The following is a 72,089-nucleotide window of genomic DNA, read 5'->3' on the forward strand; positions in this document are numbered from 1 at the left end:
TCGCCTGTCAAGTCAGCGGCGCCAGCGATGGACCGGCGGAGCGATTTTCCACGTTACACCGCTGTCTAGCTAAAAAGCCTACCTAGGCGGCGTTTGACATTCAGCTGCTTTTTGTGGGCCCCGTAATTTAAAGCAACGCCTTCAGAAACGCGTTAAATGTTAAAAAATGTATTCTCTTCAACAGTTTCACTCCAGGCTGTCAAAGCAGGCGGACGTTGATAAAACAGTTGAGCACTCGTCTTTAGAAATCTGTAGAATCGCCTTCAGTTTGTAGAATTATTGGAATAGGTCACTTTCCGATCGCTGGGACATAGACCCGCATGACAGCGCTGTCACGTGAATAAGGACCACACCAGACCGAAAGCTTGTCTCATATAACATAGCTAACCAAGGTATACCTTACAGCATTGTATTGATTTTTATGGTGCATAAGCAACTAATTCTGCCATGCACCAAGAACAAGGTGTAATGTATTTATTTTGTGTGTAATGACTAAAATGTTCTTTAGGATGTAGCTTGTTTAGGAACATTTTAGGAAACCAAAAATGCAGGAAATTTGCACGTCTCTCCTAGAATCATGCTGGTATGGAAAAGGATCTGTTGCAAAATTGTACAAAATGTTTCCTCTTATTTTCTCGACTCTGGTGCACGTGTAAGATATGGTTTATTGTTAGTTCATCTCCACACTCCTTGCATATTGGTTTGTCCTCTTTCATAAGTATAAAGCTGTGTGTGAGGTGCGGATATGTGTTTTGTGAAGATGACCTAAAATGGCCTCCATGTTGTGTTTTTGATTACTGCATGATTTCCATTCCTTAATGACAGGTTTGACAAGTATAGTTTGTAGTTTATTTCATTGTTTCAAAAATCCTGCCATTTCACTCTCACTTTTCTTTGTACAAGCTTCTTGGTATCTTCATGCAGCATATTCACCCTCTGTAATTTAGCATTTCGTCAAGGTAACCTAGTTATTTCTTTTCATCACCTTTCAAGACAACTGTCCCGATTTCATAAAGTGTAGGGTTTCTGACGACAGGAACTCCTTGGAAGTCGTAGAAATAAATGAGATCCACAATCATGAGCTATCTAGGTAGATAGGTGTGCATATACATGTCCATCGCTCAGTGGAATGGTGTCAGTACGCTGTTAGAACAGGTCTTGTGGTAACAACAACCATTGTCTGAGGTGGTCCTTTAATGGGCATTGAAATGCTATGTAACTACAGGTACTGATAGAACTCTTGATCATGTTATGTGATGGTGCGATCCTTGCATGCATATTAGGTATACATTTCAGAATCTGCAGTGCACCACTTGACCATTTGCCACCAGTTTGTGTGAAAATGTATTTGTCATGCATGTTAGCCAGTATTTAACAGATGACCCCTGTGCACAAGCCAAAAGTGCCATGAGCCAAATGTCACGAGGCCACACGACATGGCAGGAGCTGTTAAGTCAAGCTTACAAAGTTATATTTGAAATATGTTCTGCGACGTTTCAGCTCCAATTAAGAAAGGTTGAGGCTTACAGAGGTCTATGCCAGGTTGTCTATCACCTAACAGGGCAGCCTACGACCGTATGCTAATGAGTATATCTGAGATAACAGAGACATGAATTAAGGAATTAGTAATTATGTTTGTAGCAAAGGGCATGTAAATTAACGGGAATCCACAGTGGGATCTGCAGACAAGAACCATTAATGCTGGCACACCATACCCTTAAAGGTGGAGATAAGGAGTCTCCCTAATTTTTTTTCTGCTCAACGCTTGTCATTTCCTTCGTTCTTCCAGATGAGGAAGATGTGAAAATGATAGCATCGAAAATTCCAGAGACCATCGTTAACAAGGATGCTGATCCCAATAGCGTAAAAAAGGAATTTCAGAAAAGATGGGTAACCAGTAATGCTGGCAACAGTTGAAGCTAAGTGGAAAGGCATGAAATTGAAATGTAACATATGCAGAGATATGTTGCGAGACGACCAGTCTGTGGTGTGCGACATCTGTCTCCGTTAGTTTCATCAAGTGATTGGCCAAAGCAGATGGGGCTTGTGGTTTTGTAATAAGTGCAGTGTAGTAGCATAGATGCAACCTTGCCCATTAATAATTGGAGTTGAGTAAGTGCATTGTTTTGTCTTTGTAAGATGTTCATGGTTTCCATGCAAACATTATGAGAAATTTTTTCCTAGAGAATGTTTGCTGAAATGTGAATATAATGTGCAATAAAACTAATGTTTTATTGCTATTTACTTTTTCTTGTATACATTAGTTCTGTGAAGAAAACCACAGGCTAGAAGGAAATGTAATGGCATGCATTTTGATACTTGGCCCCGTTGTGCTGGCTCAGTAGTTAGAGTGCTTGGCTGCTGAACCCAAAGATGCAGATTTGGTTCCAGCCACAGCAGAGGCATTTCAATAGAGGCGAAACAATAGGCTGTCATGCACTGTGCGGTGTCAGTGCATGTAAAAGAACCCCAGGTGGTCGAAATTATACCGGAGCCCTCAACTATTGTGTTCCTCATAGCCGTAGTTATTTTGGGATGCTAAACCAGATATATAACACATCATACTCTGAGTAAGATGCTATTCATGGTCAGTTAATCATACACTAAATGATCAATTTTTTTCTGCATGGTACAGCAGCTGTTGTACAATTTTACTTTAGCCTTCATGAAGAATATCACACTGGCTCCACATGGCTTTCTGTTGACCCTTGATATGCGTCACAATCACACACCCGAGTATGTATTTGTCTAAAGGCACCTATGCATGCAAGGAGGGGACCATTACTTTCCACTTGTCAGAACTGAAATGCATGATCCACATCATTTCTGTAATTCAACTGCTTGCTATTTGAACTGTCCAGCATTGATGCAAGTTTCAAAGAACTGCAATTAGAAAATTAATCTAAGCAGCAAACCATGCCATGAACTGCTTCGGTTTCATCTTTAGCAACTGTTTGGGAACTAAAATTAGCCAAATGTTGCAAAACATAGATGAGAGGTTACAAAATCTAAAAAACAATGCAGCCTACCTGTGGCATGTAGGGTTTCACATCCTAAAGTGACATATGTAGCTATGAAGAATACCGTAGTGGAGAGCTCCAGAGTAATTTGACTGCCCAGGCTTTCTACTTTGCATTGACATCTTGCAGAAAACAGAAGCATTTGCATTTCACCTGCACCAAAGTGCGACTGCCATCACTGGTATTAAACATCACGACCTTGGGGCAAGTAGCCGAACGTGCCACTAAGATGTCGCAGCGTGTACATACATGCTATACATGTCAACCTTTCTAGCATTAAAGCTGTCACATGCATGGCAGATATTCATGTTCAGCTTTGGACTGACAAGTTTAAAAGTGTACTATTTGTGTTTTTCTAGCATGAAAAACAAAGGAAATTAAGGAAAAGCGAAAAAAAATGAACATAATATGTTGAAAAAACACTAGTCATTAACACATAAAGCATATTCGTTCCTTTATTAATGATAAAGTGGCCTTCAACAATGGTATAAAGCCTGAAAATTTCGAAAGGTGCTGTGCCAGGCAGCTATTTTACAGAAACCTGAACCATTTCACCTGTAGGAATGCGCATCCCGGCGGTGTGGGCTGGGCACTTATTTTTCGGTCCACTCCAACATGCGAAAACTGCATCATGTGCATTCCCATTTTCCGAGTTTTGAGCTCTGTAGTACAGGCTAACAAATTGTCGATGACTTATTTTCGTCTGATTGTTGCACAGCGCGTGTAAATAAATTACTACTGCACCTAATAAACACTGACATGCACGTGCAACATCGCCGATCATAAACGGACACACTGATGTCCGTCCGGGCATCGGCGCACTCATCACAGCACTCTTCGTAGTTTCACACAGCACTCTAGTAGGACGTAATCCGTAATCACAGCATCTCACGGTAAGCACAAACCACACCTCCAGTTGTACAACAAACACGAATGACGCGATGCTTGGGCTAGAGACACGCCGGCGGTGCCCAGCTTTTTCAGCGCCGCTTGTACTACGTAGAACTTGCAGCACCAAACCTCAGTGCGAGCAGAAAGCGATGCGTTACGTGACGCATCTCACCACATATGGAAGTGAGGAAACTTTGAAGAATCAAAACTACATAATTACATAACGACCGTCGTAGACGTTAATCCACATGATAACGAGGACCAAATGAGCGGGCGTGCGGGCCGCGGGCTGGCCGTCAACACCGCGATTACATGCGCTTGCGCTCTGGTCGTGCTTGCCACCCTGCCGCGGTCCAACTCACGTAAACCTATCATCATGCCATCACGTAGTATATCACCCATTCTAGGCACTATTCTTGCCACTGTACTATTCTTTGTGATTTCACATTTCACGCATGCAGTATGTATACATACTTCTTGCACCTCGTACGTATGTACACCATGCGTACACCTCATACCAACTTCGATTTGGCTACATATGGCTACCATGTTGTTGCTACAACCACATCTGGGGATCTCGGACTCGGATCCGTCCGGCTTTCCCGACGGATCCCAAGGCCCATATCGGAGAAAAATGCGTTGGGTCCGTCGGAAGAACCCTACCGATCGGGTCCGTCCGCCGTACCTCTGAAAAATATTTCCCGGATCCGTCCGACGGATTCCGAAGAAAAACGCACCGGGTCCGTCGGACGTACCTTTAAGACCACTGATCGGGTCCGTCGGACGTACCTTTAGCCACAGCCATAAAGAAATGAATAACCTACGTCCATCTAACTTCACAAATGAACTTTATTATTTGAAAATAATTTATGCATTCACAAATACTTGATAGTTATCAAACTCATGCTACCTCTTCTTTCTTTTTTTTTTTTTTTAGCGTTGCGCAACTGTTGCTCTCCTTGTTCAGTTCAAGCGCTGCGTTAGCTGTGCGTTGTTTGTTCTTGCGGCCTGTCAGTTACATCGTATTTCGCTTAGAAATCCTTGCTTGACCTCTTAAACTACCCTGTTATATCATTATGAAATGCATCGCAAGCCTCAAGCCTTCGCAGTGTTCACCATTTGCAGCGCGCACACAGGATATGACCTGCAACTTGCTTTCAATGCTCGCTCGCCAACGGCATCAACGGTCTCCGGATAATAATGGAGTCATTCAGGTAAGGTTCGCTTCTATTTTTTTTTTCCGCAACTGCAAGTTTAAAACGCGCAAAAGCGTGTAGACTTCTGTTCATTAGCACATATTTTGAAGCCTCAGTTTTACCAAGCGCTATTTTCTTGTACTGGGAGCAGTGGCATTGTCGCTTGTTCGAACATGGGAGGCGCGTAGGCGCTATTTGTTTTGGCAGTGCTGTAACCGCTAATTTTCTGTGGAACACATACTTCTGTGTAAAGACACAGAAGTATGTGTTCTTGTGCATACATACTTTAATAACTTCCATTTTTTATCATCACAAATATGCATCGGCAGTCACGTTTACGTCCGGTTGAGTGAGGCATTACAATTTTGTTCCTTGCACTTCCAGGTGTACACTGTTTTTGAAAATGTTCTCCTGGAAGACAGCTGCTTGCTCAGGGTGGATGCTTGCTTGGTTGCTAAAGGCGTCCCGTGAACAGCATTAAGCTCGTAAGTGTGTTCTTCCGTCACATGATTCTCAAAAGGCACTACCATGATTAATGGTGATAAATGCTTTATTTGCCTACCTATGCTGTACAAGTGGAGGAACCGCGGCCTTAGGCTAAGCACATGCCCACAAAGTGCGGTCAGCTGTTGCCATGGTCTCCTAGGCTGTTCTGTCTGAGGACGTCATTGCATATTAGGGCACTTCAGATGGGCAAGCAGCTTGAGTATGCGAATGTGTTTGCTTGCACTTTATGTTCTGAAGATTAGTGTCGTGTGTAGCAGCCAATCAAGGAAGTAATCGTGAGTTAATCCGAAGAAAATGAATTGTTCATTTTTCACTTCCTGGCATACTTTTTTTCTTCTGTAGAAAAGTCACTTATAAACAGTATGCATACTTTTTTTATAGCTGCAGCATGGACATGCTGTTATAAAGCCACTTTGAAACCACAAAGAAGTAAAGTTGCTATTTAGGTCATGCTCATAAGAAAGAGAAGCTGCTAAGAATGGCTCACGAATTAATTGTCGAGTCATAAAGAATATTCTTTGTTGCTGTGCAAAATAATGCAAAATGTCCTACATCTAAAAAAAAAATCTGGAAACATTTCAGTGACCTGCTGCGTGCTTGCTGAAACACACACACACAAAAAAAAGAAAATGAGGGTGGGGACCAATGTTGAGTGCACACAGGAAGTTGAGTAGCGGAGGAAGTCATCACCGAGCTCTATGACAGCAGACTTGGCATGGCAAGGAGTCATAGAGCACTGGCACGACAGTGTTGCATCGGCTTCAGCTCTTTCCACGCACTTTTGATGGCCTTCCATAACTCATCAGAATTTGCAGTGTGCAGGACCCTTTTTTGCAGAATGGCTTTTAATGCCTGAAATGTTTTCAGTGACTTTCATATCAGCGACCTTAGGAAGCCAAGCTAGTGTAATGGGCTACAAAGCTTTTCAAGGTGCACTTTCACAATGTGCACCGTGAGGATAGGGAAAGAATGCTGCGGCAGAAAATGCCCATTCTTGTAAGCCATGATTGACAGCTCTTAACCACACGGCCAGAGTAAAGAGCACATAAATGACGAACACAGGTGCTGAACTTCAATTTTATTCTGTAACCACTAATATTCTGCTTATATACCCATAAAGGCACAGACAAGTGGCGATTTTTGACACTTGTGGCAACAAAAACTAATGTGACAAATAAAAACCAAAAAAAGTACCGAAAGGGCAAACCCGAACGAGGAGAGAACGAGATAGGCAAGTTATCTTTTAAGCCGCCAACACATGGAAAGTGGACTAATAAGTACAAAAAAATTACAAATGTGGAAGGAGAGCAGAAAATGGGTAGCAGAGGTAAAGGTAACAATTAGCACAGCAAAATGCATGAGATGAAGTGCACTAAAACTGAAAAAAAAAAGCGTCATGAACAGCGACAATGAAGCCAACAATTGACATTGCCAAATGCAGAACACAAGCAGTACTAAATAGCTAAACCAAAGCAAATGAACGAAACGCGCATGATCAACAAGGGTGAAGTCATTACCATAGCGAAAGGATGAAGATGAGGTGCATAAAACCAAACAAGAAAGATAAAATGTCAAGAAATGAATTCAACAAATGTAACAAAGCTAAAACCAGGCTAGATTACAGAATTCCATAAAGAAAGGCAATCTCTTTTTCCAAAAGTGAAATGGAGGGGGTGCTAACACAATCATCCTTGAGCCTCAAAATCTTGGCAGCTTCGACATTTCATGTGTCAGCTTTACCAATGTGTTTTTAACACTTTTTTTTTTTTTTTTTTTCAAAGATTGGGTGGCATGGCTTCTTTGAGTCGGTTCCTGCAGTGGACGGGCAGATTCCTGGGGGATTACCTGAGAAGTCATTTTAATGCTCCATTAGCCTTTCATTGATGCATCAAAAAGGCTTGTTTGTCCATGTATACCTTACGGCAAGTGAAAGGCTTAGAGTGAGAGCCTTCTGTACACTGCTCCTAAGGGTTTTCTGTGCTTCTTGGTGCGGCATCTTTTCTTTTTCATTAACGATCCACGAAAGCTGCAATAGTTGCTCAAGGGCAGAAAAGAACGTCAACTCCTGCTTTCTTTTCACTCATCGTAAGGTTGTGGGAAATTTGGTGCATGCAACGAATCACTGCAACCTTTTTGCGTGGCCTGTGCACTTCAGCCAGTGGTTGTGTTTTTGCACTTGGTGTTTTTCAGCACTTTTTCTGCGACAGTGGAGAGGACTTGTAATGGGTACCCTGATTGCGTGAGCCTGCATACCTTTTTCAAGAAGCTTTCTTGCAATTTGTGCTCGCATGACTTGTTCAAGGCGTTGACAAGGGCAGACTGGATGATATTTCTTTTGACCAGCTTTGGAACGAGCGGAGCTGCATGTTAGGAAGGGATAGTTTCCCCTTGGTCCAATCCGCCTTTTGCGCGAGTTTTCTGCGCATGCGCGAAGCCCCAGCGGCGACTGATGAAAACACACTGAGAGGCGTCGACGGCGCTTCTCGTCGCCGCACTCATAGCCAACGCACGGGGGCTGGAGGCGCGGTACGTTCACAGCCTCGGTAAAACGATGCCAACCACCTGTGCCGCTTACGTCTGCCACTCTCGAGGCGTGCCGGGATGCAAGACGCGTTTTGTTAGGTTTCCTTCGGCAAGCCGCGACCTGCAACGGCGTGAAGCTTGGATTAGGGCAACCAAGCGTCAAGACGTGAATGGGCGACCTTGGCAGCCGACTGCGTGCTCTCGACTGTGCGAAAAACACTTCGTTACAGGTATGTATGCATCTAAAGGAAATGTGCATGATGAAAAGTATCTACCGGAGTTTGCACCAAGCCTGTAACCCACCAGTGATAGCCGCAATGAGCATTTGTTCGGCGCGTCTGATGGCGATGTATTTTGTCGTTTGTTGCGAAGGGGCCGGGTAGCGCAGATATCAAAGGTGGTTGTGTGCGCTAGACCGTAATATTTAGCATGTTTTATTGCGACTGCCGCCTGACTAAAAAGAAGAAAAAAAGAGAAGGTGTTGTGATGCACCGCCGTCAGCGAGCCGAGTGGTTGAGCTGGTCATGAGGCTCGCGAACGGCAGTGCATTAAAACGCCGTATTTTTTTTTTCTTGTTAGTGAGGTGGCAGTCACGATAAAACATGCTAAATATTACGGCCTAGCGCACACAGCCGCCTGTGATATCTAAGCTACCTAGCCCTTTCGCACATAAAGATAAGAAGGGACAAAATACATCGCCTTCAGGCTCCGGTGCAACTGAAGCAATCACGCACCGAAGAAATCCTCATTGCAGCTATCACTGGTGCGCTACAGCCTGGGTGAAAACCAGTAGGTACTTTTCATCATGCCTATTTCGCTTAGATGCATACATACCTGTAGTATCTGTGTTTTTGCCGCTCGGAGCATATGACGCACTTGCACGACGCACAGTATTTTTTTTTTTTTAATTAAAGGCTCGCCTTCGTGCACGCCAAAGCATCCGGACTTTGTTCCTTTAATGTACGCAATCAGATGCACTTCGTTAGGGAGCTTGATAATCGTCGTCTTCGTCCAACCGTTCGCAACGGCAAGGAAACCGCCCGGCACAATAAATGAGTCTCCTGGAGGGTTCATGCTCGTTCACTTGCAGAGTGGATCGCTCTGGACGTAAAACAGGGTTGGTTCCTGACCGAGATGCGCATCCGATATGTAGGAGATTCACATATGTGTCACCAAGTTGTTGATTCCGCAGAAATCTTGGCGGAGGCAGAAATGAACGTTGGAGATCCTTTCACAACAGAATGACCATTCTCTGCGCACCGAGAACCTTTTCACCACTGCGACCACATCCGTTCCGACTCCTGAGGCCAGAAACCGGCTACAGCTCTGAATCATCCATTGCCAGAAAAATGCAGCGCGTTTCCTGCAGGTGTGCATTTCGGCCGGGACAATGCCCTTTTCACGGGGTGTGTATATGTGACTCTCTGCCGATCTTCGTGTATGAAATCCTATAGCTGCACGGTTGTAGATGACGCGAGGAGGAAGCGACGCCCATTGCACCATGCCGGCGCCGCGGTGACCGCATTGTGCTCGGTAACTCAAGACACCCCGCGCATATGCGCAGCTCAAAGTCACAGGATACGATTCCACCTAGCTCTGCAGCATCAACAAACCCCTGGCTGCTTTGCCCTTTGAGATCCCTCTCTCTCTCTGCCCCCACGCTCTCCTGTCTGCCGAAAACCTGCACGCGTCGAACACGGCCCGCGCTACACGCTCTTACAATACGAAGATAGTATATGCGTACGTGCGTTATGAGTGGATTGTGAAAACGCTCTACCTTCCCCCATACTGCGTGAACATGATATGCTGCAATCACTGTCACTACTTTCCACTCCGAGGCCAAAAAAGGGGGGAAGCTTTCGCTTTCTACCAGCGTTGGCGTGGCCATTTCGTATGGTGCGCTCTCGCGTCGTCTGCTACACTGCCGCTCAGTGTGTTTCCCGCCCGCTCCCGCATGATGGTGCCACATCCTCGCGCAAAAGGCGGATTGCCCGGCACACATAACTGGGTGTAAAGAAGATTCTTAGTTCCAGGATGTGCATGGAATCATTGTCCGGCATTTCGTGCATAAATTTAAGGAGAGCCAGGGCACTCTTAAGGACACTAAAAATTTCAGGTACTTCATGAAAAAAAAAGGCTTCCTTGTCACAGTCGAAAAGAACCAAGAAATCATCCACAAAGCAGAAAATATTTTGAACTTGTTAGTGTTTGAAATGGTTCCTGAGACTTTTGTCATGCATAGCTAAGAACAGATCACTGATAACGGGGCAATACATGATCCAATGCAGATCCTGTGACTTTGGATAAAGTGTAAACCATTCCATTCTAGAAATGTTGATTTTAGGTACACAGAAAGCATAACCAAGAAACCATCTACAGAGACACCACACTCATTCTGGAAGGATACTGCTCCAGGTTTGTCGATAGCTTCACGAACGCATTTCATGAGGTCCCCCATCTTGAGGTATAGAATAAAATAATTTTAACATCTGTAGAAAAACACGGTAGGCTTTCTTTCTATTCCAGTTCAAAGACCTAATGATTTCATCTGCATTCTTTACCAGAAAGGTATCATCGATAGAAAGCAATTTCTGGTTGCCTTGCAAATACATAGAGACGTCTTTCTGCCAGGTATCCTCCGAAACAATAACGCACAGAGGGCACGAGAGGTATATCTGGCAGAAAGACGTCACTATGTATTTGCATGGCAACCTGAAATTACTTTTTATCGATGATCCCTTTCTGGTAAAGAATGCAGATGTAGTCATTAGGTTTTTGAACGGGAAAAGAAACAAAGCCTATCATGCCTTTTCTATAAATGCAAAAGGCTTGTTTTATTCTATACTTCAAGATGGACCTCATGAAATGCGTTCGCAAAGCTATTGACCAACATGGAACCATATCCTCCCAGAGTGAGTGTGGTGTCTCTGTAGATGGTCTCTTAGAATTGTTTTCTGTGTATCTAAAATAAACATTTGCAGAAAGGAATGATTCACACCTTATCCAAAAGCACGGGATCTGCATCATATCATGTATTACTTACTCCCTTGCTCAGTGATCTGTTCTTAGTTATGCATGACAGTAGTCTCAGGAATCACTTTGAAAACTCACGAATTCAAAAAATTTTCTACTTTGGGGACGACTTCTTAGTTAATTTAGACCGTGACGTAGAAACCTTTTTTCATGAAGTACCTGAAGTTTTGAGTGTCTTTAAGAGTATCCTGGCTCCCCTTGAATTAAAGCAAGAAATGCCAGACAATGATTCCATGTGCTTCTTGGAACTAAGCATCTTCACACCCAGTCACGTGAGCTGGGCATTTGAACCAAGGGGCAACTAGCCCTTCCTATAATATGACTCCGCTCGTTCAAAGCTGGTTAGAAGAAATATCATCCAGTCTGCCCTTGTCAATGCCCTGAACAAGTCATGCGAGCACAAATTACAAGAAAGCTTCTTGAAAAAGGTATGCAGGCTCACGCAATCAGGGTACCCGTTACAAGTCCTTTCCACTGTCTCAGAAAAAGTGCTGAAGCACATAGGCAACACGATAATGTTCCAGGGATTCCTTATATGCACCAAATTTCCCACAACTTTACGACGAGTGAAAAGAAAGCAGGAGTTGACGTTGTTTTCTGCCCTCGAGCAACTATTGCAGCTTTGATGAATCGTTAATGAAGAAGAAAAGCAAAAAAAAAAAAAAAAATAAAAAAGAGGCCGCACTAAGAAGCACAGAAAACCCTTAGCAGCACATGCGGAAGGCGCTCACTCTAATCCTTTCACTTGCCGTAAGCTATACATGGACCAAACTGGCCGATGAAGGCTAATGGAGCATTAAAATGACTTATCAGGTATATCCCCCAGGAATCTGCCCGTCCACTGCAGGAACCGACTTAAAGAAGCCATGCCACCCAATCTTCGAAAAAAAACTGTGTTAAAAACTCATCGTTATAAGCTGACACATGAAATAGTTAAAGCTGCCAAGATTTTCAGGCTCAAGGATGATTGTGTTAGTACCCCCTCCATTTCACTCTTGGAAAAAAAGATTGCCTTTCTTTATGGACTTCTCTAATCTAGCCTGGTTTTAGCTTTATAACATTTGTTGAATTCATTTCTTGACATTTTATCTTTATTGTTTCGTTTTATGCACCTCATCTTCATCCTTTCGCAATGTAATTGTAGACGTCACCCTTGTTGCTCATGAGCATTTCCTTCATTTGCTTTGTTTTAGCTATTTAGTGCTCATCTTCTGCATTTAGCGGTCAATTGTTGGCTTCATCTTTCTTGTCATGCACTTTTTCTTTCAGTTTTAGTGTACTTCATCTTGTGCGTTTTGCTGTGTAATTGTTAGCTTACGTCTGTTACCCATTTTCTGTTACCATTGCATTTTTTTTTTCTGTTATTAGTCCGTTGTTCCACGTGTTGGCGGCTTAAAAAATGATTTGCCTATTTTGTTCTCCTCTTGTTCGGGTTTGCTCTTACGGTACTTCTTTTTGTTTTTATTTGTCACAAGTGTCGAAAATCACCACTAGTCGGTGCCTTTATGGGTATATAAGCAGAGTATCAGTAGTTCCAGAATAAGGTTAAAGTTCAGAGCCTGTGTTCGTCTTTTATGTGTTTACTCTGTCCGTGTGGTTAATTAAGCACTGTCAACCATGAATCAACACCATTAGCCCGACAACTTTTTCTATCCTTGCAAGGTCCTTTTAGCAGGTGAGAAAGGAGCTGGTGGCAATGATTACAAAATAAGCTTGGGAGCTCAGCTGACCATCAATGCAGGGAAGAGGTGAGAGGCTGTCTTTGTGGCAACCTCCCCCCCCCCCCCCCCCCCCCCCCCTTCACATGTTTAAGGATTTTTGAGTGCTTGGCCTGAGGCCATTGACATAAAGGGGATCATACCTTAAAATAGCAGTATTTAATGAAAGTTACAGCCTTGGCAGCAAAACAAACATGGTATATAAGAAAGCAAGCCACAGGTCAAAAGACAAAAGTATAATCATTTACTTTTTAGCAACTAGGCAGCACTCTTTTTGTTTCTAGGCCCATCCAGTACAGACCCACCCAGTGCTGCCTTAAAGTTAGAGCTTTTGTGTAGCCATCCTATCTGAATCCTGCTTTGTCACGCCTTTGCTTAATAAATTTATCTGACACATTAAGGCTCAGGGCAGCCCTTATCTCACCCCCTGTTATGAACAGGCTGTCGCTAACAGAGGCAACAATTTGTAAATTCTTTTTGGTTGCTTTTTGGTGAGATAGTGGGAAGCATCTTTGATTTGGTCTTCATCCCGGTAAGTATGTATGATTATGCCCTCTGAACCCTCAGCCACTCCAGTTGCTTTTCTGTAGTGCGCTGTCCAGTGATGTCCCTCTAATTCAGAATCTTTTCGCTTGAGGTATCGCGGCAGCCTTATAGGTCCGTAGCCATGCTGAAGCTCTAAGCAATGCATGTTGATAACTGTCCATTTTACAGATTGAAAAAGCGCTCACATCAGAAAGTGAGAAATGAACGATCCATAAATGGGTGTGTTTGGCCAGTGTTTAAATTGCATTTCTTCAATTGTTTGCTGTATAGGACAGTCTTCAGAACAATAAATATGAGCAAGGCCGTTTGTCTGCTCATGCTGCCTGTTCATCTGAAGTGTGCTAATGTGGAGTAACATCCTTAAAGAACAGTATAGCAGATGTGGGCATGCTATTCAACCCATGTACAACCTCTTGACCAATCACTTTGTGGCTAAGTGCAGTTACTACAGGCCTACTATTACCTTCCATGCTATGTGTGTGTTAATTGTTGCACTCCTTATTTAATCTTAAGAGAATGATCTGTGTAGGTAATTGCATAAAATGGATCACTACCTTATTCTGACAACTGATTTATTGCTATTGCTGCCATGCAGCATGTGACACTGATTGAGTGTATTGTTCTCAAGCACTTCCTTCAGCCAATGCTTGGTTGAATAATTTTGTTGTCATTGTCTTGTGTTAAGTAATGGCAATAATTAGTGAACTGGTTGATCTTGTGCCCTTCCAGCAGGTGTGCTTCTGCTTGGCAGCACATGAGAATCAGTGATTCTTGTTTATAAGTCACTGTATCTGTTCTGTTCCCAAACATGTAATTGTACTCAAGGGGACTCAATCACAGTTCTTCAATGCTGTTTTTTTTTGTAATACACTAGTTGACTTTGCTTTATATTTGATGATATGTATTCTTTCCTTGACTATCATTGTGTATATCAGTGGGCCTCTTAGATTATCCACTGTCCGCAGGTCGCCTGAGTACAGCCCAGCCATTTGTTTACTAGGGTTGCTCTGGCGTTAGTCTTTCTCCAGGTGGACAGTTCCGGGCTACCTGCTGGCTGCTAGACTTGCCAGGATGATTTTATGTTGGCTACTCGCATCCAACTAGCAAACAACGGAGAGGTGATGGGGAGGTGAGGAATGTCTGCGGCTGTTTTTATTGACTAGGACCGCAGAGCTTCGGGTGAAATTATCTTTTGTTTTTAGGGTGTCTTTAATAATGTGCAGGCAGGTGCTCATTTCAGCTGATCTGCAGTGCTCATTTATTACATCTTTAAATGTCGCCGCATACATATTTTGTATGTGTGTGACATTGTCTCCCATCACATAATTTACAAGATCAGATGTTCGTTCCATATTGAGCTTAATGAGTTCGGATTTGCAAATTATTTCATCTGTCAAGTTCTAGCATCAACTTATTTTACAGCATTGTTCGAGAACCTTCTCGAGCGTGAGAGCAGACCTCAATTCCCTGTGCACTCAGGCATGCACATTCATGCAAGTATATTGTCAGCATGCGATACACGGTCCGAGTGTTCGGTATTTACTTTTGTAGCGCAGTGGAAAGGACATACTTTGGTAATTGCTCAGAAATATTTTAAGATGTAACGCATGCATGCACTATCACGTTTCACTTGATTCATTAAGGTGGTCACGACAGCTAACAACTGAGCATAAACTAGTTATTGCATTTCACTCCTCACACGTTAAATTATAAATCCTCGAAATTTGAGCTCATTCGGTGCAGCAGATAGTTTTAAAAATAATTTTTGTTATTATTGAAATTGGCTTTCTGGTCTGGCAACCATTGGCCGCTGACGTCATGAGATATCATTCCCATGTCGTCTGCTATTCGCGATGTAGTCTATGTAGGCTGCACTTTTGCATTCATGCTTGGATGGTGGTCACAGATTTTTTTTTTTCAGCAAAAATATTTTATTCGCATATTCTCTTTTCCTTGAAAAGCCTTTACTATAATATGCGACTTTAGTGATCCTCGGACTTGTTTTGGGCTTCGTCTAGAGATTGCCGAGGAGGCTGAAATGGACGGGCTCATGCTGTATAATTCAGCATACAATCAGAAGCATCTTATTCTTACACTATGAGATTTAGCTTGTTTTAGCAACAAGCACTCACGCATATAAAAAGGTACTTGTCCGTTTCTTCCCGCCGTGTACCCGCGCCACGAAAGTGGGGAGGGGTTAGCATTATGTTCCTGATTGCTGAGGTATTGCCGTTGCTCTTTCGGTCCAAAAACTAAGAGTAAGCAAGCATTACCTTGAGGCGAGAGCATACCTTGCAACATTAAAGGAGCAGACAAAACTTTTAAACAAAGCAGTACCTCTTGACGACCTTCCATTGATCAGTTCCGTCGGTGTCGCGGGGCCGAAAACCTCACACTACGGTGATAGGTGCTGGTCGTGCTGGCGTCGTCGCCAGTGTAATGCGAAAAATCATGCGTCGATAAGCTAAAGCTGATAAGCTGACTGACCGTGCCTTATGCTGAAGGAAACATGCCTTATTCTATATTGCTTTTGTGCAGTAGCATCTTCATCAAGCGCTTTCGTCTGAGGGTCGGCCACTGAGTCAATCAACTCCCTCCCCCCTCCCTGCAAAGAAAAAAAAAAGTGTCCTTTGATATTGCAGCCTGCATTTCAGACGACGCTCCACCATGCATAGTCTCCTGTCCGCAGTGATAAGAATGTTTTTAATATGAAAGCACCTCTACTTTAATAAAACTTTAGCAGCACACCTCTGATTTGAATTCATTATGCAATTGGGGCTGGTACAAAAGCAGCCAATGGTGTGTGCTGTGCCTTCACTGTGGGGAACAACTGCTAGCATGACCAGCGTGGCAGTACGGCCTTGCATGTTGTTTTTCATGCATGATGGCTCACACGGGGAAGATTGGGAAAAAATAAGACGATAGATAGTGCATGCATTTGGCATTTCTCAAATATTTCTGAGTGCTTCCGAAAACACATTCTTTTTTCACTGTGCAGAAAAATGAAATGAAGATGTGAAAAATTAATGCACTCATGATACTGATGTACTGTCTTTGCCAGAAGTAACCAGGCTGCGTGTTCCGCTTCTCAGTCGGTTAGCAGAGAATTCATAAAACTTCTGATGCTGTAAATTGGTGCAACATAAATGAGAGCTCCTGTCTTCACTTGCCAAAAAGTTATGATCCTCAGGGGATCCATGTTAGCTTCAGAATACAAGCAAGAAGCAAAACATGCAGCCTGGTTACTTTTGGCAAAGACGGTACATGCACTTATTAATGTGCCTTCTCGAGTACGTACTGGGAGCTGCAACCCACGGCAATGCTCGAGAAGGTCCTCAAACAGCAAGTCAAGTAAAATAAGCTGAGTACGGACTTGAGAGATGAAACGTATTTTGCAAATAAATCGATTTAATGAGCATAGTATGATGCAAACATCTGCACTTGTAAATGGTGAGAAGAGATATGTTGCCCCACATACACAAAATAAGTAAGCAATGGCAATGGAAAGACACACAAGATGTCCACCACGACTGGCAGAAATAAGCGCTATCCTTGAGATTGTACGAAATGTCTTGTTCACTAAAGTACCGCACATGCTCACCACTTCCATATAACCTCTGTTGTCTGCTAGCCGCCCAAGCGCAACCCACACTAAATCATCCTTGTGAGAGTGTGGCATTCAGTGGCATATCATCAGAGAAAAAATGACCCCCCCCCCCCCCCCATACACACAGAAAAATGTAAGAGCTGGCTCCACGCTCGGGCGCCCCTTAGGCTAATAACTTAAGCCCAGTGACAAGGTGGCACGTATGCGGAAACTAACGATAAAAAAGAGTAAGCGTGACAAATGTCTCTTAAGGGGGGACACGGCTCTTTGGCACCGAAAATCGGCCTGAAAATCGGATTTTCAATTTTTTCATTTTCGTATTCCTCGCACCATTCCGCATCTGCACGCAAATTTTCATCCTTATACCCCGCGTATTTATGAAGTTATAGCGATTAAAAAATGCAGTACCACACCCACTGCCCTTTAAATTGTGGACAAACGACACCCAATTTCGATCGCCCGGCGCATGAGAACTACGCGCTCCACCGCGGCGATTTTGGTCTCGTTCGAAAGCGCGCGCTTTCGGCTTATTTTTTCTTTCGGAAAGCAACCCTGTGCGCTCCGCCTTCCCCATAAAAAACAAACAAAAAGATAGTTTTAATTAGTTTGAATACTTGTCACGCAGTATGCTGTGTTGGTCCAACTGGTCACATTGCAATGCATCACCTTCTTAGTTGGATCTCTGCCTTCTCCACTACTGCAGAGTGTAGGTAGCAGTGTGTTATTAGTCTGTGCAGACGTAATTGAGTGGAAAGGTTGCTTTGTGGTCCAAGCAACAGCGATCCGATATCACCTTTCTTAAAGGTTGTTGGGCTGGTGGAGTGCATTACACAAATATTACATGTATAATGTATGTTCTGCATGCACATGTGCTTGGTAGCATTGCCGCAGTATCTTTGACTATTCAGGATCGATGACAAGAATGCCAGCCTACCTACCACCAGCTGTTGTGAACACCTCAACTGCTTTATTATTGCATTCCTAAAGCAGCACACCCACAACCAATGACTGCATCAGGCGCCTGAATGCTTGGATATCTGACTTTATTTGTATTTAACAGTAAACAAAAAGACAATGTGAAGGTGTATGTATCTATAGATAGCTCTGTTGCTGACTTTCAGTGGTCAGTTTAAAGAATGTGTAAAGGCCAGCACTTTTTCACGTGTTTATGTCCATAAAATTTAGTAAGGGTTACATTTTTCATTCAGAACTGATACTGGTGTCTTTCTAATGCACCGTTAATGTGTGGTAAAAACTGCAGATTCAGTTCTTGCAAAATTAATGCAGTCATGTGATTTATTTCCCAGCAGATGGCTGCGGTTTCACCCCCAGGGCACATATATGGCAATTTTGCAGTGATCTTAACTGAAGGTGTAAGGAAATAGCATCATGAAAAGGCAAGCAATTAGCTGAAAGAGCATAAACAAGACCACTGTAAAGGCAAATTGCTTTACGTTGCTAGTGGGGACGCAATAAGTATGCTTATTACGGTTGCCTGTGCATAGTGTCACTTTTCCTAGTAGCCTGAAACAACAGACGGATGCATTGCTACAGACATACAACAGATATCTTTCAGCAGGGTGGCAAGAAGGGAGAGGTAGACTGCAGACTATCTTTGCATAATGCAGTCTAGCACTTTGCCAAGTGTAAATAATACTGAGAAAGGGCAACCCTTTTATGCAATACATTTTCTCAAAAAGCCTAAACGACCTGATCATCCATACCAAGGAAATATAGAGTGCCTTTTACACTCGACTAAGGGCTACATTTATGTATGAGCCACTCCTTGTAAATTTGGAACCTGTTATTTGGAAGGAACCTGTTATTTTGACAGTAGCTCCACCCTCGTTCACAATAAGCATTTGTGATAGCTGAGGCCAATATAGGTGGGCTCTACTTCAGAGCTAGAAAAAAGTAGTGAAACCAGTACCAACAAGTTCCATAAGTACTCACTGGTACCAAGCTGTCGAGGATTTTCTCTTTAGTCTGACATATCGAATACACACACATGTGGCAGCTGTTAAATTAGGTTAAAAAAAAATAAAAACAACAGTAGGCGATAATGCGTAAACAAATTCATCTTCTTCATTGCTGTAGGTAATGCATCTGGGGTGGAATGAAAAAACTCAGTAAGAATAGAGAGCTTGGGAAAAAAATAAACCGCACTCCTAAGACATTGAAAAAGAAAGAGATGACAACACAGCGCTTTGTCCTTGTCTCAAGAGAGTGCTGTTTTTTTTTCCCAGAGATGAACTACCAGCTAGCTCATTTTTCCACCCTTGCAGGAACAGAGACCACCTTAAATCGACGCGGTGCTACAAACGGAAACCAAGTCCGGAAGGAAAGCAGGTGTTAAAAATCTCGGAAAAATAAATTAAACCTAACTTTAAAACCTGCAGGGATACCTAAAGTCTGCCTTTAAGGGTATGCTGCTAGTTGCTTCGTCACTGATCCATTTATTTCAAACATTTATTAACATACAGTGATAAGCTACCACATTATCTGAAAGACAACCTGACATATATATACTTGCTTTAACAATTGTATAAAAGTGCAACTCGGAGGGGCTTGATTGCCATCTCACTCTTCAATCACAAGGAGCTCCTAGCAATTCGGCATCTCATGCGGCCTCATGATGCCACACAAACTAACACCAAAACTCAATGCCTGACCCACAAAAATGTCACCTGCTTATTACCAAATGCTAGAACCCTGCTTATGACTATTTGCTCAAGACATTGTCAACAATAATGCAAGATTTTGGGGAGAATGGGGCCTTCAATACTGTCACATTAAAAATAAATGACCAAAAGCACAGCAAAAACAGGTAAAATAATGAATATAAATTACGTTTGAGACATTTGTCACACTTACTCTTCTTTTTTATTTTAGTTTCTGCATACGTGCTGCCTTTTGAGTGCACTTAAGTTATCTCATTAGCCTACGGGGCGCCCGAGCGTGGAGCCAGCTCTTGCATTTTTCTGTGTGTAGGGGGGAGGGGGGCTACTTTTGGTTGCTCCAGAATGCGTTCATTTTTTCTCGACGATATGCTGCTGGATGCCAGACTTTCACAAGGATAATTTAGTGCGGGCTGCGCTTGGGTAGCTAGCAGACAACAGAGGTGATATGGAAGTGGTGAGCATGTGCGGTACTTCATTGAACACGACATATCGTACAATCTCAAGGATAGTGCTTATTTCTGCCACTCGTGATGGACATCATGTGTGTCTTTCCATTGCCATTGTTTACTTTGTAGTAATCCCGATACGATGTAGTAATCCCGAGAGAATGATGGATAACATTCTCAGTGGGCTCAAATGGGAAACGTGTCTTTGTTATCTAGACGACATTGTCGTTTTCTCGAAAGATTTCCCTTCCCACCTTCTGCGCCTTCAGCGTGTGCTTACGTGCCTTACTGAAGCCGGCCTACAGCTCAACTTGAAGAAATGTCACTTTGCCGCTACCAAGCTCACAATACTTGGTCATGTCATATCCAAGGATGGTGTTCTACCGGATCCTACCAAACTTCGTGCCGTCGCAGACTTCCCCAAGCCCACAACCTTGAAAGAACTTCGCAGTTTTATCGGTCTATGTTCGTATTTCCGCCGTTTTATCCGCAACTTCGCCAGTATCATCGCCCCTTTAACGCAACTTCTCGCCGGAGGCCCGAACCTCTCCTCTTGGTCACCAGCCTGTGATGCTGCGTTCAGTACACTACGCCGTCTACTGGTCTCTCCCCCTATACTCCGCCATTTTGACCCTGCCTGCTCGACCGAAATACACACTGATGCAAGCGGCGTAGGTCTGGGTGCTGTTCTTGCTCAACGGAAACCTGGATATACCGAGTATGTCGTCGCGTACGCTAGCCGTACCCTCACGAAAGCGGAATCGAACTATTCTGTGACCGAAAAAGAGTGTCTGGCCATCATATGGGCCATTACCAAGTTTCGTCCTTATATTTACGGTCGCCCATTCTACGTTGTTACCGACCACCACGCGCTCTGTTGGCTATCCTCCCTCAAAGACCCCTCCGGCCGCCTCGCCCGCTGGGCGTTACGTCTTCAGGAGTACGATATCCACGTCATCTATCGATCTGGACGCAAGCACACCGACGCTGATGCCCTTTCCCGTTCACCGCTTCCTAACGACTCGACGGCTGGCTTCGTTTGTGCCTACGATATGTCGCCGCTCAACATTACCAACATGAAATCTGAGCAGCAGAAGGATCCATGGATATCCTCCCTCTTAACATACCTGTCTACGCCCGCAGAGCTGTCTCCGTCACGTGCACTTCGTCGTCAGGCCCGCCACTCGTGATGGACTTTTATACCGCTGCAATTACCATCCTACAGGGCGAAAGTGGCTTCTCGTGATTCCGCGACATCTCCGTGCTGAAATCTGCGCCTCTTTCCACGCCGATCCCCAATGCGGCCATGCAGGTGTCATGAAAACCTATTCTCGACTACGTATGAGATATTACTGGCGCGGCATGTACCGCTTCATTCGTCAGTACATCCGATCCTGTACCGCCTGCCAACGTCGCAAGAATCCATCCCCTCAGCCAGCCGCTCCGTTGCAGCCATTGCCTTGCCCCAGCCGCCCTTTTGACCGTGTCGGTATCGATCTGTATGGTCCGCTTCCGACAACGTCGGCTAACAACCGCTGGGTCATCGTAGCCGTTGACCACCTAACCCGTTACGTGGAAACATCGGCCTTGCAGTCTGCCACCGCACGGGATGTTGCTTCGTTCATTCTGCATCGCCTCGTTCTTCGTCACGGCGCACCGAAAGAATTGATCAGTGACCGCGGACGTGCGTTTCTTTCCGACACTGTCGAAGCCCTCCTCAAACAGTGCCAGATCATTCACCGGAGCACCACAGCGTATCACCCCCAAACGAACGGCATGACTGAGCGATTTAATCGCACTCAGTGACATGCTAGCCATGTACGTTGATAGCGCTCACTCTAATTGGGACCAAGTGCTGCCTTTCGTAACGTACGCCTACAATACGGCTACGCAGACTACGACTGGGTTCTCCCCCTTCTTTCTTTTATATGGTCGTGAACCCACGTCCACCATGGATACCATCCTGCCCTACCACCCCGACGCTTCAGAGACCACTCTACTGTCTGAAGCGCACACATTTGCCGAAGAATGCCGACAATTGGCGCGCTCCTTCACAACGGAGAACCAGGCTCAACAAAAGCATAACCGGGACCCTACAAATCCAGCGCCTTCATATCCCTCAGGTGCCCTCGTTTGGCTCTGGGTGCCTTCCTCTGCACCCGGCCTCTCATCCAAACTCTTATCGCGCTATCATGGACCTTACCGCATTCTCGAACAATCTTCTCCCGTCAATTACGTAGTAGAGCCCTTGAACCCATCTCCAGATCATCGCCGCCGCGGCCGAGAAACTGTACATGTCGACCGCCTCAAGCCGTATTATGATCCCCCTACCCTTTCTTCACCATGAGTCGCCAGGATGGCTCCTTTTTCACCGGGGGGTATTGTAGTAATCCCGATCGCCATCAGCTCGCGCGCCAACCCGAAGAGGTAGACGAAGTGGAGCCGGAGCCTTGTTAGCACTGCACCGTTGATTCGAACGCTACCCTCGTCGCCTTGGTTTGCGGACGTTGCTTACGGTCTTGGTACCCCAAGAAACACCTTACAACTTATTTTGTGTATGTGGGGCAACATATCTCTTCTCACCATTTAAAAGTGCAGATGTTTGCGTCATACTATGCGCATTAAGTCGATTGATTTGTAAAATGCATTTCATCTCAAGTCCATACTCGGTTTACTTTACATGGCTTGCTATTTGAGGGCTTTCTCGGGCATTAGCGCGGATTGCAGCTCCCTGTGCTTAGTCAGGAAGGCACATTAATTCGTACATGTACAGGGACCTTCAAAATATGTGCGAACACGGCGAAGCGTGCCCGCGCTCCGTGAGCGTCAGCGCATCCGGCGCGGTCGCGCATCGAAACAATGTGGCGCATGCGCACGCTATGTGCGCATGCGAACGCTTCGAATATGTGCGAATATGCGAATATGTGCGAACGCTTCGCCGTGTTCGCACATATTTTGAAGGACCCTGTACATCAGTATCATGAGTGCACTCATTTTTCACATCTTCATTTCATTTTTCTGCGAAGTGGAAAAAGGACGTGTTTTGGAAAACACTCAAATATGTGAGAAATTACCAATGCATGCACTATCTATCACTTTATTCGTTCCCAATCTTCCGCGTCATGCATCATGCATGGACACCAACATGCAAGGAGTGTCACGTTGGTCATGCTAGCGGTTTCTCCACAGTGACGGCACAGCACACACCATTGGCTGCTTTTGTACCAGTCCCAATTGCATAAAGAATTCAAACCTGCGGTGGGCAGCTTAATTTTTATTTATGGTAGAGGCGCTTGCATATTAAAAACATTCTTATCGACGTTATGCATGGATGACGGCATGCAACAGACACACTGTCGTGTCAGCTCTACCACATAGTGTCCTCTTTTCCCCTGATAGATTCCTAAGACTGCACTGCATTCCCATCCAGCAATGGAGCCAAAGTTCGAGCGTCACCGATGCTGGCATCGACAAATCCCATTGATGCTCTCTCTCTCATGCTCCCTGTTTCCGCACTCCTTTATGTTGAGTTTTGAGAAACTAAAATCAGCTTTAAACCTGTGCCCTTTTAGCCATTTAAAGCTGTGTCTAGCTGGGTCAAAGCTATTGCATGACCTTTCAATTTTTTTTTATCATATGTTTTTGGACTCCTAAAATCGTGACTCCCATTTGAGAAACATTGCTTTTTGATGGCTGAAGTGAAACATGATAGTGCATGCATGTGGTACATCTCAAATATATCTGAGCTATTACCAGAGCATGTCCTCATTTCCACTGCATTGAAAAATAAAATACCATGCACCCAGATTGTGTTTCACACACTGGCGATATGCTTGCATGAATGCGCATGCCTGAGCATGTACTGAGGGCTATGATCTGATGTCACACTCGAGAAGGTCATTAAATGATACCATAAAATAAGCTGAGGCTATGCACTTGACAGATGAAAGATATATAGAGAATCCGAGTTCAGTGAGTTCATTATGAAATAGAAATCTGCAATTGTCAGTTGCCTGGTGGGAAAGAGTGCCGCATGCATATTATACGTATATAAGCAGCGACAGCTGACAAAGAAAAAGATACCATAGGTGGGCACCATGGATCAGCTAAGAGCACCTATGATGCCCTCGGATAAAAGAAATGTCGCATGATACTCCTGTCCTTCTAGTCAGTTTAAAAATAGTGCATAAATTTCTCACTTCTATATCACCTCTCCATTGTCTGCTAGTTGGAGGGCTGCAGCGAGCATAAAATAATCCTGCCATGTCTGGCTGCCAGTAGGTACAAACAAGACAAATATGAATAAAAATTGAAAACGTTGCTTATGCTTTCTCTAGTTTCGCTGGCTGCTAGCTTCCCTATGTAATTTGTCATTTGATAAATTTCATTACTACAAAAGCAGCGTCACTTCAAAATTTACATTGTCATGGTCTTGCCTGAGTGGCAGTATTAACTTAAAATTGTATAGACACCATAATAATGCCACAGCATTCATGGCTTTATTCTGGATATAGTCTGATATAGGCATTTTGAGCAAAAATCATGGGCATATCTCTAGCATGTGGTGGTTGGCTAGTGACATGGCTGGACACTGCTCAGTGGTTGTGCATGTCACGAGTCTACATGACACGGCTAAAGGCCCGTTCACACTTGCGACTAGCAGCGGTCGCGTGACCGTTTTGGTCGAAAAGCGACAGTCGCAAATGGTCGCATCGGTCGAAAAGCGACTGCCGCGGGCCGATCGGGCACTGCTCGAATTTTCAGTCGCGCGACTACTAGTCGCAAACCATTTCACCAATCAGCGAGGTCCCGGAGTACTTGATCGAGCACCTTCTCAATGCAATTAAAGAATACCCCTACCTTTTCAACAAACGGCACCCGGAATTCAAAGGCAGGGAGATAGGATATGGCCTGGGAGGAGATTGGAAAGATATTTGGACTATCTGGTAAATACCATGAACTTTTAAGAAATGGATTTTTCACGCAGGTGCAACATTTTATATTGACACCACGGTGATTGACATTGTCTATTCGTCGTCGGCGTTTTCCTGGAAACACGAGAGCGCGGCATGCGTACCGGCTCGCCTGAAAAAGCTGAAGTGTCTGGCAGGCGGCAGCTACCGACGTCCACTGTCATCGCCCAGCAGCTCTCCTACTCCCAACTCGTTCGGAACGAGAACAGAACGAGAAGGCGACTGTCGCAAGTGTGAACATTGGTAGTGGCGAGCTCCTCTCCTCTGGTCGCGCGACTGGTAGTCGCAAGTGTGAATAGACCTTAAGTTGGCAGATAGGAATTCTGGCTTTAACCAAGCCATTAAATGTGCCCGAGTGACCTAGGGGTAGCATGTCTTTGTCTGGATCCAAGGTTCTTTGGATCCAGTCAACCAGGCATCCCCAGGTGACTCAGGTAGGTTCAGATCTCTTGGTTAAAGCAGGTCTCTATATCTTTATGTGGTCTAACATAATGTGATGGCTTACAACTGCGTTAATGAGTATGCACAACATAATAGAATAAATTGTGGGGTTACTCAGTTACCCTGTAGTGAAGTGTCTGTACATGAATGAGAATCCACACGGAAGCCCCAATGTGCTCCATCATACACTTAAGGTAGAGTTTAAAGGACCCCCGATTTTTTTGCGTGTTGTCTTTGTAACAGTGTGCATGACTATACATGGATTACCACATAGTATTTGTTTATGGCCGCTAAATAATACAATCTCTCCCATCATCTGTTTCAATTTCAATGCCATAGCAATGGCTGTGTCAGAAATCAGTATAGGTCATGGAAGGCATGAAAAACAAGAAACTGCAATATCTGCTTCATGATTTTATTCACTATATCGCTGAAGCTAGCCTGGTTCAGGAGCAGTCATCACACCGAACGTGCCTTTATGACCTTCTTGATATTTGACACATAAGCCTTCTTCTCCTGGATTCTAAATATAACTAAACTCAAGGATTCATTCAAGTTATTAACACGAAAGCGTTACTTCGCTATGTTCACAGATTTCTGTCCGTAGACCGCACCCGCAAAATCGTGTCCGCAGCAGTTGCGAGTAATTAAGAAACGTGAGAGGTTAATGAGTGGTGTCAATCGATAGAGGCTGACATAATGTTTCTGCCGAAAAATAGGCCAGTAAGCTAGTTAGGTAATTAATTACAGGCAAAAAATGTAAAAGTTCTCTGCAGCAGTTGTGAGTAATTGAGAAGTAGAGGTTAATGAGTCCAATTGATAGAGGGTGACATAGTGTTGTGTGCGAAATAATAATTAGGCCAATAAGGTAATTAGGTAATTAATTAGAGGCAAAACATGCAAAATCATGTCCGTAGCAGTTGTGAGTGATTGAGAAATCGTAGAGGTTAATGAGTGGTGTTAATTGATAGAGGGTGATGTAATGTGTGCAAAGAATTAGGCCATTAAGGTAATTAGGTAATTAATAAGAGGCAAAAAATGAAACAGTAAAGGCAAAAATGGTCTCATTAGCTAATGGCTTGGTGCCACATTTGAATGTATCAAATACTAAAATAATTAAACCAGTGAATTAAGGTGACTTCAAGTATGTGACATTACACAACCTGAAGTCGAGCTAAAAAAGGACATATGAAGGGATTAGCATGCAATTTCAAAGTACCAAAGACTAAAGTAGTTAAGGCAGTCAATTAGAGTGGCGTCAAAGGTGTGATGTCACACAACTGGAAATAGAGCTTAAAAAGGGCATAGGAAGGGATTGTGCAATTTGAAAGTACCAAAGACTAAAATGAATAAACAAGAAGTGGATAATGTGAGCTAGAGGCTGTGACGTCGCACTACCAACCGGAAGTCTAGCTGAAGAAGGGCATAGGAAGGGATTGGTGCACAATTTGAAAGTACCAAAGAAAATGGGTAAACAATAAGTGAATTAAGCAACCAACAGCAGATTCCGTGCTTTTGCATTACTCCAATTCAGATTCTGCAGCGCTGTTTTTAGTTGTAGATGGATGCCACTCTGCAGAAGCGGCCTCAGTAAACTCCAGAGGGAGTGGAGGTTCGCCAGTACAGCTGCATGTGTTCTACATCCAAAGCCAATTCTCGAGCAACAAACGGTCCAGTGCCGGCCAGGCTTGTGTTTAGCCTCTGAGGGACTAGCATAGTGGTATTCCCACTTGAGGTATAGCAAATTGGCAGTCAGAATAAACGAAGTATGTGGATTTCTAGATCACTAGCTTTGTTTAATGATTTGGAATGAAAAGTCTACACTTGGTCATGATGTGCCACTGCTAGGGCATACCTAGGTGGCGACCCCAGGCGGTTCACACCAAGTTTTGTTTTGTTGCATTAGCTGTAGGTTAAAATGAAAACTTGAGATTAGGAGTATGTTTAGTTGCTTATAATGGTTTGCTTTAACCTCCCTTGCATTGTTTTTATTCTATATGCAGGCACCTGGAAAATGCAAGGATATCTTGAGCGGCTTCACTCGGCTCGGCAAGCTGCGATGTGGTCGAGCGGCAGGATCACTTGGTTAAAACTTTGCTCACAGGATCACTTGGCTTGTAGCAGTGTTCTGGGCATCTAATGCCAATTAGACTGGTGTCGAAAACACTGATGGGCCTAGACCTCACAGAGCACATCCCAAATGTATTGCTGGCATGCACAGCAATTGTGAGAAAATAAAAGCTGTCATCAGCGTGCTTTTGCATCCCTATTTATTGAAGCACCGATTTCACATCACAGACTGTTGTGTGCATGGTGCAAGAAGTGTGGAAAAAATTTGTACATTCACCATTGAACAGTGTGTAGTGGAAATACTATGCACCGTTTTGCAGAGGAAGGTATGGCCAAAGTGAGTCCTACAAAACATATGGCTGGAACTGGTTTAAAAAATGGTAGGATATGTAAAACAGGCCATGAAATTCCATCAGGAGGAGTAAAATAAAACTCTCCTTGAAGGAGTACAGGCACTCCTATCAGTGGAGTCCTTGAACTCCTCCTGGAAGAGTTGTAGGACGCTACTACAGTGTGTAGTTTTACTCCTTTCGGAGGAGTACCTTTACTCTATTCACAGGAGTAGCGCAGTACTCCATCAGTGGAGTCCGATTACTCTATGGGTAGAGAGAGTTCTTTTACTCTGGAAAAAGGAGTCGTATATGGGACAAGCGAAAACTCCTCCAAATGGAGTTCTAGTACTCCTGTTTTTAGAGTGTATATGCAGATTGCTCTGCATTACACGTCACAGTAACCGTAATCCCGCACAAAAAGTCTTCGTGATGCACATGAGAAGTATAAGCTTGGTACAGTAGCTTTTTTTCCCCAAAAAGCACGCATACCGTGCACTGCCTAGATTTCCACTGCAAGGGATACTCTCGCGTAATACCGAGAAATGAAACGCCCCACCATGCTCTCTTCCTCCTCGTTGATTTTCGTTTCTCGCGCCGCCAAGAGATTGGTGTTGTGTCCTTTATAAGCCGAATACATTGCTGTTTTCTTTTCTCTGCTCTTACGTTAAGAATAGCTTTTTTACGGACAGTAAAATGCAATTTCTGTAGAAGACCGAGATTATGACGCTTACCCTCTACCTTTTTTTTAAGCGTTTTGCGCAGTGCCGTCAGGTAGACTGACCCGCGCAAGGTTTACTTTCGTTGACTCGCTTGTCAATTGAAATGGTTGCGCGCAGCCCCCGGCTGTTGGGCCAGGCCAGCTTTCACCGGAGGCTGGCAGCAGGTGAGTTCATTTAGACTCCGGTTATGGGCGGAAGCACTGATGGTCGATAGGTGGCCCCTAGAGACATGCATGGACCACTCAGACGCTTCCGTTTTTGAAGCGGTTCCTACACCTCTAACATTTGCGGTCATGCTAGCTCCTGGCATTTGCAGTTTGCTCCCTTGGAGACAGTGATGAACCCATGGTTACTGCTGCTTTCACACCCTTTAGCTGCACCCTCTGTTGCGGCGGCATCCATTTGTAACCCCCTCTTTGTCGTCGACCGCCGATGGTTGTGTGTGGACGCCCTGTATGGACCAACACCGATCTGTGACGTAAGCACGATGCGGTGGCGCTTCTATCGCCAGCGTGGTCCGACTGGGGGTTAAAAATAGGCTTACCGCCCATAGGAATACATGCAAGCGAAATATTCCAAAGCAGTTTTCTAATTTCACGGGTCATCTATGATGTCGTTATTCGGTACAGAGCATCCATGAACGCCCTGGAACAGATCGTGGAAGTGTGAAATCTCATTACCGAGGCGAAGTATTTTTAAAACACCGCGAAACGTGTGGGGGTGCTAGTCGAGAGGGCGACCCATAGAAATACATGTTAACACAACTTACCGCAACATTTTGCTCGGTTCAGCAGCGTCGAACCCTTCTCATTTTTTTGGTGAACATCTTGTACCACGCCCCGACGTCATGTTGCATGACACACTACATTCTCTTGCAAGTAATGCATGTCTGACGACTTGAGGGATCGCTTACAGCACGATAAACTGACCGCGCACAGTTGCAGACGACCATGCACCACTTGCTGTTGCTATCAGACGCTCCGGAGCTGGAGGCGGTCGCGGTGGGTATCGCCAGCTACGCTGTCGTCTGCTGCAATGCGCGAATCTCGTTCGGTTCATATTGTCGTATGGCGTTTGACAACTGCTTTTTAAATGTAATTCTGTCTTGCACGTATCACTGGAGCGACAGTATTATCAAGCTTATTTACCCTATGCGGCAGCATATCAAACTGTAAGCAAAACTGCGCGATTCGCTACACCCAGCTTGCCTTTTGGCGGTGTCTGGATTCATAACACAGGTTATTCGGGGAGTTTTAAAAGTAGACTGCCTCCGTAATGACGCACCATACTTTATCACACACTTCTTCAAAGCGCTGTCAACGTTTAACGACCGGCCACCACTTCTGATGCTCTGCGAAATGAGAAAAATGCTCCTTTACGTTGTGTTTACATGTATTTCTACGGGTCGCCCTCCCAACTCGCACCCCAACAGGTTTCGCGGTGTTTTAAACATACTTCGCCTCGGTAATGAAATTTCATATTTTGACAATCTGTTCATAGTTGCTTTGTACCGAATAACGACATCACAGGCGCCCCGTGAAATGAGAAAACTGCTTAGAAATATTTCGGTCCCATGTATTCCTATGGGCGCTAACCCTATTTTTCACCCCCAGTCGGCTGCTGCCCCCTTCGTTTGTAGACATGGTCTATATGTGATCGAACCTTGTGCATTTCGTTGAGGAAGGAATTATGCATTCACGCCGTACATGGCCAGAGACGCGGGCATTGCGTAACCAGACATAACCACAAGAGCTCCAGCAAATCTTGGCTTTATTAGACAGTAATGCACTGCATACTTTAATGCGAAAAAAAAAATGGATATGTTCGCGAAATCATGTCCGCAAGATCTGTGACCGAAAGATCTGATCATGCTCACCTGATGACGTCGTGATTCATGTAAGTTATGAGACATTAAAAACTGCTGAGTCAAGGGACGTCATAGGTTATGTGACGTCATAAGGTATCTGAAGTCACGCCAGACAAGTCCCCTTGTCGAAAAGTTCGCTCGGCTTGTGAACTGTTCAGTGCTCTTTCTCAATGTGTAGCCATCTTCCTCTCGTTCTATCCTGAATCAGCAGTGTCAGTGGTTTGATGTCATCAATGAGTCATTGCCATAGTCATAAGTATTGAGTCTTTTGATGTCATAATGACATCATGAGTATGTGACGTCGCTAGTGGCGTTAAGGGTTTGATGTCACTGGGTGACTGTCGTAGTCATAAGTCACGTGACGTCATGGATCATGGGCGCAATACGTCGTTGACTCCATATTCTATGTGACGTGCAAGTGACGTCAGGGCTTTGATGGCGTCCCACAGCAAGCTAGTCAGAAGGCTACGTCAAACTACCCTGAATACCGCGAGACACCGATTTCTGACTGCAAAAAATTACTCATCAAGTGGTAACATCGGAAATCGAAGAGTACCGGTCGGATCTTAACGGAGTGGGTAAGTGGATGCAGAGTCTTCGATTAGGTGTCAACAACGTCGCGGTAGCACTAATGCATTCGCATTCTCCCAATGCAATTTCTGCAGTGGCATAGCCGTCATACCTTTAACTAGCCACCGCTCACGGGCAACTTCTCTTTCCGAATGCTGCAAAGTCCATCCGTATGTCGTCGTCAGCGACGCCAGGTAGAATCCACTGCAGCCGCAGTTTGACATGGGTCGATGAACATGCACCGATCATATTTCATCCGCATTTCGTTGACAAGGAGCAGCCGCTTAGTTGCTTCGGAACTGCCGAGTGTCACATGCCCCCATGCGGTTAACGCGTTCTGGTGTTGGAAAGGGCATCTCGGAAATCCTCTGCATTGAAGGGCTCAAGTTGCACATCACAGTGAACGAAAAGAGCAATCTGTCCAGTAAGCACTGTTGGCAAGTGAATCTGATACCTGTTATCTGCAGCAGTTCTGTTTCCGCTGCCGTCAAGGGCCCTTGTCGCTTTGCTGACGTCCATTCTACGCGCGTCCGTTCGCTTGCGCGGCTGAAAGTATATAATCGATAGCTATCGCCGTAGACGAACATATCGAGCGTTTGAGTGCAAGTCGGTCGCACTGTGCACTGCATGAGGTCTTCTACATTAAGTTCTATCCGTGCGCAACAGACTGCTATTGCACTGCCCTCGTAAGGTGCACTAAGTTAACCTCTACTTCTAAAGCACGCTACCACTAACATCCAATCACCAATCTCGCGGATCTTCCACTTACTTCGAAGCCCTAGCGTAAAACCGCAAGTGAAATGAAACTTTCACGCCTTCGCACACACCTCGCAAGTTCACTACAACGGCTGCAACTTTTTCGTCCCCCAGGCCAGACATGGCAGTAATTGAATTACAGTAATGAAATTAGCGTAATTTAATTTCTTTTCTCGGTAATTTGTACTGTAATGAATTACGTTTTCGGGTTGGTAATTTAGTAATGTAATGAATTACTTCTGGTAGTAATTTCGCAGCAAAAATAATTAATTCTTTTCGAAATTACTTTTTCTAAAGCACTACTCCTTCAATAGACAGCAAAGTAGTTCCGCGATAGCAGGAACGACGTGCGGCAAACCGAAGCCAGCGTAACGGATCGGCAAAAGGAATTGAGCAGAACAGTCCGTCTGAGACCTTCTGTGTAGCAATGTCACTTAGTGCGGCTACTCATGACAACTATTCTCCAAGCAGCAGGATACAAGGCGTCAAGGGAATGCCGAAGGGAGAGATGGTGCAAGAAGGCTGGAGTTGAAAACTAGTTGGAAGAGCGGCGCAGTGGCACTCCCTATTGCGTCGGCTAGGGCACAGCGGATCCATGGTTACACTCGTAACCACGGGGCGAGGGAGGATTGGGGTGGGGGAGATAGGTGGAAGAGTCCATGGCGTGAGCCGCCGTGGCTTGAGCATTACTGAGCAGTGAGCACAAGGTGCCGACGTCAATTCTTGAGACTGCGGAAGCAATAAATAACCTTCTTCGGGCCGTTGAAATGGCGGAGACAGCTCCGGGCCAGCAAGGCGCTGAGTTCGCCGTTCATTTCACGACCGTTCAACCCTGCTTCTGCTTTATGATTATTTTTTTTGCGGTTGTCTTGTTCTGGTGATGGCAAGTGTTGTAGGAAAGAGGGAAGGAATAGGTCTCTGGGAAGGAATTTGGCGGGAAGACGAAATAATGTGTGTGCTTCGAGTCTGGAGAACAAGTTGTTTTCTTCACCAACTTTACTTATTTTTTGCGTTGATTGAAACTAGAAAGTAATTTAAAAGTAATTGAATTACTAAGTAGAAGTAATTGAATTGCAATTTCATTACTTCTAGGGGGCCGTAATGAGTAATGTAATTTAATTCCTTTTGAGAAGTAATTTTGCCATGTATGCCCCATGCTCCCGCCCCGATCGGTGCGCAAGACGGGCTTGATAGAAGATTGACCGTTTTAAGCATAAAATAATTTGTAGACAACTCTGTGCAGTATTTCAATGTCGAGTCTAATGTTCAGCAGATGAACATCGATGGGCATATGCCGTCCAGTTCATCAGCCAAGTGGTTTCTGGCAAATGGCGTTGAAATTTTCAGGCGCGTGAAGCTGGAACACGCTTTGAGAATTAGGTGTCGTGGTCAGGCTTAATAGCATAACAAAATTTAATCCAACCACAGTGGCGTGGTTTGTTTTATATCTCCTGATTATCAGTTTCTACAGTGCGTCAACACATTTACATCATACCTTAGTATCAGCCGCCCACGAGCCGCACTAGCTACGTTCACTGCATAAAATATTCGATGACGTTCCTAACCCGTGTGCGTTATACTTGTAGGCCTGCCTGTGCGCGCTGCGCTTGATCCCGTTTGGTCAACTCGTTGAGCACCCAGCGATTATGTGAATTAACTAATGTGTTTATTTCTTTATTTTTTTTTACTAGCCGCGGCAAAAGACAGTTCATTCAGAACATGTTTTTATGTGTCTATATCCCGTAAGGCTCAAAAACCGTCCAGTGCGTCATTTTCATGAAAGCACCTCCTTCATTTCAACTGTTACTTTCTGGGTGCTTATTACCAATCAGTGCTTCCGTTGTGTCCGGCTTTATCTCGTGAAAACATTACCAGTGATAGAGCCAACATTTTGCTTTGTGGTGTGACCCGCAAACGTCTCTTTGTTTTTCTTTTACATATAAGTCGATAGAGCAAACAATAATGCGCGGAACAGTTCCAGCTATTGCCCCGTGTTCCCAATAGAGGCAGACACTGGCATTTAAGAAAAGGACGAATTCAGGCCATTAGTACGCGATCGACTAGCTCATACCTGATGTCTCAGCTGCCTACCTTACATTAGCACAGCCAGGACATGCCGAAAACCGACTCGGGGTCTGCGCACGAAACAAAAATTTAAAGGCATCTGTTACTGTGTTTATTGAGCGTTCTAACTGCGATTATTCCTTTTATATATCGGCAACGAGTTTTTTTTTTCTGAGTATTTGAGTATTTTTTGAGTGACGTCAGCCTTATCTGCTACAGTATGGAACAGCGAACGAGGGAGAGTGCGAAATGATAATGCAAACCCGGAGTGCTAGGCTGGTCGACGCGATAACCTTCAAATCGCGCTCGACGTACAGCAACATCATCCCCACGGTTGTGCCAGCCCGGCGGCTCCTGTTTCACCAGGTGGGCTTTTCCTTATCGGAACCGCGGACGTGACCGCTCGTCGGGGGCGGCCTCTGCGGGTCGCTCCCCGTTTTTCGGCCGCTTCTCGCGGTCCACGGACTGACTCTGCGAGCCTCGCGTAACACTAGCGAGGCCTAGCACCGGCCGCGCCCTGTGGTGGCCGTGTAGGAGGTCCCCCGCGGGAATGGAGGCCTCCACCTCGCCTCCTGCGTCCTCGGGACCGACTTCGCGTGCGGAGAAGCCGCGATGCGAATCCCCGAACGACACATTGGTAGCGGAGTCATCCATTGCCTACCGAACATCGTCGACCAGGTCCCCTGTCTCGGACCACGGTGAAGCTACAGTGCTTCAGACCACGCAGGCGCAACCTATGTCATCTATTACTGCGGCTCTGAAGATCCAGCTCGCTCCGGAGCTACCCATCCCTAATTCTCTTTACATGGCAATTAGTAATTGAATTACAGTAATTTGAAAACTTTCACCATAATTTGTGATGTGATTATCATTTTTCTGGTAAGGTAAGCTAGTAATGTAATGAATTACTTTAGAGCAGTAATTTTGCAGTAAAAGTAATTACTTTTGCTAAAGTGAATCACTGCTGTTTCTGTACATCATACACCTGGTGCTGGCGTCGCCAAAGCAGTGACGATGCACGGTTGAAAAGCCCGATAGGACCCAATGCCTGCTTGCTTGGGACAGCACGGCTGCTTATAATTTCTCCTCCACTGAAATGCCGCTGTTGTGGCAGGAATTTGATCCTGCAACATTGTGATCAGCAGCCAATTGAACGCCAAAACCGCTGCATTGCGTCCTTGAAATACTGACCCATAAAGCAAACCCAATTTGCGCTCATATATAGTTTCATATTCAGATATGTGGCGCAAAAAACACAAACACAAGATACACAACAAGATAAGTACCAAAAAGCAACCTCGATATGCACCAGCTGTTCCTGACTGCAGTTCCTTTCTGACCGGCGATAACCGGCCATACAGCCGGTATTTGCTATCTTCCAATTCTGGTTAAAAATCGTGTTGCTTATTGCAGAATCCTATGCTACTCGGATGATAAGCAATGCCGCATTATCAGGCAGAGGCCTCCCGTTCCGTGGCAAATCATGAAGACACGTTCCCAGCCCCATTTGGGTCCTTATGTGTGGTAATTAATTTCACTGCCGTTGGGCGCGCATTATTGCCCTCTTGTCACGGGCGCCCGCCTGACCCATTGCCATGCAGAGGTAGTTTATCCTCACCGATCTTCACAATGGCATGCCCGCCACGTGGTTGCAATGCATCTGATAGCAATTAGCTGGGCTAACTGTTGCTGCACAGCTTTGGCTGTTGGCGCTCGAAGCAAACAGACGTGCTTGCGCTGCGCTCCCGTGCCTCGCGCTATTTCTTCTTCGCCCAGATTTCCTGGGCCCAACACCGGCCTTTGGGGCCTTCTGGGCGGCCTCGGAGCCTCCCGTTTTCAGATCCAGGAGTTCCAGAGGCCTCCGCTAGCGGTTTTAGGCCGCTTTTCCAGCCTGCGGACTTTGCCGGTGGTACAGTCAAGGTATATGTACTATGGTAGCGAAGGCTCCATAGACGCCCATGCGTACAAAACATGGCGGCTCACGGGCTCCAGCGACCAATGAAAATTGGGGGGCTATGACCTCAAATGACGTCACGCATACGTTCACTTTGGCGCGAATTATAAAAAAGTTAAAAAAAAAAACGCCGCGTTGCATTGACGAGCCCGCATCATTTGAAGGTTGTTAACCTTTCAGCGCGCGCCAACCTTTGCCATCTAAATGAACTCGAGTTGTTTACGCCCTTGTTTATAAGCAGTTGCTCCAGCACAATGAAAGTGGTTGGCAAAAGTAGCGGCATAGAAAGGCAGCAACACTTCCAAATAGAGACCATGCATGCAAATTCATAACACAAATACTGCTGCAAGTCGTGCAAGTACTTTTGCCATTTACTTTGTCCCTCAGCACAGTAAGGTGCGGTCCAGAAATACTGGTGCAACGGGGCAGTCGTGCCCAGTTCGCAACAGAGTGTACCAAGTGAACAATTATGGTTTTCATATTCATGGTTTATTGCATCAACCAATAAAATACAGCAACAAATCACAACAATAAAAATGCATGTCGCAGACAGCACAAACAGTAGCGCTGTTTAAGCGGGCTAATCATCCTAATGATCACAGCCGAGGCACGGCTTGAAGTGCCTGCCACAAAACATCACCAGATAAGACACATGCATGTACAGAAAACAAAGACAGCTGCGAAATAATGTCATGAATTAGTAGGTGCATCAAAACATACGTGGAGCACTCTTCACATTTAAATGCTTCGACAGAAAGTATGCAGCAGTTTTCAAGGCAATTTTAAGGTTGCACCAGTCCAGACAGCTTTAGCATCAACAAACGTGCTTAACACAGGCATACATTGAGTCTGTATGCAACCTCCAGATCTGCTCACCGGTGAAAGTCAGCCGATAAGCGGTAAGGGTACCGACGGTTGAGTCGACGCTGTCGCAACGTGCCGCAGAGCATCGCTTCCTCACTTTGTGCGGGCTCATCTTGCGATAAAACGCTAAGCGCAATACACTGCTGCAAAAAGACTTCGCACTGCCCGCACGACGAAACCAAAAAAAAAAAAAAAAAAACACGGTTGCAGGGGGATATTAAATCTCACCAAGCGGCGACAGAGCACCGACCAGCAAGGACGTCGAAATCTTCGCAAAAGGGACACTTTCAGACTTGCGAACTAAATTACGCTTTCCCGGGCGCACCACAGCAGACTAGCAGCAGACAGCGATAAGAAACCGTTTCGTGCTTCGTCATCTCCGTTGCCTTGGTTACCTCTGGCAGCGCCTGCTAACCGATGCAACATCAAGGGGGTGGGGCGATAAGAGTGTTGCAAGATAAAAAAAGATAAGAATGTATTTATAAAATACCTTACCTCATTCACAAGCGAAGTTATCCAAATGCCTATTTTTATGTTGATACTTTTCAGTAGTATAATTTCTTAATCTGAGTGGTTGGCCCCCGACCTGTGGCTATGCTGCGGTACCGCTGAACCGCTTTTGAGCCCAGCCTTCGCCACCATTCTACTTCCGCCATGGTACAGTCGAGCGCGATTTGAAGGTTATTGCGCGAGCGTCGACCGGGAACATGAACAGTGCCATGCTCCAGAATTCTCTGCCGAGGCGAGGGAGGTATCAGGCCAGCTTCCCTTACTGTTTTTGTTGTTCCTTCAGCAGCCGTCACTCCCTGCTGGGACATCACTTTCTTTTTTTTTCTCTTTTGGTTCTGCGAACAGGCAGTGACCGTTGTGCGCACGACGTAATATTTGGTGTTATCTGAAATTGGACTGTTTAGCGCAACAGATGGAAAGCTTAGAATAGAGAGAAAGGGCAGTGAGTTTATCGCGGGGATGATGGTTGTTGTATGTGTGCACGGCCCCGCGTCGGGTGATGAACAACTTTTATTTCCGACAAGACGGCGTACATATACATGTGCTGACGCATTGGGTCATGCGCAGATTAGGTTAGAGCGAGTGACGTCAGCCTTACTCAGATCTGCTACATCTTCCTTTTTACGGAAAAAAACAAGGTTTAGCGTCGCTCGGGCAGAGGGTACAGACATGGTTCGCGTCGCTGCCTTGTGCTTCGGCGTAGCTCTTGGACAGGCTCTGTGCGAGGGCCTTCTTGGGGGGCGGAACTTGCTTCAGGTTGCGGTCCTATCAGTCGTAGATGTTCTCGTGTGCGTCGAATTTCCCTGCCGTCCTCGGTTTTGACGATCGCTGAGCGAGGTTCGTTAGCTGGCCTGAGAAAGACAGCTGGAGACCAGCTCCGCTGGATTGAGTCATACACGGTGACCTGATGTCCTGGTGTCGCAGGTGGCAGGTACCTGCTGCCGCGGTTGTAAGTCCTTTGGCGTTGGCGTATCTCACGAAGCCGGCTGCAAACCACGTTGCTGGGTATTTCCCGTGGCTCCAAGTGGCTTCTAGGCACCGGGAGAAGTGTCCGAGTGTGGCGTCCCATCAGCCTCTGCACAGGGGACTGTAGCACATCATCACGCGGAGTATTGCGCCATTCAAGCAAAGCCATTTGAAATGCAGGCATTTTAAAGGAGCATTTTTTTAGAAGCTTCTTTGCTTCCTGCACCGCTCTTTCTGTCATGCCGTTAGACCGCGGGTGGTAGGGGCTTGATGTGACGTGGGCGATACCTAGGATGTTCAGGAAGTCCTTAAATTCCCGGCTGTTAAAGGGCGGCCCATTATCACTGCACAGCTTCAAAGGCAAGCCATGGACAGAAAAGATTTCAGAACACCAGGTTTTCAGCGAGGTTGCTGTGGCGGTTCGAAGTTCCCGAATCTAAAAAAAAAAAATGAGTAAAAGCCCACGATGACGGCAAATTCACGACCTTCGTAAAAGAACAAGTCAATACCAACAACTTGCCAGGGTAAGGTTGGGACATCGTGACTTAAAAGGGGCATTTTGGCGTTTCGCGGCTGATTCTTCATGCACACCTTGCACCCTTTACAGAACTGCTCAATGTCGCTCGCCATGTTCGGCCAGTACATCACGTTCCTAGCCCTCGCCTTCATTTTATCCGCGCCAGCGTGCGCCGCGTGAAGGAGGCGGATCATTTCGTATCTTTTTGACTCTGATATAATTACCTTGTTGCTGCGAAATACGAGGCCATCCTGCGCGTGTATCTCGTCTCGGTACCCCAAGTAGGTCCGAAGTTGCTCGGGGACTTCATGCTTGTGAAGAGGCCACGCTGCCTCGGCGTATTCGCGCTGCTTTGTCAGGTTGCTGTCGCCACTGGTTGCTGCAAGCAGGTCTTTCAGGCAGTGCTCAGAGGCTGAAACGCAATCAAGAACATTGACTTGAAAGTCCTGGTGTTCTTCCATGTATGCCTTAGTGGGAAAGCGAGATAAAACATCTGCGAGGAACAGTTCTTTGCCGGGTTTATACGTAACAATGATGGGATAACGTTGCAACGTCAGCCGCATGCGTTGCAAGCGTAGCGGGCACTGGTGCAGTGGTTTATTGAAAATGATCTGTCTCCACTGTTACTGCATGCTGTTCAAATATATAGTCATGAAATTTGGTGCAGCCGTGCACTATCGCGAGGGTTTCCTTTTCTATCTGAGCATATCTTTGCTGCGCATCTGCGAGTGACCGCGATGAAAACGCAACGCGCATCCTGCATCAGAACGGCGCCTACCCCGAACTGACTTGCGGCAACTGATAAGGTAACTCCTTTCTTGGGGTCAAAATAACAGAGAATTGGGGCTGTTATCAGAGCCTCGCGCAACTTTTCGAAGCTTTCTTGCTGCCTTTCTGTCCATACCCATGCGATTTCTTTGCGTAGCAAAGATCGAAGAGGGGCGGTCACTACAGACATGTTAGGGACGAAACGTTGCACAAAGTTTATCGTGCCCAGAAAAGCTTGCAGTTCCTTACTATTCTTTGGTGCTGTCATTTCCAAAATATCTTCTACGCGTTGTGGGTCAACCCGCAGGCCTTCTGCAGTAAGCACGTGTCCCAGGTAGCGTACCGCTGGCTGGAAAAATGAACATTTCTTCAAGTTCAGTTATGTTCGCGACAGCGTGTTAAAAGATTCTGCAAGTGGTAGTCGTGTTCTTCTTTAGTCTTGCCCCATAAGAGAATGTCATCCATTACTACTGCGACATTTGGCAAACCCTCTAGCACGCGATGCATTGCTGCTTGCAACACTTCCGGGGCTGAGGCAATTTCAAAAGGCATGCGCAGAAAGCGATAATGTCCGTAAGGTGTGCTCATTGTGCAGAGCTTGGAGCTTGCGTCAGCTAGTTTTATTTGCCAGAATACCGATGCCGCGTCTAGAGTTGTAAAGAACTTTGCTTCTGCAAGCTTAGGCACTACATCTTCAAGAGCCGGCATGGGGTAATGCTCCCGTAGCAAAACTTTGTTGAGTGCTGTGGGATCTAGGCAGATGCGTACTTTTTCTTAACTACAGTGACCATGTGACTGGACCATTCTGTAGGCTCATTTACCTTGGATATGACGCCTTGTTCTTCCATGCGCTGGAGCTCTTGACTTTTTCTTGGAGGGCCACTGGAACTCTCCTCGCCGGGACGACCACTCCCACAGCTTCGGGCTTTAAGTTCATCGTGTACTCAACGCCTTTTAACTGTCCCAGTCCACTGAAAACATCTGCAAACTATTGCGCTGCTGGGTACAACTGGTCGACATGAACTGTTTCTACGCGACAAATAAACCCAAGGCTTTCAGCTACTGAGAGTCAGGGGCACATTTTGGTCAACCACGAAAAAAGTCTCTTTGTGAACTTTGTTGTTAGCGCGCAAATGTAGCGAAATTCGTTTAGGCCAGAGTTTTGTGGCCGAAGAACGCAGTTAACGTTATGCGACATTCTCGGTGGGGCTTGTTCGGCAGCTTGCAGACATCCTTACTCGAGATTACACAGCAGTTCGCTCCTGTATCCAGCTTGCATGTGAATGGGTGTCCTTCAATGTCAACTGTCGCGCTCCAATGGTCTGAGGCTACAGCGCCGACGGTCAAAGTTTGTAAAATGAAATCACAGTCATCCGCGCCTTGCAGTTCGCGCAGTTCCTTTTTTGACCCTTGTTATGACGGGGCGCAGATGCTTTTCATGCTTAGGCGAAGTGATTACGCCCACCGCACTTTGTGCAGTCCTTTCCTTGGGTCGGACATGTTACTCCACGATGAGTGAAATAACCACAACGACTACAAGGTCGCTTTCGCGGGCCGACTGCATGGTCTACTGCGTCGCCTGCTGTTTCGGTGCCTTCGCTGATTTCCTTAAATTGTTCCTTTCCTTGCTCGCGGGCTCGGCATATTGCGAATGTTTTCTCATACGACGGGTTTTCGGCTACAAGCGTTTGCTGTAAACACTTGTCCTGCACTCCCAGGGTAATGCGACTGCGGAGCAAGCGGTCTTCCAAGTCTCCGAACTCGCAGTTCTTTGCTAGCAGCCTTAGGTCTGTCAGCCAGTCGTTAAAAGGTTCCCCTTGCTTTTGGTCTCTCGATCCAAAGCGGAACTCATGAAATGTCAAATTCGTCGATGGTTTGTAGAATTCCTCAAACTTTTTAAGTAAAATGTCGACGTTGTTCTTGTCCTCTTCGTTGTCGAATTTGAAAGTGCTATAAGTTTTCCTTCCGTCTTCTCCGATTGTTACAAGTAACGTTGCTGCTTGCACTTCGTTAGGCTGTTTCCTTAACTGGGTGGCCGTAGAAAATAGCATGAACTCACTTTTCCATGCAGTCCATGCGTCTTCCGAGGTATCCAATGGTTTCGGGGCCGGGAGCAGCGTCGTCGGGGCGGACATATCGGGTGATGAACAACTTTTATTCCCGATAAGAAGGCGTATATATAGTGTGCTGACGCATTGAGTCATGCGCAGATTAGGTTATAGCGAGTGACGTGAGCCTTATTCAGATCTGCTTAAGTATGGAACAGCGAACGAGGGAGAGAAGAGTGCGAAATGATAATTTTTCCTGTTGCAAACCCGGCCGCCAGGTGCCTGGAGTGCTAGGCTGGTCGACGCTCGCGCGATAACCTTCAAATCGCGCTCGACGTACAGCAACATCATTCCCACGGTTGTGCCAGCCCTGCAGCGGGCTACCGGCGGTCCTGTTTCACCACGTGGGCTTTTCCTTATCGGAACCGCGGACGTGACCGCTCGTCGGGGACGGCCTCTGCGGGTCGCTCCCCGTTTTTCGGCCGCTTCTCGCGGTCTACGGACTGACTCTGCGAGCCTCGCGTAACACTAGCGAGGCCTAGCACCGGCCGCGCCCTGTAGTGGCCAGGTAGGAGGTCCCCCGCGGGCATGGTGGGCTCCACCTCGCCTCCTGCGGGCTCGTCCTCGGGACCGACTTCGCGTGCGGAGAAGCCGCGACGCGAATCCCCGGACGACACATTGGTAGCGGAGCCATCCATTGCCTACCGAACATCGTCGACCAGGTCCCGGGTCTCGGACCACGGTGAAGCTACAGTGCCTCAGGCCACGCAGGCGCAACCTATGTCATCTATTACTACAGAGCCACTTGTTACCTCTGTCGATATTCCGCAGAATTTGCAGGCCGGCACTTCGGCTGCGGTCGGCCCCGACCTCTAGGTTCCGGTTTCGGGCGAGAAGCCGCAGGCTCCACTTGATACTCCTGCAGTGGGCTTGGTCCCGCACGAGATCCCAAACCTTGGCTTCGCGGCAATGATGCCGTTCGCCGTGGTCACGAAACACCATGAGACCTTGGTGAACTACTTAAACGCGCCTGAACACAAAATTGGCATTCAGGCACAAATTTTCCTGATGAACCTGTTCGGGAAAGTCATAGACTGCTGCGCGCACTACCAGGCGCTGGCATCTGACGCCCGAGGTCGCGCGGACATCCTGCGTTTGATGTGGTATGCGGAGAAGCGCGACTCCGCCGAGGCCAAGGCACAGGCGGAATCGGCGGAGACTCGCCTCAGGGCTGCGCCGCCTCCAACTCATCAGTCCAACTTTGCGGAGATCCTACGGGGCTCGACCGGCAGCAGCGACGCCCCGGTCACAGCTCAGCAGCGGCCGCAGGCTCAACCATCGGAACAGCGGCAAGTGAACCATGTTGCCTTTCTGACATCTACCGCGCCGGATTCCGCTACGCGGGCACAACAATCCAGACCCTTAAGGCAAATATAAATCCAGAAGAAGCCGGTATCGGACCGGTTACGCTGCGGCCTACACCTAATGGTGTTACGGTATTGGCAAGTGATAGGGACACAGTCGCAAATATGCACCAAGCAGTCCAAGATAACGAAGTTACTATAAACGTGTTACGGGTCCGCGTTGTGGATCGCCGCCGTCCCCACATTAGACTATGGGGCGCAGATCAAGATGTATCGGACGCCGAGGTCATAGGGAACATCAATGCCAAAAACCCTGGCGTAAATCTAGACCCGCAGACCACAACGCGGCGATACACGTTTAAGGTTCGAGACGGAACTAAAACACGCATATCTATGGCACCAGACGCCTTTTCATGTGTATTAACAAAGGGTAGGCTTACCGTTAGTTGGTCGTCGGCGTTAGTTGCGGAAGATCTGCACGCACCTATGTGCACCTTCTGCGCAAGCTACGGCGCAATTGCCGCGTAAGTGCAAACGCGGCATGCACAAGGTGTGCTGGAACACACGCAGTTACAGACTGCACCGTGCGCGCAAATGAGTCCGCTGTGGCGTGTGCCGCAGGGCCGGACGGGAGGGGCAACCGCACAGAGCCCCAGAATGCCCGATCCTGGCCGCATGTCTTGCGCGCTTAAGATCTAGGACGGATTATGGCAACACTTAATCTGGGGGGGAGCCGCTTCCTTTTCTTTTTCTCTTCTAACCGACGAGTTCTCTGCACTTACCTGTGGAAGCTCGTCGAAAACCTTCCTTAATCAATTCCCTTCTGCCAAAGCATAACTTAGAAGCACCATTCTTTTCCTACTATTCTTTTCAACACTTCTTCGATATTGCATTACGAACCTTACTGCAACTTTTAGTAAGGTAATGTCAACTGGTGCTTTTGATTCTTTTTCTCGCCAGTAAAAACATTTTCCCTTGAGGACTGGCTCCCCTCTTTTCCTCCATCGGGCCTTATGCCACTCTACAGTTGTGTGTTCCTTTTTTCATTCAACACAGATCTAATTCTGAAGGCACAGTGTGGCTGTCAAGTGCTACTAATAATGGGGTTTTCCATATCTTCGAAGTGGCTGTGGATGTTCCCACGGGCAGGGGTTTTCACATTTCATTTATTTTTAAATTAGATTCAGGCGCGTCACATTTGACGGCTTCATTTATTTATGAATCATTAGGTAGGGACGTTGGGAAAGGGCGTTTCATGGGAGAAATATATCGCCTGTTGGGGACTTCTTCCAGCCGTGTCGGGTGATACTGCACAGGCTTGTTTGCTATGCAAACACACATAAACCAAATACAGTGGTATCTTTTGTTTTCTTTCTTTCTTTGTTTTTTTCTTGTTCTCGTTTTTTTTTTTTACTTTTCATTTTCTATCTCAATTTTTTCCTTTGTTGCCACTATATATGGTCCTACTATACTTTTTGGAGGAATTTTCAATACAAAGGGTCACAGCATTTTTACAAATTATCAGAACTGTATTTGGTGTCAATAAATTAAAATGACAACTGACATATCCTTTTCATTTATACAGGTAAATTTAGATCAATGTAAGAATGCGACCCCAGTATTAGTAGAAAGTATTACAAATTACAATAATGATTTTGCATTAGTATCAGACCGTTACACATTTGGTGATAAAATCATAGGAATTACTCCAAATTGAATTGTCTTTGCACATACATCTAAGCCACGCTGTGCTATAATCGAAACGAACACGCGATACGATATGTTTCCCGTTTTAATAACTACAAGAGTGGTAGCTGTTGTATGCTCATGAACCACCGTATCATTTTTATTAGTCAGTGCCTACGCACCACTGCATTTTCCCATGTCACCCACATTACATCACATAACACATGCATTAACACTCACGCAGGACATGCAGGTCGTAATTGGGGGGACTTTATTGCAAAACATGTCTTGTGGGGACCACATCAGTCCGACATACGCGGTAGGGAACTCTTGCAATTTGCAATGGCATCAGGTTTAATAATAATGAATGACCCATGCATCTCCTCCTACCTACACAAACCCGTACACAGACAGTTGGATCGACGTGACCATGGCATCATCACAGTTGATGCTTTTGGGACCATCATGGCACGTATCTGACACCATCACACTTTCAGAGCATAAATATATAACAGTACAATTTGGAAACACGACCCGAAACACATAGCCCATGACTAACACATCTAGGAACAACATGAATATTAAAATCCATATCAAAATTACGATTTTTCGATGCGGTAGTCGGTGCGCAGCTAGGTTCGCCGGAGGCATTAGAATTTGTTGTAGCGAAATTTTATACAATCTTTCAACGTCTAAGGCGAAATAATTTAGTTTCCTGGCCGCTCCGTCCAAATTCCAAAGCCGCAAATTCTAATAATTGGTGGACGGACGAATCGGCAATTGAAAAATCTAAGGTTAGGGCACTCCTCAGGCGATATCAAAGAACAAAAGATTACTTATTGCGGGAACAATTCGACAAAGTTTATTACGAGGCTTTACGAATATACAGAAACAACATCGCAAGAGTTCGAAACTCCGAAATGAGGAATATTGCAAAAGATTCCTTAAAATCGAACATATTTGGACACACAATCAAAATTGCATTTTTAAAATTACAGGCGCCGGTCATTCTCCCTCCATTGCAGAGGGATGATGGCACATTAACAACATTCACATTAGAAACGGCCCAGTTGTTATTAGACAACCAGGTAGCTTCAGACAATAGTCAGACACCCCATTACATTCAGAGATTCGAGCTCAGGCGATGAATTGCAATTTAGGAGGTCCCGAGGATGTTCCCTTCACCTACGGTGAGGTCCACCTTGCTGTCTCCAGGGTGAAACGGGGAACAGCTTCGGGACTGGATGGAATTACACCTAGAATAGTTCAAGAATTATGAAAATTAAAGCCAAACTTTTTATCTTCATATTTTCTTCCGCCTTACATTTGGGACATTTCCCCTTGGTATGAAGGAGAGGAAGAATCCTTTTTCTCCCCAAGCCAGGCAGACCGTCAGAGGTTACACCTTCATATCGACCCATAGTAATGAATTCTACACTGGGAAAAGTGTTGGAGCGCCTCTTGAACGGGTGACTGTATCATTTCTTCGCAAGACAATCTTCTTCACATCAATCAATTTGTATTCACGAAACAGAGAGAAGCAGTTCATGCTCTCCACACTCTGATAACCAAAATTAGAGATATAAGAGCAGAAGGGCTACACGCAATAATCAATAGACTTCCGGGGAGCTTTTGACAGTGTCTGGCATCCCCTAGTCCTTGCATCGCTCGGGCAATGGGGATGCCCGAGAAACCTCTGTGCTCTGCTGCGGTCGTTTCTATCAGACCGCGAGGTGGTGCACCGCTCCAGGGCGGGAGACGCGGTTCCTTGGGCAGCCCACAGGGCTCTCCACTGTCACCGCTCCTCTGGAATATAGTGGTGCGTGGCTTGCTAGAGCTGCCGATGCCAGAGGGCGTGTCGCTCCTATGCAGACGACGTTGTCGTTCTTTTGCCTAGGGTTCTGCAGACTTTGGCAGAGGATGCACTCAGACGAGTGACGACATGGGCGGCGACGGCCAGGGTAACCATCTGCGCTCAGAAGACGGCGTGCGTCCTGTTCTCGCCTCCGAGAAGAGGCATGGGGCGCACGCCACCAACCGTTCACCTGGATGCCGTCTGTCTTAAGTTCAGACCGTCTGTCCGGGTGCTCGGAGTCTTCATAGACCGCACTTTGTCGGTCATGGCGAATATCTGAAGGAGCGTGCTGAAATGCTTGCTGCGAGTCTTGGAACCCTTTTGCGCATGAGTGGCACGCTGGCACCGGAACAGCTCAGAAGGCTATACCGTCAGGTCATTCTGCCAACTCTAACTTACGCCTCCCCTGTGTGGTGGACTGAGTGTCCCCACTCGGGACTCCGTGCAAGATTGATAACTGTGCAGCGGGCTCCGCTAATGGCGTTGGCTGGAGCTTACTCCGCAACAAGCACGAGGGCACTTCAAATTTTAATGCATGCGGCTCCGTTGCAGTTTGACCTTGATAGGTTAAGCGCGGAGTTTAGATTATTCGTATTGCGATACATGACATTCGGCCAAAATTCATATCTTGTCTCGGAGATAGTGTCTCCTTTTAATGAGGCCCTTCAACATCCGTCGGTAGTAGTTTCTTTTGGACATGGTTGCGGCAGCGGCGAACGCGTCGCTACCAGCGCTCCATGTCTTCACGGATGGTTCCTATACTTCCACGGCTGCAGGTGCTGCATCCGTAGCAATTACACAAACTGGCCGAATTTTGTCAGTAGGCCGGTTTAGGGTCGAATTGGCAAACAGCACGTATTGCGTCAAAAAAATAGCATTTGGAGAGGCATTGAGGTACGTGAAGCATCAGAATGGACGAACACCTGTACACATCTACACGGACTCTCACTCCTCAATGCCCTTCCAAATTATTCCACATTAGACCCACAAATTGATACTATCAAACAACTTCTAAATACGGTCGCCTCTATTCGCACAGTAAATCTATTTCATGTCCCAGCTCATTCGGGCGTCGTAGGGAATGAAATAGCTGACATAATTGCATCCAAAGCATATAAATCAATTCGAATTCGATATTCTGCTAAATCCAAAAATTCCGTACGTACGGCATTGAAAAAATCAGTAAGAGCGAAATGGCAGGCCTGGTGGTGGGACAACAATGAGAATACTTTATAATTGAATACCAAACGTATTTAACATACCTCAAAATTTCCCTCCGGCGAAGCCGTTGGTTACTTTACTAACGGGACACGGTCGCTTCAGGAAGTATTTTAACCGCTTTGGACTCGCTACCTCGTCGGCATGTCCATGCGGTTATGCCTAGGGAGATGTGTTTCATTACTTGACATCATGTCCCATCATATCACATTTGGTGTCTCGACTACCTAACATTCTGCGAATGACCAACCAACGGCCAACTGGAGACGTTGGCTTGGCGACAAAAGATGTTGCGCGCTATTAATGCGCATAGTATCAGTGGTTAGTTCTAACCTACCTGACTACACACGAACACAAACACGTGAAATGTAGCTGCAGTTTTTCCTTTTCTGGGGAGGGTCATTCAGGCCATATGAGGCAGACATCATGTCAGCCCTCTCCGGAGTGGAGAAACGCAGCTGTTACCATATCAGATTGTTGATTTTTATTTCCGTTTTAACTTTTTCCATAATTATCAATTTCATTACTGCTGTCATAAGTATTCTCTTTAATATTATTTATTTTTCATCACTTCTTTTCTATAATCTAAATATTGTACATAATTTGTACAGAACAGCTAATGTATATATATATATAAATATTATTATTATTTCCTTCTCCCAAATAATATGTACATATAACTTCGATTGTATTATGTCTTGTACGTCTTGCTCTGGCTTTTCGCCTTTTTTTATTAGAGATTGCAGTTCACGAACCCAGCCTATACCTGCATCTGCATAGATCTACGTTTATTTGGATCCTTTTTGTGTGTTTTTTTTTTATTTATTTTCTTAAATTTACCTTATCATGTTATCAATAAAACTTAAATTCTTTTTATTTAATTATTTATTTTTCTTAATTATTTTATTATTATTTTTATTATTTCTTTTCCTTTCTTTTTTGCGTGTGTGTAAATTCTTCGGGCACTTCTATTGAAAAAAAAATATTAAATTAAACCAGCTCTGCAAGGACTGCCCACCCTCTGCTCGTTGAACCCTCAGGACATAGACGCGTTACCATTCCCAATTTTATTTCTTCAGTTGGCTTTTTCCACCAAATTAAACTTTTTGCTGACTGGGCCCAATTCATTTTATTTTGATTAGCTTAAGCCCGTTAATGCTCCGCAGGTGTAGGCATTTTCTCATTCTTTTTTATTTTTTTATTTATTTTCTAACAGTGTCAGGAATGAGACTGAACTGGGAATTGGGGTTAACTGTTGCTACACAGCTTCCATCCTGCTTCAAGCCGGGTACGAAGTAAGCAGTCTCGTCAGCGATCTAAAGACGCACACCCCTACCTCTGCGGCCATTCGGGGTTTCCGGAAATCTGACCATTATGCTATGGGTTGCTGTCTGGATGTTGGGTCCCACACATGTTCTTCAGCTGCTTTCCGCCAATGCATGATGGTTATCGTAGTAACTGCGGTAACGGAGCACAGGGATGTTAAGAGTCCTCTGAACGCTCCTGTGCACATCTGCTATTCATTACAGACGTCTGCTGTGCTGCATTGGAACTCTGCTTCAATCTTTCTGCGCACTTTGCATGTAGAACAGCTCATGAATGAAGGCATAGATGTCGCAGTAGCCGACGTGACCTTGGTATCTATAGTGGCTGCATATTAACGATAGTCTCCATCAAGTTATAAATTCCCATTAAATAAGGTGTCAGGTAAGAAGACATGATATCTCGAGTTTGCTTGCTTGGAAATCAAGGTTGGAAATCTAGATAAGGGTTGCTGGAGAAAACCTGAGTAATCAGCAATTTGCTGATGGCATCTGCCTTGCTATGCACCTCTGTGCAAGAATTGCAAAGGATGATGAATAACTTAAAACACAATGGCAGAGTTAAAATTAATAAGCAGAAGATAATATGTTGAAGTAATGTTCAAGAGCCTAGGAAAACAACAGTTTAAAATAGGTAGCGAGGTGCTGTAAATGGTAAAAGAATGTCTGCTAATGAAAGGTAATGGCTGCAGATCAGGCCAACGAAAGGGCAATGACTATGAGGAACAGATTTGGATAGAGTGTATTTAACAAGCATTGTCAGATCATTGATGGCAGCATACCAGTGTCCCTCAAGAGGAAAGTATGCAGGCAGTTGCACCTTTTCGGTACTAATCAATGAGGCAGAAGTGTGGACTAACAAAAACTGCTAAATTGACTGAGGTCAATGCAGAATGCTATGGAATGGAAAATGGCAGGCAGGTTAACAGAGAGGGAGCATGCAAGGCAGGTCAGGAAACGAACGCAAGTTGATGACATTCTGGTCGAAATGAGCATGGGCAGGATGTGCAATGTGAAGGCAAGATAACAGCTGCTCCTTAAGAGTAACAGACTGGATTCCAAGTGAAGGCAAGCGTAGCAGGGGGCAGCAGAAAGTTAGGAGGATGAAATTAAATTTGCAGTGGTCAAAGGGACACAGCTGGCACAGGGCTGGGTTAATTGGAGTGATATGGGCAAGGCCTATGCCCTGCTGTGGGCATAGTCAGGCTGATGACTTTCAAAGGGACTGAGTACTGCTAATTTGCATTATGACTATTGATTACACATAATGTTTGTACAACATCCACAGCTTGCAGTACGGTGCTTTTGAAAGTGCTAAGTCATGCCAATTTCCCTTACGACTACAAATCGTGACTATGACAAGTGATGACTTTACACAATGTTTCTATAGCCTCAACGCCTCACAGCACGCTACTTTTTAAACAACTGAGGCATGCTATGTTGCATTATGACTACGAGTCATGTTGCGACTATTTGTACATCCTCCCTCCATACATGACAGTATGGTGCTTTGGAAAGCTCTACTGTTAAAGGTATGATGGGATGGAGTTTCTGACACACAGACGATATATTACGCTCATTTACCTTTTAATTTTTTTATTTTCCTGAGTCTCTTTGGGATGTTAAACCCCACAAACCAACGAACCAACCGAATTTTTTTTATTTGTGATATGCCAATACTTAGTATCGTCAAGCATTACCCTTTAATTGTGAGCATTTTGACAGCTTTAAATACCCTTTGCCACATTTTTCGAATATATCAATTGATAAATTTATCAATTAAGGACTCATTTTCTTAATTAGCATCATCAAGCCCTGACTTTACATTCTGAGCTTTGGAGTTGGACACTCTTGAACTCCTTTTTCAATTTTTTAATTTCTTCAACTCACCAATTATTTTTCTTAACTCATCATTGTCTATCATTACCAATAAATCATCAATACTAAACCACAAATTACCATGACAGGACTTTTTATGCAGCCCCGATTATTTCCGACACGCGGTGCAGACTACTACTACTATTGTGCCGATGGCTTTTCGTCCAAACGAGCTGTATAAGCTATCACTTAATATTCACTGCAGTGCGCAACTACAATTTCCTGCAGTTGAGCAGTGAAGGAAAAGTCTGGCCTCCGCAGTGTACGAGCGGCAACTCTCCCCTGCATGCAGAGCGCCAGTTAAGTAGGGGACCAAAATGGCATCTTTAGCTCAACTGGTAACACTGGTCTTTAGCGGGCGGCGATAAGTGCCCCTTCAAATGCCTTAAGCCGGGTGCCGTGGCGCAACATGTAGGCTCTCTAGTGCGCCACATGTTTCATAATGCGCCGCACAACAAACGTCGTCGTGCCCAGGAAACAGCACCATGCTATCACCTCTGCCGACCTTGCCTCGTGTAAAACTGCAATACACTCTCGCGTTGTGCAGTAACATCATAATACACCATATGCACCTGTCACCTTGCTAAAGAGAGAGACCACAGCCATGCCAGACAGGTTGCCAAAACCATTGAACGAGACTGGCCCATTGCCAAGAAGCTTACCAAGTGCGTAAACGAGCCAACATCGAAGAGGCAGCTGCGAATGTGGCTGCGGCCGATTACAACACCCGTGAAACTTGGTTTAAGGATGGCTGAATCTCTACATTTCTTTTGTGCACTAGTTTTTCATCTGTTTCTCTAAAAACTAAAAACCATGCAGTTGACAATGATTTCTTTTCATTTATCAAATGGAGATGCAAAACAGTATATAATGTGACAGAACAGTGCACGAAATTTCAATTGGGTGCCATAGCCACTGCAATACATTGTCTGTGAACTTCTGACTACCACCAAGCTTCCAGCACGTCTAATGCGCTCTGCTTTGGTTTAGAGCGAAAGAAAAAAACACCAGATTTTCTTACGCTGCTCGACTTTAAAAATTGAGCTTTTCTTTGTTTCAGAAACTGATATACAGCACTGTCTTGCCCATGGCTTCAGACTCCTCAATGACACTAACCACCCAACTGTGCAAATTAGAAAGTTAATTAAACAGCTTGGCTTGGTTTAATTTGCGGGGTTTAAAGGTATACTGAACAAATATCCAAGAATATGAGACAGCACCACAATTGCATTCTTAAGACATGATTACACTAGTACAGACATATCATTCGGGTTAGTTTTTAGCGGATGGCTTTATTTTTTACGTTTACTAAGCGGCCGCCGGGCCCCAGGCAGCACGCTCCCGACTGGTGTGAACGTCATGGCCCCACCGCCGTCGCCTCCGCACAGAGATGCAAGAAGCTGGGGTGAAGGGGGGGGGGGGGGGGGGCAAGGCGCTTGCTGGGCGAGAGAGCGGATTGTTTTTGGCGTGCAGGTGAGAGGGCCAGCGCAGGAAATGCACAAGGCTTTCTGCAAGCTTTGCGCGCATGGAGTGTGGAATGCTGCTGACGAGGGAGGTCGAGGGGGATGCGTACGAAGGGTACGTATGGAAGGATGAGTAATGTGCGGCATGGTTGAAAGCTGAGCCCTGAGTCTGCCATCCCGTAGGAACACGAGGAGGAGTTTAAGGGTGCGTTCAACTTTATTTAAAAAAAAAAGAAGTCCGTCTATGTGCCTCGCGAGTGCCATGGAAAAACAAAAAATGATCAGGTGCCTTGAGCGGGTGCGATCGCTCGCGATGGGGTGGGAGGCATGATGGAGGCGGGTAAATGTGAAATAATATCCAGGTTTGTCAGAGCTTTCGCAGGAGGCCGCTAGATGTGTGGTTTGAGAAATATTCATAAAAATACACTTCTTTTTGAGCAAACTGGTTCATTTTGGCTATAGGAAAATTTGAAACAGCGCTACCACAGTTCAGTTCAGTCGTTCAGTCGTGTCCGACTCTTCGTGACCCTATTGACCATGTCATGCCACGCTTTCCGGTCTCTTACTATCTTCCTAACATCACATAACTTCATCTGCAGTGCCTCGAGGATGCCATCTAACCATCGCGTTCGCTGCCTACCCCTTCTCCGGCGACCCTCAACCTTTCCCAACATCAAATCTTGCTCCAGCGACTCCCCTCTTCTCATCAGATGACCAAAGTAGCTGAGCTTTAACTTTAGAATTTGACTCTCCAATGAGCAGTCAGGGTTTATGGTCGACAATATTGACATTTGATGTTCTGGCAGTCCAAGGAACTCTCAAGAGTCTTCGCCAGCACCACAATTCAAACGCGTCAATTCTTCGGTGGTCAGCCTTTTTCACAGTCCAACTCTCGCATCCATACATCACAACTGGAAAGACCATAGCACGAGTTATACGGATCTTGGTTGGCAGACTAATGTCTCTGCTCTTGACTAGGCGGTCAAGGCTAACCATTGCTCTCTTTCCCAGAAGCAGGCGTCTCCTTATTTCATGGCTGCAGTCTCCTTCCGAGGTAATCTTGGAGCCCAAGAAGAGAAAATCTGTCACAGCTTCCACTTCTTGTCCCTTGATGCTCCAGGACTTGATAGGGCAAGACGCCATGATCTTTGTCTTTTTAATGTTCAGTTTAAGCCCAAACTTCTCACTCTCTTCTTGTACGAACATCAGAAGTCTCTTGAGTTCCGCTTCACTTTCTGCCATTAAAGTGGTATCATCCGCATATCTAAGGTTGTTGATACGTTTTCCAGCAATCTTCACTCCAGCTGAAGACTCGTCCAGACCGGCCTTCCTCATGATGCACTCTGCATATAGGTTAAATAGACAGGGCGACAGTATGTAGCCTTGCCTCACTCCTTTCTCAATCGGAAACCAATCAGTAAGACCATGCCCAGTTCTGACTGTGGCCTCTTGCCCTTCATACAGGTTCCTGAGGAGACAGATTAGGTGAGTTGGAACTCCCATCTCTTGGAGAGCTTGCCACAATCTGCTGTGATCTACGCAGTCAAACGCTTTCGCATAATCAATAAAGCAGAAGTAGATGGGTTTCTGGAACTCTCTTGCTTTTTCCATGATCCAGCGAAGGTTGGCAACTTGGTCTCTAGTTCCTCTGCCCTTGCGAAACCCAGCTTGCACGTTCGGAAGCTCCCGATCCACATACTGCTGCAGCCTACCCTGGAGGATTTTCAACATCACCTTGCTAGCATGCGAAATAAGCGCGATCGTGCGGTAGTTGGAACAATCTTTGGCACTGCCTTTCTTTGGAATGGGGATGTAAACTGACCTCCTCCAATCCTGTGGCCATTGCAGGGTTGTCCAAATCTTCTGACATAATGTATGCAGAATGTTAACAGCGTCATGGATGAGGTTTTGAAGCAACTCAGCTGGAATGCCATCAATTCCGCTAGCTTTGTTCTTAGCAAGGCTGGCTAAGGCCCATTCAACTTCACTCTTCAGGATGCCCGGCTCGAGATCAGTGATCACAACCGTCTTATGTTGGGTTTGCACATTCGGGTCCTTCTTGTACAGTCTTCTGTGTATTCCTGCCACCTCTTCTTTATCTCTGCGGCTTCAGTGAGGTCCTTGCCTCGTTTGTCCTTTATCACGCCCAGCTTAGCACAGAAGCTTCCTTTGATATCTTTGATTGTCTTATACACAGCTCTTGTGTTCCTTAATTGGCTGTTGTCCTCAACTGCTGGGCACTGTATGTTCAGGAAGGCATTCTTATCTCTCCTTGCTATTTTCTGAAAATCCGCATTGAGCACCTTGTATCTTTCTCTTTCCCCCATAACTTTTGCCATCCTCCTTTCCTCAGCTATTTGCAAAGCCTCTTCAGATAACCAGTTTGCTTTCTTGAATTTCTTTTGCTTTGGAACTACCTTAGTAGCAACTTCTTGTATTATATCCGGGCTCTTTGTCTTCTAGATCTAATTCTTGAAATCGATTCCTCACTTCCACAGCATATTGTAATGGAACTTGATCCAGATTACACCTGAAAGGCCTTCTAGTTTTCTGCGTTTTCCTCAATCGAAGCTTAATCTTGGCAACAAGAAGCTGATGATCGGTGCCACAATCGGCCCCAGGCCTTGTTTTTACTGCTTGTATAGCGCTTCTCCATCTCTGCCGGCAAATAATATAATCGATTTGATTCCTGTACAGACCGTCCGGTGAAGTCCATGTGTACGGCGCCTCTTGTGCTGTTGAAAATGAGTATTCGCTATGGTCAGGTTGTTTTCTTCACAAAACTCTACTAGCCTCTGCCCAGCTTCATTTGGCTCACCAAGACCGAACTTGCCTGTAATTGCGGATATTTCTTCACTCCCCACCTTAGCATTCCAGTCTCCTATGAGAAAAACGACGTCTGATGATGGGGTGCGGTCTAAAAGGCATTGTAGGTCCGCATAAAATCTCTCAACGTCAGCTTCTTCAGCAGTAGTGGTCGGTGCATAGACTTGGATAACTGTTATGTTGAAAGGGTGACCTTGGATCCGAAGCGAAATCATTCGGTCGTTTTTGGTGTTGTACCCTAGCACTGCTTTGCCCATTCTTCTGTTTACTATGAGAGCGACCCCATTCCTTCTCTTGGATTCGTGCCCACAATAAAAGACATAATGGTCGCCGGAGTTAAATTCTCCCATTCCGGTCCACTTGAGCTCGCTGATACCCAAGATATCAATGTTCAATCTGTCCATTTCTCGCTTGACGATATCCAGTTTACCTTGCGTCATAGATTTTACATTCCATGTTGCTATGTGATACATCTCCTTGCAACATCGGACTTTCCGGTCGCTTCCCGACACATCCACAACTGAGCGTCCTTTTGGCTTTAGCCCAGCCGCTTCATTCGTCCTGGAGCTACTAGGAATCGCCCTTTGTTCATCCCCAGTAACATGTGGGACGCCTTCCAACCTGGGGGGCTCATCTTCCGGCGCCATCTCATTAATGGTATTGTGACTGGCCATAGGGTTTTCTTGGCAGGAAATACTGGAGTGGGTTGCCATTACCTTCTCCAGTGAATCACATTTTGTCAGAACTCTCTGCCGTGACCTGTCTATCTTGGGTGGCCCTACACAGCAGAGCTCACGACTTCATCGAGTTTCGCAAGCCCCTCCGCCACGACAAGGCAGTGATCCATGAAGGGTAAGAAGAGTTTAGCTCGCCAAACAGTATCCCCCGGGCTTACATGGGATCGCCCAGGCCGAGCCCCTTCCCAAGAGCTAAGTCCCACAAAATGGCGGACACCCACGCCGGGGACCGCTCTTGTCCCAGTTTACGTCTGGTCATCGTCGAGCTGAAAACGAATCCTGCAGCTCTCCCAGCGCGCGTGGCGGACTTGTCAACAGCGCTACCACACACAACTACAAAATATAAACCTACAAGACACAAGTGCTGACTGTTAACAGAACAGGGTTCTTTAACGTGCACTGACACACTGACATCGCACAACAAACAAAGCACCTTTCTTTTCGCCTCCATCGAAAAGTGGCCACTGTGGCTGAGATTCATTCCTGCATCCTCGGGCATATCTCATATTTGCTCGCATAATGAACGCACCCCCAAATTTAGTCGTCAAAATTTGCACTTTTTCTGCCACATAATAAACGCGCCCCCAACTTTCGTCCTTCGCAGTCCCACGAACGGCTGCGCTGTAGCTTTCGCACTTCACTCGATCCGCCTGTTGTCATGGCCGCGTGGCACCTCCTCAGCGCTCTTTTCCTAAAATGCTCCCCCCCCCCCCCCAGCCACAATGAAACTTCCAGGAAACTTTCAATACGAAACTTTCAGGAGCCAGTGGCCAGAACGGTGGTGGGGCACGCGGAGACAGCCAATCAACACGACGCTAAACAGTGGCATAGATACTTTTTTCTGGCAGCCATTACTGCTCCGCGACAACGTTGCTCCGACTTGCTTATTTTTATTGCGCAATATTGCGCCAAGTTTCTGCCCATCACGTTGTCCCGGGCCACGTTTGACCTTGAGCGAAGCACGCTCGGTCACCGGCAACTAATGCTTTCGCTCCACATTCAGCAGCATTGAACTCATCTATATGTGGGCTGGTAGCTTACGCTCTTGCGTTGCCTTACACTGATAGCACAGGAAATAATGGCAAAAGAAGCTTCCGCCGTTGTTATCGCAATTCGACTACCACAGTTAAACCACAACTAATGTTTTTGTGCCTTTTGCGTTTGTCCGTCTTGTGTATTGCATTTTGCCATGGGCGATGGGCCTCAATGGCACATGTCGATGGTTTCAACTCGCTTTGTGATGTAAGCAATCGTCGATTTGGGGATATGATAGGAAATACGTTCTCTAGGAAGGTCTTGTGCTGGTAGCAGAAGAGGTCCATCTTCCGTCTTCTCACAGGGTCGATGCCCCTATTTCAGGGCTCCGCTGAGCTTCGCTGCTCGCTGGGCGTGCTGGATCAGACCGGCAATCCAGATCGCCGCTGGAGAGCCGGCTCTCCCACTGTTCCGCACTCGGGTCTTTACGAAAGCTATCGTTATTTCTACATTGCCACGTGATGTGGTATAACGAAGGTTTGCTACCGCACCATGGGCAGGTGTCCCGATATTGTTACGGTAAAATGTTGCTTAGCAGTTAGGGAATGTTCCTGTCTGCAGTCTTCGCCAGTACACTGCCTCTTAATTGTTGTTTTAGATCCCGATGAGGCGGCGGATAGCGGATCCGTATCCCCTTATAGTAGTTCAGAATGTCTGAGTACGTAGGGCTGACTCGCTCGGGTAGATTGTCCAGTTGGGAGGAAGCTCAGCTCGTGTACCCTCGAGCTACCTCATCGGCGCGTTCGTTCCACGCATGTCGGTGTGTCCTGGCACCCAGTAGATGTGTGTGACTTGATGGGGTCGCGCTCTGGAGGAGCCTGAGCGCGGCGCGACCTATGCGGCCGTTCATGTAGTTACGGCACGCTTCTCTCGAGTGTGTAAGAATGGTAAGGGATGTGTTGCTTCGATACCCGGCTACCACCGCTAGAGCAACGGCCAGCTCCTCCCTTACGTGCAATCCCTGACTGAGGCGCTAGCTAGTTCCTTTAGGTTGGAATCAATAGCTACCGCCACTGCGCTATGTGAGCTTCCTGTATACGGAGCCGTGTCCGTGTATACCTTTGTGGATTTTGTAGCTAAATTTTGTTGTACATACTTCGCCTAAGCTGCCCTACGGGCCACATGCAACTTGGGGTCCATGTTCCGGGGAAGGGAGCTAACCTTTAGCGTCTGGAGAATTGTGTCCGGTATGCTCGCAGTACGATTCTCGATTTCCGCAGCTCCACCTAGCCCCAGTCGCCTAAGAATTAAGCAAGCGCCCCGTAGGAGTCTGCTGGAGCCTGGCTATCTGCGTGACCAGTTGGGCTTCTTTGATCTCTTCGAAGGTGTTCTGAACTCCAAGAGCTAGTAGTTTTGCATTGGAGGTGTTCATTGGTAGGTGCAGGGCTGTCTTATAATCTTTGCGGATGATGATATCTGCACTTTCCACTTCTCCTTTGTTGAGGTTGAAATACGGGAGGGTGTAGCCCACGCGACTGAGTACCAGGCTGTGAACCAGACGCAGAGTATCCCCCTCTCGCATACCGCTCCGCTTCTGCGACACACGCGTGATCATCCTGGCGACCTGAGTGGTCGATTGTTTGAGAAGGCCGAGCGTATGGCCACATCGCTGATTGCTCTGGAGCCATATTCCTAAGACTCGTATCTTGTCTCGTTCAGGAAGTAGCTGTCCTTCGAGGGAGACATTGAGGGTCGATTTGGGGTCGCTACTGTCAGAACTACACTAGATGGCCACATGCAACAGCTAAAGCTTGTGAATGCATGCTCCGTAGTCGACGAAACTCTAGACCCGAGCCTTGAGGTACTCACACTACGCCTACTCGTCACTGAACGGGCCGGCAGTTCGGGGCCGCCTAATATTTCTGGCCAAGGTCATTGCTGATGACAATGGGGAACATATAAAGCATAGCTTCTTGTTTTTGTTTTCTTTCTAATACAGTTAAGCTACAGACAAGTGCAGCTGTTCAGGCCGTTCAGTCATCGGGTGTCAAGTTCTAGCTTGGCCTCCGATCCGACCAAAACAGATCGGACAACCGTCCGCTGATCAGTTTCATCGGCGTCGCGGGGCCGCAGAACTTCACACTACAACGATAGGCGACCGGTGGCCCTGCTGGAGTCGTCGCCTTTGTAGTATGCGACAGATCAGTATGTCGATAAGCTGAGGAACCTATAACCAAGCAGCCCACTGGCTGTAACCGGTCCTTATGCTGAAGAAACATGCCTTACTCTACATCGCTTTCGTGCGATAACATTTTCGTTAAGCAACATCTTCACCACTACATGAGCGACGACCACTTTGTCAATCAAAATAAAAAAAATAGGAAGAAGAGACGTATCTTTTGATATTGCAGCCTGCATTGCAGCAGACGACGCTCTGCTGCATATCATCTGTGACGTCACACGAGCATTTGAAAATGGCGGTCGCTCTCGGTGGGAGGAGCTTCCCAATTCCGATTTCTATCGCGTTTTTTTTGCAATATGCGAAGGGCACTAAAACTTTGCGAGTTGAATCACAGACCCGTATATTATTCATACAAGTATAAAACAGCAATACATAAAATAACCCTGCCATCGCCCTTTGAAGGTGGGTCCACACACACTGGCGGCCGCCGCGGAGAAGCACATCCTTACATATCCCATTGAGCGCAAATCAGCGTGCACTCCTGCCGAGTATGGCTTTCTACAAGACCCCTTTCTTATCTTGCACTACTGGTCAGTGCCCGGTGTCAGCGATACCGTCTTCTGCAGTTTGACCAACGGTGGCCTTTCTTGTCGCGGAGCAACAACTCTGCATGGAAGCTGGCACGCTTGCAAACATGCCACTGTCTTTAGCCAAGAGCACTTTCATGATAGTCGACGGCATCTCTTGTGGTGTATAACGAATGGAATGTAAACATATCATCGGCGTGAGCACGGACTGATCATTTAAAGAGATTGCTACAAAGTTTGGATTACAGGTGAGCATGAGTTACTCGTCCGCGAATCTTAAGACTTGAGATTAGCAAGAAGGGTAGTATAGTGTTTTTTTGTTTCGAGTCCTCTCGCACTCTGTTTAGGAAGTGTCAGTGCGTAACGTGCACGTGTGTTAGGCATCATCCGAGCCAGAATCGATGGCACAAAACATCAGCAAAGCAGCTCAGCACATGCAGCAGTGTAGGCTATCACTAATCCGCAGCTACACGAAAGAATCCTGCACGAAGCACGCGAGCGGCTAGGCTAGAGAGACAATCAAGTGGCCGATTCTAAAGCACCGTCCACCGTAGCTTCAATGCCAAACAAACAAGGCCTAGCCGCAGCGCTCGCGGACGGCATCTCTGCAGTAGCCTGGCGGCGTCCGGTACTGCACTTAACCGATGCGAATTTGTGTACTTTCGCGATGCAGCTGAAGGCCGACATTTCTGACGCACCTTCCATTTCATTATCAACACGCAGCACAAATGATCAATGCGGCAAAGACGAGACGAAAATACAGCATGCTGTTACTGCACCGTTGGTCGGTGCACAAAGGTTGACGCCGCCTATTTTAAGTGCTGCTCCTGAAACATGATCAGAAGCAGAAGTGTGCAATCGGTACGATGTTGAATCGGACCATCTCGTGCTCCTTTCGCACTCCGGCGGCAACGGACACTTTCAGTCAGACGCCACCACCTTCTCAGTTAACAAAGCAAACTATAGCTTTAAGCTCAGGGGTTCACGCATGCAGCACTCGAGCAGACAACTTTAGCAGCTTCCGGAAGTGTTTTCGTGACGTAGCGCGTCACGCCTGCAGCCAATGGCAGCTTGTCGGTCTCTGTAGTTGTGACGTATGTACTCACGACAGAATAGTTCCAAATTTCACCGCCACGCGAGAACCGAGCAGCCCGCAAATTTAAAAAAAATGCACTTTTTAAAAATGAAAAATAAAACGCTGCCTTTGTTGCAAGGAGTTGTACTTTGGGGGAACGCTCGGAAGCATTCGTTCTACACATTCAAAACGTTTATCAGTGGCTTTTCTAGCCATTTCATAGTCCCTTTAACTCCTGCCTAGTATATTGGCACCACATCATATAAACCACACTACTTCATTTTCCCCAAGGACACCCAAATACAGAAAAACTAGATTAATTGAAGGTTATTAGAGCGAGCTGTCATACTGCAGTGGGCTCAACCCTACTGATTATGAAACAATACCAGGATGAAAACCATGTGCCTGCAGAGATCCCTTCATCATTTTTACGTACCTTTCATGCAAGGAGCTGCATTCCTCTGTGGGCCGCTGCACAGCGCCGGCCAAGGCATAAAAATTCCTGGGACTGACCCATCATTTAAACTGGAGAAGCCGCACACCTTGTTGGCTAGTTTTTTTGCAGCTGTACAATGAACTGGTCATTCTGCTCCTGGAAACAGCAGACAAGAAAAGAACAGAAGAGTACTTGAACTGTAATGGAATCTCAGCAAGTAACAGTACTTAAAGTCATGCTTTTCAGAGTTACTGTAGGCCGCAAATGTTTATAGGGCATCAAACCAACTGAAACCCTGAAATACCTGCCTACTGGGTGAAGACGTGAATGGTGAATGATTTATCCACCGTGACGCTAGCTGAAAAAACAAGATCTGGTGAAGTATGGTATGGCATAGTATGGGAGTCTGACATGTTGAAGCTGCACATAGGCCAATGGGCCCATGAATGAACTATCTGAGGTCTTTTATGTACACCACACATCACACAGTCCATTTTTGCATTTTGCCTTCATCAAAATGCAGCCATAATTGCCAGCGTGGCACAGTCACAGCTTAGAGAGATTGTGCAGGATATTTACGAAACATCAGTGGCAAGGTGCACCTTTGCAAGAAGCTGTGGCTGTGCAGCTACATGGGAGTCAAATGCAAACCCAGCCGCCCCCTTATATCCGCCTTGTGCCCTCAAAAGAGCCGCAAGATTTCAAACAATCCAACAGGCATGCTCAGTGCCTTACAGGCCTGCTGTTCAAGTGCTTGCTTCACCATTGAAGCTTTTAGACCTCACCTCTCCAATAATGTGAATTACAAGCTGGCACATACAGGAACATGCAAGCTTCCTGCTGCCCGTAAAATCTAGGAATGAATACCGGGTAAGTTGTAAACGTCTTTTGAGTGGGCACTGCAAGCAAAATGGTCAATCTGGTCAAACATTTTGACTCCAGAATTTTTTTTCCTCATAAAACTCAACTCTCTAAATGTATTGTAATGAAATATTATACCAAAAAGTGCTGCAATTTTTTTTAACTCAGCCTTTTGCCATTTCATAATATATGGCGGTGGAATGATTTTATTGCACATGACTCCTTAGACACTGAAAAATGCAATAAAGCCAAATTTTTCAAAATGTGCCAGTAACAGTTTTTGAAACCGATTTCTGCAAATATGATTGCCAGTATATATACGGGCAAATTTTAGCTTTACACCTCTAAGATTACTAAGCATTTAACAAAATTTAACAGCTTTATTGCACACGAAAGACATCTGCAAATATGCCAACATCTAAAATTTACACTTTCTTCTTACTTTATATCCAAGAGACGAGCTTGATTAACTATATTAACCTGTTTAAGATAAAGATCAGAAATAAGCATAAATAGGATGCAAGGCACAGCACATAGAGAGAGAGAGAGCCCCAAACAGAGTGAGCGTGCTACGTTCAAGAATTCAGTTCTCGTTGCTTGCCTTATCTGTGGCAATATTTACATGTACATTTCAGAATTGGTAGCATTTCATGCATAACAAAAACAGTTTTAATTACAAAACTGCATCCTTCCTTAGGGGAACACTAAATTAATATAGCAAACTATTCAAACTGTTGCACTAGACAGACAGATTGCAGTAATCTATTTGTCCCTCGCCCCTCTTCATGCAAAGTCACCATCTTCGGCGTCTCCAGACTCAACGATTAAACTGGCAGTGGCCTTGTTCATTCAAAAGTAAACTGAGAAGGCGATGGATTGCAATGCATATTGCCACCTAGCGTTGCCAGATGGCGCATGACTGAGTGAAGGACGACGAAGTGTCGCTTGCGGGTTTTGCGTCTGTGCTGCTCACCGCTGTTGTATCGGAGCTAACCCCTTGCTATTCTTGACACCCTCAATCACCTTGTACGTGACATTCTGGTGGAGGTGCGGGGTAAGATCACCTATGCAAGAGTCTCCACCTGAAAGACGTCGCGCCAGCCCTGTGCCATTGGACACCTCCGTGCATCGCTCCAGTCGACGGCTCCAGGGACTGTCTCCGGAGTTTCAGCCATCACCCGCCGCCATGACATCTAGTGCTTCTGCTCAGCAGGTAACGGGCGTCGCACCGGCCTGTAACTGCACCTTGCAGGCCCCTCGGGTACTGAAGTCTTTCCATGGTGACCTCTTTGAGGATGTGGAGGACTGGTTCCTTCAGTTTGAACGTGTCGCTGCTTTTAACCAGTGGGACGATACTGCCAAACTAAGGAACGTCTACTTCAGCCTTGAGGATGGCGCCCGGATCTGGTTTGGGAACCGAGAGCAAATGTTAACATGGATTTCGGAAAGGATTTTCCTGCCAAACTCAGCTAGCCATTTTTCTTCATGACATTCACGCCAACCTTGACACTAACCTACAAACTGATGCCATATTCCTAGACTTCGCTAAGGCTTTCGATAAAGTACCTCATCAACGCTTGCTTCTCAAACTCTCTCAGCTGAACCTAGATCCAAGCATCATCGCATGGATTAAAGAATTCCTCACGCATCGTTCTCAGTCTGTCTTCATTAATAATCAGCCCTCCCACCCGCTTCCAGTAACCTCCGGCGTCCCGCAGGGTTCCGTTCTTGGTCCTTTGTTATTCCTTATTTACATTAACGACCTACCCCAGCATGTATCTTGTCATATCCGTCTGTATGCTGATGAATGCGTTATTTATCGTTCAGTCACTAACCCTTCTGACCAAGAATCCCTACAGGCTGACCTAAACCATGTGCAAAACTGGTGTTTGCAGCGGCTGATGTCACTCAACCCTTACAAATGTAAGTATATGTCTTTTCACCGCCGCCGAAATCCTTTTGTTTTCCAGTACACAATTTCTAACTCCTCTGTCGACCTCGTCCAGTCGTACAAGTACTTAGGTATAACCATTTCTAACGATTTATCCTGGCGTCTGCATGTGACTAACCTGATATCATCAGCTAATAAAACACTTGGCTTCTTGAAACGTCACCTGCGGGATGCCCCTCAACATGTAAGACTACAAGCATACATTTCACTCATCAGAACTAAACTGGAATTCGCATCGGCCATCTGGAACCCTCACCAAGCATATCTAACAAACGCCCTCGAAGCTGTGCAGAACAGGGCCACCAGATTCATTCATTCCTCGTATTCATACGATGTTAGCATATCATCTCTAAAATTGCAATCAGGTCTATCTAATCTTTCTGCTCGCCGTCGCACTGCCAGTCTCGTCTTATTTCACAAGTTTTTTTATTCGCCACTCAGACAAGAACCCTACATCTGCGCACCCCCGCCGCGCAGATCCCATCGCATCAGTCACCCTCTTCAAGTTTTGCGCCCACGTGCCCGTACCACTGTTTTCTCTAATTCATTCTTTTGCCGAGTAGCAGCTGACTGGAACGGCCTTCCCCACGATATCGCTGCCATCACCTGCCCTGGAACATTCATGACTGCACTGAACACCTGTACTTAATAAAAACCCACCCCTTATGTAACACCCCGCAAGGGGTCTTTAAGGAAAATAAAGTGATGATGTGATGTGATGAGAGCAAATGTTAACATCGTGGCTGGAATTCCGTCATCAACTGCTCAAGGCCTACACTAGCGCGGATCGTCGCGAACATGCAGAACGTGCCATTCACTCCCGCATCCAGATGCCGAATGAGTGTCCAAGCGTACGTCGAGGACATGACGCGCCTCTTCAGGCGAGCCGATCCTGCCATGTCCGAGGACAAAAAGGTCAGGCGCTTGATGCAGGGTTTGAAAGAGCAACTGTTCGCAGGCCTTGTGCGCAACCCACCGTCGACTGTAAACGGATTCCTTGCGGAGGCCGCCACAATGGAAAGGGTACAACAACAACGTGCCGCGGCTTATAACCGACCTCTCCATACTGGCACAACTGCGGAGTCATTTGCATCTTCCGAACGGCATCCTGATGCTTTGAGGTTTAGAAACCACACATTTTTCAAACTTGCAAGCAGAAGCAAGTGTGTGAACAGGTAATGCAGTATATTCAAATAAATTCAGAACAAAATTGTAGTGTTACTTTGCTACTTCGGAATTGATTTGAATCATAATACAGTAAAACCTCATTCGCCGCCTCTCGGGTCGCGTCTGCTCCGCCGGCCAGCGGGTCCTGCACTGGAGATAAGACAATATTTGTACAAGTGAAAGGCCACTGGCGTCTACTACCGGTTCACATATACCACGACCACAAGTTTCAATATTGCAAAACGTGAAAAAATTTAGAAGCAAATAACATGCTCCATTTACGAGGCACCGGAGAATGCTCCCTAACGTACTGCCCACCAAAAATGTCTCACTATTATGAAGGCTGACTACGAATAAATTGTTTTACTAGTGCATTGAACTTCCGATTTCACCATTTCCCGCGATCAATTTCAGCAAGGGCGGCAAGTTTCGTCCTCCGAACGCGATGCTGCGTGCCACTTGAATGTTGCATCCAGCGCTTTAAAAGAATTGCTGACTACCATTCTCTCGGCGGACACTGCACCATCAATCAACTGGCTGGGAAATAGATATTGTTACGAGGCACGTCGAGATGTTAGGAGGCGATGGTACGTCGTAGCCGCAACAGTTCACCGTCAGGGACATACTATCATGACGCTGGGACTAAGTCGACCCGGCCTTCACTTGGTAGCGTGCAGAGACTCCGGGTTGATAAAGGATTGAATCTTCGAAGTTGGTAAAATATATAAAAGCAGGTTTAATGGCACTTTCAGAAAACTTATTTACATGAAAAAAGGGTATATCAGCAAAATGGCCAGCGTTAAGAGTTCATAGCGAGAAGCGTCTGGATGAGCCGTTTACCCAGGGCTCAGAGCGTCATTTCGTGCTCTGCAACGTCCTTAAAACCCCCTATGTCCAGCCCCTCTCTGAAGATGCTCACCAACCAGTTCCAGGGCACGCCCCTCATATATCGGCATCCAATCGAACACATCACTGCACTGATGGTCTGATGCACTGACTGGTCCGGTATTGTTTCGTTGGGCGTGGTCACTTGTTGGCGGGTAGAGCTTGGGAACGGCAAGGAGGTACATTTCTATTCTTCTGCAAAGATCCGATATGGTGGTTCCGGCAAGTGGATTTCCTTCTCAGAAACCCAAGTGCACGTGCGCGCCACATACTGCTCCCAACATTGTCCCTTTCCGGCAATTGCAAATCTTTCCTGCATTCCCGGGAATTCCTGTAATGGCCGTATTCGTCATGCTCCTTTCTTGTCCTGTATGTCAGCGGACGTGTCACTCTGTCGTCTCCTTTGGACAATAGGCATTCCTCACTGGACAATAGCATTTCCAACAGGAAGGGTGAACAACTGAACAAAAGCACATCCGGCTATTTCTCACGGGGCGACGTTTCTTTGTATTTTTCTTGACGTTCCCTTGACAGGGCCAATTTGGCATTTGCAGGGTCTCGACAAAGCAAAGTAGGCTCACACAAAAAGAGTCATGGAAACAGGCTCACTTAGAGCCCTTGCACCAACAGCACATATCCACAGCACATATCCATGCCCACAGGCGAACAATAGTGCGCACAAGTGCGGACCATGCACGGTCATAACAACACTCACAGGAGAACCAGACGTAGCTGCAGCGTGGTCTTTCTCCACTAGCCCAGCACTTCGTCATCGTCTCTTTCACTGCGTACCGTAACAATACCCCCCCCCCCCCTCCCGCGGAAGGAGCACAGTCCCGGTGCGTAGACTACACAGGTGAGCGCGAGATATAAGGTTTGAGACGGGCGACATGCATGACTTCTGGATGATGGTTTGCAGGAGAGTGGCGGTTCACAGGGATAATCTCGTTCGTCACGTCGGTAAGTTGCCGCAAGACCTGGTAAAGGCCCACGTAGCGGGGCAGAAGTTTCTCGCACATGCCTACACGTCGAGCAGGGAGCCAGAGGAGTACGAGGGAGCCAGGAGGGTAGTAGGCGTCACGGTGCTGGAGATCGTAACGGTGCTTTTGAGAACGCTGGGACGCACGAAGCCGGTCTCGAGTAATATGACGGGCGGTATCAGCGTGGGCGATGGCATCAGAAGCGTAACTGCAGGAGGAATCGTCAAGAGGCAGTAAGGTGTCGAAGGGAAGTAGAGGGTCGCGGCCGAAGAGTAGATAAAAGGGAGAGTATCCGGCGGTATCATGCCGTGAGGAGGTATAAGCGAATGTTATGAAAGGTAAAGAGATGTCCCAGTCACGGTGATGGTCAGAAACATACATTGACATCATATCGGTCAGGGTACAATTAAGGCGCTCAGTAAGACCGTTCGTTTGTGGATGGTAGGCCGTTGTGAAGTTGTGGCGCGTAGTGCATGAGCGCAGAAGGTCATTAACAACTTTAGAAAGGAAGCAGCGACCGCGATCGGTGAGCAGTTGACGAGGAGCACCATGAAGCAAGATGATGTCATGTAACGTACAACTGTACCCTGAGGGTATTATAAGAAATAAATAAATAAAAGAAAGTCTGCAACGTCGGAGGCACAGCTGGTGGGGATAGCTCTGGTTATGGCATACCGGGTGGCATAATCAGTCGCTGAGGCAATCCATTTGTTCCCTGAAGTGGATGTGGGAAATGGCCCAAGCAGGTCGAGACCAACTCGAGAAAAGGGCTCAGTTGGAACTGCGAGTGGTTGCAGGGGCCTACTAGGGTGAAGAGACGGGGTCTTCCTGCGCTGGCACAGCTCACAGGCGGCGACGTAGCGACGAACAGAGCGGTAGAGGCGAGGCCAGTAGAATCGCCGTCGAACGTTGTCGTATGTGCGGGACACTCCTAGGTGCCCTGCTGTAGGAGCATCATTAAGGTGCGCAAGAACAGCAGAGCGTAGATGTGTCGGGACAACAAGCAAAAGGTCTACACCATCTGGGCGCATATTGCGTCGGTATAATGTGTTATTAAGCAGCACAAACATACTGATGGGCGGATCGGTGCTGTCGTTGCGCAGGTGATCAATAATGGGGCGCAGGGAAGGATCACGACTCTGTTCGACGCCGATGTGGAGAAAGTTCGAAATGGACAAAACGTAGTCGTCAGCAGTATTGTCAGGAAGTTCAGGAGGGTCAACGGGGTGGCGGGACAAGCAGTCGGCGTCTTGATGTGGGCGGCCTGACTTGCACACAACAGTAAACGTGTATTCTTGTAATCGCAAGGCCAAGCGACCTAAGCGGCCACTAGGGTCCTTAAGTGATGACAACCAACACAAGGCATGATGGTCCGTCACTATGCTGAAGGGCCACCCAAACAAATAAGGGCGGAATTTGGTCAACGCCCAAACAAGTGCAAGGCATTCGCGCTCCGTAATGGAATAATTGCGCTCGGACTGAGATATAAGGCGGCTGGCATAGGCAATCACACGAGAGTAGCCGTGCTGGTACTCGGCAAGGATGGCGCCAATACCATGTCCGCTAGCGTCGGTGCGCAGTTCTGTAGGCGCAGGCGGGTCGAAGTGCGCCAGTACAGGAGGAGCGGTGAGCGCGGAAATGAGCGTTGTGAAGGCCTGAGCTTGTTCACGGCTCCACGAGAAATTCACGTTTTTCTGCAAAAGGGAGGTAAGGGGACGTGCTAGGTCAGCGAAGTTCCGAATGAAGCGACGGAAGTAGGAGCAGAGCCCGAGAAAGCTTCGCACATCACTTGTATTACGTGGTGTAGGGAACTCGCGGACTGCACGAACTTTATCAGGGTCGGGGTGCACACCATTTTCGTCAACCAAATGTCTCAGGATTTTGATCTGGTGGCGGCCGAAGCTGCATTTTTTTGTGTTGAGTTGAAGACCGGCGCGGCGAAAGACTGCCAGTATCGTAGAAAGCCGTTCAAGGTGACTTGTGAACGTGGGAGAGAAAACGACAACGTCATCTAAGTAGCATAAGCGCGTTGTCCACTTGAAGCCACGGAGAAGCGAGTCCATCATGCGCTCGAAGGTCGCAGGAGCGTTACAGGCCAAATGGCATGACCTTGAATTGGTATAGTCCGTCAGGGGTGACAAATGCGGTTTTCTCTCGATTCTGTTCGTCGACAGCTATTTGCCAGTAGCCGGAACACATGTCGATCGAGGAAAAATAGCTGGCACCATGCAAGCAGTCGAGGGCGTCGTCAATTCTCGGGAGCGGATAAACGTCTTTTTTAGTGATCTGATTGAGGTGGCGGTAATCTACACAGAATCTCCAAGTTTGATCTTTCTTTTTGACTAAAACTACAGGAGACGCCCAGGGACTGCAGGAAGGCTCAATAATATTATTTGTCAACATCTTGTCGACCTCCTTCTGTATCACGTGGCGCTCAGCAAGAGAGACTCGATAAGGCCTTCTGTGAATAGGGCTGGCATCACCAGTATTGATGCGATGGGTAACGACAGATGTCTGGGCCAAAGATCGGTCGCCAAAATCAAAAATGTTGCTGTACGAAAACAAAAGGTCGGAGAGAGCACTGGCTTGCTGAGGTGTCAAATCCGGTGCTATCATGGGAGTAAAAAGGGTCGAACGAGAAGCTAATACGGGGGGTTCAGACAGAGGCACAGGCTTGAGGGCAGAAACTTCGCAGTCAGCCAACGGAAGCAAGTCAGCGAGTGCAATGCCACGGGGCAAAACTTGGACAGAGCGGCTAAAGTTAAGGACGGGAATAGATAGATAGATGGATTTATTGAAAGGAAAAGGCAGAGAGGTTGGCCCGAATAATTCAAATCTGACGGGAAGATAGGTGATCGCACAAGTGACGTATGTACCATCAGGAATAGCAGGAAACGGGGCCAAAGGAACATACATGGCAGCTTCGGGCGGTAGGCGAACAAACTCGACGGAGCAGAGGCGTGGCTTGATATCTGTGCGGTCGGAGCAGAAAGGCAGGTCTAAGCGAAGGAGGCCACTTGAGCAATCAATCAGGGCAGAGTGCGCCGTTAAAAAGTCGATGCCGAGGATCACATCGTGAGGGCAGCGGTCGATTAGAGTGAAGAGCACAGGGGTAGTTCGACCACAAATGCTCACACGCGCAGTGCAAAGTCCCACGACGGCAGCGACGCCTCCATCGACGACACGAACGGCTTATGAAGAGGCGGGTGTGACAACGTTTTTGAGTCGGCGGCGAAACGAAGAGCTGAGGACGGATATTTGGGCACCAGTGTCAATGAGGGCGGTAACAGGCACACCATCTAGAAGATTGTGGCGATGAGCGAGGGTCAGCAGAGGATTTTCGGGCCGGGTCATCAATGCAGCTTCACCTCCGGGAGCTGCATTGATCAGTTTTCCGGGAGCGGGCCAGAGACGTGAGGGGACGAGGAACGGTGAGGTAGGGGCGAGCGGGAACGGCGTGTCTGGGGAGACGGCGATCGGCTGGACATGCGCGGGGATGGCGAGTTAAAGTCACGAGAGGGCGTATCACGGAGAGAGGTTGGGTGTGGTCCGTAGGTGGTGCTGCGATCATGATAGTAGCGAGGTCGAGGTGGCGGAACCCAACGGCTGCGGCAATGGCGAGAAATGTGGCCGGCACGTGAGCAGTTGAAGCAGATGGGTCGGTTGTCCAAGGTCCGCCATTCTTCTGGGTTGCGGTAGCATCGGGTAGATTCGGGGTATCGCGTCGGGAAGGGCGCAGTCGGAGCCGCAGCAGCTACCACCGGAACGGTGGGCTGGACAGATGGCTGTGCGGACGGCTGACCAGAGCTGAGGCTTACGCTCGCATTAAGGCCCGCATTAAGGCATTAATTCTTGGCGAACGACAGCTTGGATTAGTGCTATAGTAGCATCCGCCGGCTGAGGTGTGAATGCGATGGGGGCCATTGCCTCCAGCTCTCTGCGAACGATCCTGGTCAAGTTTGGCTCATGGGACGGCTGCTGAAGTGTTGACAGATCTTTGCACGAAGACGTAGCAACTGTGTCTGGCAAGCGGTCGAAGCGGGGAGCAATACAACGATGTTTAGCTTGCTCAAACCGCCGGCATATCTCGAGGACGGAGTCGACCGTCGTACAATCTTTGCAAAATAGAAGGTTAAAAGCGTCGTCAGCAATGCCCTTTAAGATGTGGCCCACCTTGTCACACTCGGGCATGGCGCTGTTCACTTTGCGGCTTAGAGCTAGTACACCTTGTATATACGGATTTGGTCGACGACTGTGCTCGCGATGCCAGGTCCTTTTTAGCGCTGAGCTTGCGTCCGATCGGCTTGCCAAAGAGATCCAGAAGCTTCTCTTTGCACATGTCCCAGGATGTTAGATCTTCTACGTGCATCTCGAACCAGACGCGCGCCGTACGAGCCAGGTAGAAAATGACACTTGCAAGCATCCACGTTGCGTCCCATCGGTTGTGCTTAGTGACTCGCTCGTACATAGCGAGCCAGTCTTCGACGTCGATGTCATCGGTGCCGCAAAAGGTTCCCGGATCACGAGGCTGCGCAACGACGACAGTGGGCGCTGGTTGTGCCTCTGTAGAGGTAGCTGCGTCGGACTGCATCGTGCTAGCACCAAGTTGGCGGCCACTATGGAGATCCAGCTTGTGGTATTGGTGTCTTACTCAGCACCTCCACCAAGATGTTACGAGGCACGTCGAGATGTTAGGAGGCGATGGTACGTCGTAGCCGCAACAGTTCACCGTCAGGGACACACTCACAGGAGAACCAGACGTAGCTGCAGCGTCGTCTTTCTCCACTAGCCCAGCACTTCGACATCATCTCTAACACTGCGTACCGTAACAATATTAACACGAAAATAGTTAGCAGTCCTAATGCCGCCTGTTCAGCTTTCTGTTCATATCGATAACATATTGGCGTTAGCCGTATCACTAAATTGAATGCTTTATGTCAGACTTTGTTAACAACAGTGATGCCGATCAATGCAACGAATTGCCGGACGAATGTGATCACGCGCTTTTGTACGTTTCCGAATGACGCAGTACGAAGTAACAGGGGCACTTGAAA

General features: G+C 46.6%; 1 long non-coding RNA gene and 1 pseudogene across 2 annotated transcripts; one reads left to right on the forward strand and one right to left on the reverse strand.

Moving 5' to 3' along the window:
* Positions 1 to 4,861: 4,861 nt before the first annotated feature.
* On the forward strand, positions 4,862 to 27,837 carry LOC146210315 (uncharacterized). Of its 2 annotated transcripts, XR_014708859.1 has the most exons (4): positions 4,862 to 5,125; positions 5,492 to 5,592; positions 14,452 to 14,563; positions 27,586 to 27,837. It is a non-coding gene; the product is annotated as an uncharacterized LOC146210315 (long non-coding RNA). The 2 variants fall into 2 exon arrangements; XR_014708858.1 differs by lacking the exon at positions 14,452 to 14,563.
* Positions 27,838 to 40,291: 12,454 nt separating this feature from the next.
* On the reverse strand, positions 40,292 to 41,663 carry LOC146210316 (uncharacterized; annotated as a pseudogene).
* Positions 41,664 to 72,089: the final 30,426 nt, after the last annotated feature.

This window comes from Amblyomma maculatum, chromosome 1, assembly GCF_055883805.1.
Source record: "Amblyomma maculatum isolate TAMU_Amacu chromosome 1, ASM5588380v1, whole genome shotgun sequence".
NCBI classification, from domain to species: Eukaryota; Metazoa; Arthropoda; class Arachnida; order Ixodida; family Ixodidae; genus Amblyomma; species Amblyomma maculatum.